This window comes from Prionailurus bengalensis, chromosome F2, assembly GCF_016509475.1.
Source record: "Prionailurus bengalensis isolate Pbe53 chromosome F2, Fcat_Pben_1.1_paternal_pri, whole genome shotgun sequence".
Taxonomy (NCBI): Eukaryota; Metazoa; Chordata; class Mammalia; order Carnivora; family Felidae; genus Prionailurus; species Prionailurus bengalensis.
In genome coordinates, this window is record NC_057353.1 from 40418838 (window position 1) to 40490926 (window position 72089).

Consider the following 72089-nt stretch of genomic DNA (forward strand, 5'->3'; position numbering starts at 1 on the left):
CTTCCTTCATCACACTATTAGGATAGAATTAATTTCCTAACCCCTATTACATTTAACTAAATCAACATTTCTTAGTGCCTACTCTGAGCTAGGCACCAAAATAGATACTGGAAATAATAGGAGTACTTCTCTCCTATGTACCACCAAAGCAGGACTTTCAAGAGTGATGGGAGATAAAATGCAAATGTCTCCCTCTTGTCTCCCTAACAGTTGCTTCTCAGTCTTATTTGCTGGCAACTCTTCCTCTTTTACCCCTTTAAAATTTGCTTCTCTCCTTGCCCATTGTCTCTTAGGACACCCCCACTCTCCCTTGTGATATCATCACTCCCAAGATCTTGACTATGACTTCAACCCTGATTACTCCTGTGTCTTCTGAGTCCTTCTCCCATATACTCAGGTGTCTGCATCTCCACTGGATATCTTGCAAGTTCCGTAAGCTCAAGATTTTGGGGTCCTTATTGGAGGTAATAGTCACAACTTCATGATGCAAGTGCCATATTTCACTTGTAAGTTGTGATATCTATCTCTCCTACTAAAGTTCAAACTCTCTGAAGGCTGATCTTACGTCTTGTCACTTAAGTATCCTCAGCACTCACCACTTTTCTTGGGACCCATAGATATATCATAAATATTTTCTGAATGAATAAAAAAAAACATTGTCTTTGCATCAAACTATAATCCTGGATTTCCTTGGAAGATACATTCTATTTCCAGTGATTTAATAAGTCCTATACATTTTATTCTCTTAAATCTTTCCCAGAACCATATCCTTCCTCTTTATCAAAACACTGCCTTGGTGCCTTGGTTTAAGTTCAATTTTTTTTCTTTTCCTGGGGCCATTCTCACATCTTCTAAATGTTCTCCCTCCTTCCAGAATAACCCTTTCCCACTCAGTCTTACACGTGGAACATTCTGAACCTCAACTCAGATGCTATTTATTCGTTGCTTAAGACCCTTCTGTGGCTTACCATTACCCAAGGGAAGAACTATGATGTCCAGCCCCTCCTGTGATCTTGCTCTTGCCTGCTTATTCACCTCTTGCTTTTATCCAGTCTCACAACTCACCACTCCACCCACACTAAACTTCTGGTACTTCCCTTTGTACCCCATTCTCTCATTGCTTGAATGCCCTTGGCCCATCTTCAATTGACAAACTTTTACCCCAATTTTCAACTAAAAGATTAGCTCTTGGTTTCCCTCCAAGCAAATTTTAAAGCCCCTTCCTGACATTCCCAATTGTGCCTTATACATAATTATATTTCCATTAGATTCATTGTGACATTGAAATCCCTGGGTATATGTCTCTCCCCCACCAGACAGTGAGTTACCTGAGAGCAGGGACTGAGTTTTTTATACTTTGTAGCCTTGGTGCTTAATAAAGCTCTTGACATGTAAAAGACATTCAGTAAATAATAATGATTATTATGTAGCCTATACACAGGCCTAAAGTCTTTAAATTATCTCAATATATATTTTTAAGTTTTTATTTAAATTTTAGTTAAAAAACAATGTAATATTAGTTTTAGGTGTACGATTTAGTGATTTAATACTTACATGTAACATCCAGTGATCATCACAAGATACTCCTTAATCCACATCACCTATAAATCAAGGCTTTACTTCATACTGTCTGGGACACTTAGTATTACTAGAGGCAATATATGCTCCCAAGACATATAGGAGACTGAACAAATAGTGGGCAAAGAAAATGATCAAATGACAAAGCCACAATACACATTCAGATCTATCTTCCCATTTGAAGAAGGATGAGAAATGGAGAGAAATGAAAGAGTGGCAGTTTCTCAAAAATTTAAAAATAGAATTACCATATGACCCAGAATTCCACTTCTGGGTATACACCCAAAAGAAGTGAAAGCAGGGTCTCAAAGAGATATTTGTATGCCCATGTTCATAGCAGCCTTATTCACAAAATCTAAAACATGAAAGCAACCCAAGTGTCCATCAATGGATGAATGAATAACCAAAATATGGTATATTCACATAATGGAAGACTACTCGGCCTTAAAAAGAAAGGGAATTCTGATAATATTACAAAACAGATGAAGATGTTGGACATGGACGAACATGGATGGACACCATGCTAGGTGAAATAAACCAGACACAGAAAGACAAATATTGTGTGATTCCACCTGTATTAGGTACTTAGAGTCATCAAAATCATAGAGACAGAAAGTAGACAATTACCCTGGTGGTTGCCAGGGCTGGAGGCAGGGAACAATGGGGAGTTTGTGTTTAATGAGTATTGAGTTTCAATTTTACAAGATGAAAGGAGCAATGGAGATGAACGGTGGTGGTGGTTGTACATTATTAATGTATGTAATACCCCTGAACTGTACATTTAAAAACGGTTAAGAGGGGCGCCTGGGTGGCGCAGTTGGTTAAGCGTCCGACTTCAGCCAGGTCACGATCTCGCGGTCCGTGAGTTCGAGCCCCGCGTCGGGCTCTGGGCTGATGGCTCAGAGCCTGGAGCCTGTTTCCGATTCTGTGTCTCCCTCTCTCTCTGCCCCTCCCCCGTTCATGCTCTGTCTCTCTCTGTCCCAAAAATAAATAAACGTTGAAAAAAAAAATAAATTAAAAAAAAAAATAAAAAATAAAAAAATAAAAACGGTTAAGATAGTAAATTCTGTGTAAGGGGTATTTTACCACAGTAAAAAAAAAAATGTAAGAATTAAAGAGGGGGAGAAAAAACTATGTTAAATTAGATTATAATCCAATTTCAAGCTGAAGAATGTACATCACTTTCCAAGATACTTTTCATGTCCTGCATGGGGCCTTATAGTTTAGATGAGTTGTGCAAACAAATCAGAGGCTCAAAGCAGTGGTCTGAGCATAATATGTGTGTCCTGCATCCATCATGTGGTAAAATGAGTTTCCCAGGCTGACCTCCCTGCTCTGATTCTCTTAAAATATCGCCATGCAGATAGTCCAACGGAGACCTCCACTCCACACTGCAGTCAACCACAACGGTGAATATTCAAGCAAGCTCTAAAGTAGATCATTCATTTGCCTATCTCCTAGGGGGACTTTACAGAAGGTGTTTTCCCTCTGAGTTTAAAATTGTGCCATTTTCAGAGCTGGGTAAACTGTAGCTCTAATCTCCACAGATGCCATCAACTGTGACCCCTGCCACTAAACAAGGGGTTTCGTTAATGCATTGTTGGCTAAGACCAAATGGAAAGGGTAGTTTTGTTTCCTGTGGCCTTCTTTCCATCAGACGGAAGAAAAGGGAAATAATTAATATAGAGGGAAAATGAAGAAAACAGGAAGCAATTATATCTTATCATCCTCCAGTGCATGTGTAGCCAAACGTATATCCTTCGAGAAATGCACTCACTCGCTGGCTCTCAGATCAGGCCAAACAATTGGCTCCGTGCCAGAGAAGAGACAGCAAATGCTCACATGCTAGGAAATGTTCAGGAAGATGATTCACTGGGGTACAACCTGTCCATCCCCATAGACGTGGGCAAGCATGGCTCTCAACCCTCAACCCCTTCTCTGGCTCTTACTAAGATACTTACTAAGATTTCTCAAGGGAGAAGCTACTAGGCATGTGTGACGTTTGTTTTCCTTCACAAAAGTGTCACTGCTTCTCTCCAGAGAGTGTGTTACTTCTGCCGCATCTGCCTCAGAGCTCTGCTCAGCCCTCTTTGTTGCTGAGGCGTCAGCCTGGAGTATTACTGTGACACAGAAACTCCCCAGCACCGAACCCACTCCCTGCGTACTTGAATGCTTCTTGGAAAAAGCACCTCAGCCTGGCAGATGGAGACGCATGTCCTGAGATGAATGAGCTATGCAGGCCAATGCTGTCGTTAAAATTCCCAAAACTGTAATGCCAGGGCCTGCCTCAGTTGTTAACGTCTGGAACTATGTGGGAATGTGTGTGGCTGAAGCCCAGAAGAAATAAAAATCAATATACCTTCTTGTTATGTTTCTTGGCACAGCAGTCAGGAAAGTGAAGAATACGCTGTATATTTTTGCACGTTCTTACAGATGCAAGATATTAAAGACAGCATCATTAAATACAAGAAATAGGTTTGAGGGTAATTTGGGAGGAATAAGGCCAGAGAACTTTGTCAGCATTCAACAAACAAATGAAAGCAGTGTTTATATACAGCCAGACGGCTGCATCCAGGCTGACAGTCCAGTGCAGGGCTGGCCTCAGCGGGGCACAGGTGAACAAGCAGCACACAGGCTGGCTGCAGAGACATACGAGAAAATATGCGGGTAAAGAGGGACAAAATAATAGAGAAAATAGTGGACTGTGGCAGGAGGGGGCCTATAATAACTATAAGAGATCTTTCTGGAAAAGTGATGAGATCTACACAATTTTAAACTTCCTGTGAGAGCTGCTCTTTGAAGTTTTGGTACGGATGGATAAGGGGGTGGATGTACAAAAGGATGGATGGATGGATGGATGGATGGATGGATGGATGGATGATGTCTTCAACACAAAAAAATATTTAAAAAAAAAAATATATATATATATATATATATTAGCAGTTTTCTGCTACCAAAAAAAAATCAACCAGAGTCCATATAATTCCCAAGGGGAGGAGGTTCAGTCTCCACCTAGACAATGTCAAAAATACACAACAGCCCTTCTCATACCCACTCGACCATGCCCCCAATACCATCTCCACAGCTGGTAGGCAACAACTTTTCCCATCCTTCTAAGGTTTCTCTCTCTCTCCCACCCTCTCTCTTCCTCTCTCTCCCTTCCTCCTTCTCTCCTTCTTTCCCTCTTTGTCTCTCCCTCCTTCTCTCTCTCTCTCTCCTCTCTCTCCCTCCCTCTCTCTCTCTCTCTCTCTCTCTCTCACACACACACACACACACACACACACACACACACACACACACACTCACAATTAGTCACTGCCATAAAAGGATTGGAGATATTGGTCATACGCATCTTGCCAGAAAACCTACCCTCTCCAGTTCTCCACAGATGCTGGGCAATTCCAACTACCAACTCTCCATCTTCCCATCTCGGATATAGGTCACAGCCTAATGGGGACAAACAGACACAAAGGCGGGGGTGCGGCCATTGCTTTGAAAGCTGCCACTGCCTGAAGGGAGTTAGCAATTAGGAAACGAGAAAATATTAGAACTTCTTTAGAAAACATTAGAACATCTTTTTCTATTCAGTTCTGATTAAAAAAATAAGAAATTGTTATGCCAATATTTAGCATACAGGTTGAGCCTGGTGCATAAATCAGTCTGTTTGCCTGTGCTCACATACAGCCTGTGAGCATCCTGGGGCGGGGGGTGGGGGGGGGGAGAGGCTCTCACACTTCAGCACTTCACAGTGGAACCTTGCCTTGTTCTTTTACTTCGGTGTATCACAGCACGTTGCGGTTTACCTGGTAGGCAGTTTACCTAGGTAGATACAGGTGCTGTTTTAACAAAAATTAAAAGTAAGTGCTTTAGGAAAAAAAAAAAGAATGCTTAAGGGAGCATTTCGAAACTGGTTATTTGAAAATGTTTGCATAGTTATATGGTTTCTATTGCCAAAGACATAATTTAAGTGTATCCACAAATCACCTTTCTGGTGCCCCTTCACCTCACCCTGCACGGTCTCTCTCCTGTCCAGCCCCTCATTGGAGCACGGGCTCTGACCTCCTTCAAGCAGACACAAGCTGACAGTGCCCAGCCTCATATCTGCTTGGGATGCTGCTTTCTTGCCTCCCACCCCAGGTTTTCCTGTTGACTTGGAGGAGTAGAAAGGCTACAGGACCCTGCTGAGTACCCAACACAAGTGCAATCCCAGAGTGAACTTCTGAACTCTAGAAGATAGGAACTACAGAATACATTTTCTTATTCCTTTCCCCAGAGGGACTGTCCTGGGAAGCAGTCATTTGCACAGCTTTTAGGAAGACCATATCTTAGTATTGAGCATCAGTCATGCTCCATACAAGACAGTGGCCAACTCAATAATAAATCCTTGACAGGATTTCCCTCCCCTTGTCCCTCCTTCTTGCTCTCTGGGATTGTACACTTCTAAATAAAGCCCAGGTTCTGCTTTCTAGGAAAACCAGACGACGCCAGGATGGGCCCTCTAAAATCTCCCTTATCTATATCAAAATAAAAAAGTAGAAACAATATTTTAACCAGTTTCAACATCCTCAAAATAATATATTAGTTGGTCTTTATCTCATTTGTCGAAATGTAAAAAGGCACCCTCTTCCAAGGAATTTGCAAGAGCAGCTAATCAAATCAGAAATGATAAGAGTTTTTCTGTACAATCTAAACAATCACAATTTTAAAAGCCTTTGTATAAAGGATGGATGATTGACAAACATATCATAATTAAGGGCAGCTAATGATGTACACCTTCCGTAAGGACCCAAGAATTATCTGTGAGGCATCTTTTTCAGCTAAAAATTCAGAAACAAATCTTTGAATAGTATAATCATGAAGTGTAGTCCATAATTTGAAACAAAAAATAACAAAGCATAGTGAATCACATTTATGACAGCAAAAAAGTTTTGAACTGTTAATAAAACCTTAAAAATGCATATTTAAATACTTCACCTTTAGCTTTTCACTTTTACTTTCTATTTTATGGATTTTCATAATTTATATACTCTATTATTATATTAATTTGTACGTATAATTTTAAATCAATAAACATACATACCTTGAGATTAATGCTCCAAATTATTTTATTAATGGGATGTGTATTCAAAAAATGTTTGGCGACCATGGCATAGTCTGCCTGTTCTTGATTCCTAATTCTGCTATGTACTACATGTGTGACCTTGGGCAAGTTCATCTTTCTGAATTTGCCATTTGCAAAGTGGGAATGACAATAATATTCACCTTGTAAAACTGCCAAGAGGACTATAGGTAAGAGGTTGAGAAATGCACCTGGCACCTAGCTAGTTACACACAAATGTTTGTCATTATTACCAAAACGATGCCAATGCAAGTATAACATGTTCTTTACCTGCCTGACAGAAAGACCATTCACCAGCACAGGCAAAGTATCACATACAAGGTGCTTTCGAAAGCTCAGACAAATGTCCCAAGAGATAAAACTCCCCTTAGGAAAGGTAAAGAGCCTTCTAGAGAAGAAAGTCTTCAGGTTTAAGAGTTTTAGGGATCTGGTCCAAGCCATTAATTTTACAAATAAGAAAAGCGAAGATTGAGGAGTGGATTAATTTTTCAGGATCGTGTGGCATATGGACAGCAGAGCCGTATCCACCATGGTTCTGCAGACACACAGAGGCCCTCAGCCGATAGATGAGGCTCTCACTTCGCTGCAGTCAAGGTTTCTCCACCAGCACCTTTCCCAATTGCAAAGTCATGAGGAAAAGGACATTAGTGCCCCCTCACAACAGTTTAGGGACAACAGCTCTGAAGAATTCCAGTGAATATTCAAATATGGTGTCAACTCCAGCCAACTGCAACCCTAGTAGCCCATCTGTGAGTAGAATCAGAACAGATTTTCTTCCAAAAGCATTATGTAAAGTAGGCTATGGTAAATTTGCAACCCCAACACTGCCTAACCCCCTTCCTGCCTTATTTTTCTTCCATAGCCATTATCAATAACTAATATGTTCTGTAAGTACTCATTTATCTTTACTGACTGTCTAGTCTATTATAGCGCAAGCTCCGCGAGGGCAGGGATTTTTGTCTGTTTTGTTCACTGCTATATCCCCAGCACGAATACTTTTTGAGTGAATGGATATGATCTTTTGAGTCACTAATGACACTTTGTTAACCTCTGACTTCTATGAATATACAGAGATATTGATTTTCTAAATTAAATTTTATGTAAGCCCACTAGACACCCAATCACACTGAATCAGTTCTTCTACAAATAAACATCTGATTTCAATGACTCGATTAAAATGTACTTTCACAGAACAAGATGTGAGCGAACACCTACTAATCCCACCAACGCCAGCTAATACATCATTTCCTAAAGAAAACCATCTCTAACCCCCAAGATGAGGCACCTTCCATATTAATGACTTCCATCGCACACTGTAATTCTTCTCTTGTTCCACTTATCACAACTGTAATTAAATCACTATCCATGTCATTTATTTGTTCAATGACTGTCTTCCTTACTAAACTGTAAGTTGCTTGAGGATAGGGAGCATATTGTTCATCCTTGTATTTCCAGAACCTAGCAGTACCTGACTAAAGTAGGTGCTCAAGAAGCACATGACAAATGAATGAATAAGCAGAAACCTAATAAGTATTCTGGCTTGCACAGACTCTGCAAAAAAGGATTTAACAGCACATGATATAAGCTGTAAATTTGGTCCTTGAAGTCATTTAAGCAAACTCTAGAGAGCTGAGTAATTATTCCTTCAAATGAAGCCAGTTCCCAGCTTTTTCATCTAAAGCTGATGATATACAGTTACTTCTAGGAAGATATTTTAAGTTATTTCTTTTATATTCCTCAAATCTTAACATTGCAGCCTTAATAAAAAAAAAAAAGATCTCCCAGTAATTGTGCCTTTGACCCCAAGTGAATTGTACTGTCCAGGCTCCTGGTTTCCTTCCAAAATCTATATCTGGTTTTAAGATAAATTTTCCCAAATAAGCTATAAACATGATTTTGATGGCTGGAGAATATTTTCATTTTAGATGAATAAACCAGAGGTAATTCAGACATTTAAAATTCATGACTTATGTACCTATGCATACTTGCTTTCATTTCCAAGTTTCCATCACTGTTAGCTCTCAGAGTGAAAATAATACCCTTTTTCCTCTTGAGTATTTTTCCTGGACCCTGGGAGAATAAAATAGGAGCAAACTAAACCTAGCTTCTTTTATGTTAAGGAGATATATAGGAGCAACTATCACCCCCTACCCACATCCATACACACGATTCTCTGCCAAGATAATATTGTGTTCATCTTGCAAATATCCTTAGAGTTTAAGAATTCACAGAAGATTTAACATCATGGCAGTGAGTACCTGCAGCTAGACAGTCTGGAAAGAAAGAATGATCTGTTTAGTCCCAGCAATTCACAAACTTACCTGAGAGTTTCAGACATATAGAGACACTGTAGAATAATGTACTTGCTATGAGTGAATTTAAAAAATTCATGTTTCAATTCAATTTAACAACTATGTATTTACCTCATACCATATGCTAGGTTCGAAAGACCTAAGAATTTCATGCCAGACCAGAAAGGACTTTCCGCTGGGGTAGCAGTGGTTTGAACATGAGCCACATACTTTACATTTTAAGCGCAACTACTTTATTTTTTGACTGACAGCCATGTTGGGGGAGAAATGAGAAACGGAAAAAGTAGAAAAGAAAAAGAAGATCTGGAGAGGACAGCCTTCTTATTGGCACTATGTGTCTAATCTAGTCCTTTCAATCTCAAAATCAGAGAGGCATGAAAGCTCAGTACTTCCCAACTTTCTGAAAGTAGAGAGCTTGGAAGGGGACTTAAGAAATTGGCTAGAGCGATGGCTTTCCACTTTGCTACACAATGAAACTACTCCAAAAGTGCAGATGCTTGAGACCCATCCCCAGAGATTCTGATGTCATTAATCTGGGTGCGGCCCCAGGGCATCTGGGTTTTTCAGAGCTCCTGAAGTACAACTAAGATCAAAAACCTCTGTGCTAGGGGAGCCTGAATGACTCAGTTAAGCATCCTACTTCAGCTCAGGTCATGATCTCACAGTTCGTGAATTCGAACCCCGCGACGGGCTCTGTGCTGACAGCTGGGAACCTGGAGCCTGCTTCGGATTCTGTATCTCCCTCTCTCCCTGTTCTTCCCCCGCTCGCAATCTGCCTCTCTCTCTTTCAAAAATTAACAAAGATTAAAAAAAAATTTTTTTTTAAAACCTGTGCTAAAGGATGATGGGGATACAAGAATTCAGAAAGTCCAAAGGACTCATTAACACCCAAGTCAGAGAAAACAAGGAAGATACGAAAGATCAAAGCAAGTCTGTTTCCGTCATTGGAACCTGACTGGTAAAGAGAGCTATGCTTGGTGCACCTGAAAGATGGAATGACCAGGAATTTCTGTTAAGGTGCTAGGACCCCTCCCTCTAAGAAGCCTGACCTCTTCGTGGCTCCCTGGCTAACCTACAAAAGACAAGGCTCAAGCTTATTGGTAGGAAGTAAAGCAACTATGTCAAGCCTTCTATGTCAAGGCAATGAGGCCTCTCCAGCTTGTTTTAATGGAGTATCCCCTGGCCCAGACTTAGAGATCTCTCTGATATCAGAGGGAGAAGTAGAAGTTACTGGTTTTTTAATAACCACCTTTTTGGCAGTTATGCTTTCTCAGTGATATAATCCAGATCTTTCCACCTATTTCAGATTTTCCAGACCAGTGAGTAATATCTCTCTTTTGAAGATCCCAAGTTGTCTAACTCCTACACAGAAGGAACACCTTTTTGGGGAGAAGGGTACCTATTTGGGGAGTAATAAAATGCTAAAGGAAATAAGACAAGGGCAATTAGCAGAGAAGTCCTAAAGCAAAAAGCTGGAAACCTAGAAAGAACAGGAAGAAAGGGTAGACTGACATGCTTTAAAATAACTTTCAAATTCCTAACAGTGGCATGCTAAAGTATTTCTGTGCACCTATATAGTGTAGTGCATTCCAGTGTAACATCATACCTTTGTCGTCTTCTTAAATGTTAACAATTTCAATGGTCCTACATCCGAATGTCAAAATGTGGTCTCTGAGAGGTTGAGAACCTCCTGAGGAAATCAGACGTACTGAGGACTATCCCTATGCTCAGGTGATCAAAGAGATAGTAGTAAATTTTCAGGGTGCCCCAAATTTGTCCAACACCAAGAAACCAAGCCCAGCACAGGTCAACGAAGTTTGACAAGAAAAGAGAAAAATGAAAAACAGAGATAACAACAGCAATGGTAGAATGTTTTACACATTAGAAATTGAATTTTTTTTAAAACAAAAACAAAAACAAAAACAAAAACAGAGGAGTCTTAAGTAACTTCGTAACCAACACAGTTCTAAGGACCTGACAACCACTCAAAGATATCCTGGCAGCCACAAGGGGCAGCACCTTTGGAGAGACAATACCCAAAAAAAATAGTACCAGAACTGAGGCTTAACTTTTAGTTTCCTAATGTGCAAAGACTAAACAGTTAAGCAAGGAAGATGTGGGTTATATATGTTATCATTTGTTGTATATAGGATAACTATACTTAAATAAATTGCATGAGCAAACCATTGGATTTTACCCAGTAGTCTTTAGCAATTAATCCCCTTGTTTCCAAATTCAAAAAAAAAAAAAAAAAAAAAAATAGATTCACCAAGTCAGCAGTTTTCAGACTTTAGCAAGCATTAGGTTCTAATTCAGCAGATCAGCTGATCTGATGGACACTAACATTTGGGAACAGTTGGAGGTTTTTTTCTTCAACTGGAAATACCTGTAACTAGGTGACCCCAATCAACAAGCTGGATAAATTTTGACACATCAGTGGAAGTGAGGCAGGATGGTGAAGTTTTTGATTCTGCTAGGCTTCAAGTTACATAGATATACTTCACGTTATTCAAACACGAACAGTACAGGATTGGGCAGGTGCAGCCAGGTGCATATTATCTATCACCACAGTAATAATGTGTAACAAACCAAAAACCTCAGTGGCATTTAACAATAAATGTTTATTGCTCACATGTCTGGAGTGGTTGGCTAGATGGCTAGATGCCTCTGCTTATCTTGGCTGGGCTCACTCATGTGTCAGTGTTGGCTGGCTGTGAGCTGATCTAGGATTGCCTCAGCTGGTACACCCGGAGCAATTCAGCTGTGATCGTATTCTGATCCCATCCCTGTGTCTCAAGCAGCTGGTCGAGCATGTTCTCATAACCAAGACATGGGGGCAAGAGCAAACAAACCCAACCAAGATAAAATGCACTTTTCAAGCTTTTGATCGTGCCATGTTTACTAACTTCCCCATTGCCCCAAACAAATCACATAGCCCAGGCCAGCATCAAAATAGGCATACACTCTAAAGTTACATGGCAAAAAAATGTAGACATGGAAAGGAGGGTAAAGATTTGGAGCAAATTGGTAATCTAACACACCAGATTACCTGTTATATTTTAGCACCGTGCTGGGCACTGTAGGAGGTTCAAATTTCATTTAGTGCCTGTGTTTGAAATGTCTTAAAAAGAAATCTTTTTTTTCAAAATGTGGACCATGACCCATTAGTGGGCTATTAAATCAGTTTAGTGGTCTGTGATTAGGATTTTTTTTTAATGGGATGGAATGGAGTGGAATAACAGAAAAGCATGGCAGAGAATGGAATAGAATGGAATGGAATCTAATTAAATTGAATCGAATAGAAAGTATCAGAGTCTATCGTCCATGAGGTAAGTATTGTTTCATAAAACCTTTGGCTGGAGTGTATGCATGTATACACAAAATCCAGGTCTGATGAAAAATATATCTCTTGCTGGAGATTTCAGACAAACATCTGAAGCCACTTTTTTAAAGCATACTGATACAAAATAAAATTCTGATCTTGCATGCCATTCATTCTTTTTTTTTAACCTTTTTAAATGTTTTTATTTATTTTTGAGAGTGAGAGAGACAGAGCATGAGCAGGGGAGGGGCAGAGAGAGAGGGAGACCCAGAATCTGAAACAGGCTCCAGGCTCTGAGCTGTCAGCACAGAGCCTGACATGGGGCTCAAACTCACGGACCACAAGATCATGACCAGAGCCAAAGTCAGACGCTTAACCTACTGAGCCACCCAGGCACCCTTGTTCATTCTTTACCCTTACGGTGATCAGGAGGAACCAACGAATGATGAACACTTCAGCAAAAGAGTGAAACCTTGATCTTCACTAAGCAGTGTCCAAAGAGCAAGGGGGCAACATGGGGTGTGGTGAAAGTGTGACTTGCCTGTGTAACACACAGTCTCCGAAGCTCACAGATTGCCACAATAATGCTATTATGTATATATTATGTAACTAATACATAAGAAAGAATTCTAGAACATTACTAAGTTGAACATGTTATAATTAGGTGATAATTGAATGATAGAGTTTGCAAACAGCTTTAAGATAAAATAACTCCCAAATACATACTTATAATCTGTCTCAGAACTAACTTTTTTGAGCTTGTACTTCACACCGAGGACCTAGCCACAATTCTGCAAAGGGGCTATTATGGTTATCACTTACTAGCTTTGTGATTTGCAGCATATTATTTAATCTCCAAATCCCCACTTTCCTATATGTAAAAATAGTAACCATAACACCCATTTCACAGAAGTCCTGTCAAGTGTTTGGCAAAAGTAGGAGCTCTAAGATAAAGCCAGTTTCCTCTTTATTTATCTTTGTAACCCCCACGACACTGGGAAGGGTACCTAGCACATGGTAGGTATTCTGCTAGTCAGCTTACAAAAAATGGACTGTACTCTCCAGATCCAGGCATACTTCCTTTGGTCTACCTGGCCCTCTCTGTCAAGGAATTCTCCTGTAAAGGCAGCAAGTCTCAAGGAGAGTTTATCTCCCCAACTTAAGATAGAGAGCAGTTGACTATTCAGTCATCTTGGAACATTTTGTGTCTCCTTCACCACCGATATTACCTGAGATGATCTCCTTCATTCTTCCTGCCTCTTCAGAAAACGATGCTTTATGACTTTTCTTAAGCTAGGGCTCTTTGGTTCTATGTTAGCATCAGACACTAAATCTTAATCATTTTCTATATTCCATAGGTGGTTCTGAAGCAGTACTTAATGAATAAAAGTCTCACACCATGAGCCCAATACTGTGTTCCCCAAGACAAATTCTGACTCTTCTTGTGCATGTTTTCTGTCTTTGTGTGGAAATATGTTTATAGTTATTTGGTTCACTGACTTCTTTTGCAAAATAATAGCATAATTTGGAAATGTTATGTTTCTTTACAAACTCACATGAAAATATTTAACACTGAAAAATAAAATACACCATAGTTGTTCAATAGAATCTACAGAGAAATAAACATATTTTTAACTATCCTTATTTATTTATTTTGACAGAGAGAGAGGGAGAGAGAATCCCAAGGAGGGATCAGCACAGAGCCTCGACGTGGGGCTCAAACTCACCAACTGTGATATCATGACCTGAGCTGAAATCAAGAGTCAGACTCTTAACCAACTGAGCCACTCAGGTGCCCCAAACATATTTTGTTTAAGGTAAGAGGTAAAGTAGGCCTCTCTGCCTTTTTTAAGTACTAATTTAACCAGTTAATATATCATTTTCCTTATATAGTTTTTATATCTCTTTGTAGTATCACAGTCTTCCAGCTTCCTTTAAGAATATAGCCATTCTCTTTAAAAACTGATACTGATTCTATCTATTTCAAATAAATAACCACATGCATAGAGAGAAGTGTTTGGAGGGTAGTGGTGTGATTAATAATAACTCACATGCAGCTGGGTTCAAAATAAGGCAATCATTTTGCAAGTAAGAATGTATTTCTAAGATTTTTAGAATCCAAACGAATACTGGAAATGGGACTTTTTATCACACAATGGTTCTGCTCCCTAATAAGACAGACCACGCATGCCTTAGATACATATATTACACCATCAAATTACATTTATATGTATGAAATCTACCTTGTCCCTCTTCCTATTATTTGCATTGCACATATTTGTTTTACCCTTTAAAGGAAATAATATTCAAGAGACCTGAATACCAGAATTGAAATGATTCTTCCAAATGGAATTCATGGAAGACCTGAACTAAAAGATCACTATAACTGTAGGGAAAGCTGTGCACTTGAAAAGGCCAGCATTTAGTCAAATTAATTTGCAATCACACTCATTTCAGTAGAGCCTTAATTGTGGCAAACAAAACATTTATGGTTTTGAGCACTTCTGAGTGGCCCTAAAATTTCAAAATATGTCATCATTTGTAACGTTGTGCATATGTTAATTTGAACTGCATGTACTGTAACACGGTCTTACCTAGAGCAATAACAACAGAGAAGGATGAGCAAACAGGTGGAACGAGGAGAGCTCTGATAGGGCATGAGGGCACTGAGCTTGGCTTTGCTGCTCTCTTATCATTGAATGTGAATAGATCATTTCATTTCGAGTTATACAGTATTACATTTTATAAGAGAAATCATATTCCATAGGAGTAGTAATAAGGTTATATCTTTGAGAATGTCAACAATCTAGTCTACTGTTAAATGGCAACCTGAGAATCCTCCTTATATTTCTAATTAAGAGGCCCTATACTTGCAGAGTATTGCCCCCAACATGGCACTTTAGCTTCACCTTCACAGGCCAGTCCAATAGTCTATTAGATTGACAGATTCTGGATGGTACAGCATGTGATCCTGCCAGTGAATTTTATAATAATGGGCCCATTCCAGCGTTTCCTTCACTCTATGAATGCTATGGATCGGGTAAGACTCCAGACAGCAGGGCTGGCTGAACTTTTGTGACCAGCAAAGGCAAACTCATTTGGAACAGATATTTGTTCTTATTAGAGCAAATCACCAGCACTTCCAGAATGACAAGGGTCCAATGTAGTCAACTTGTCACCAACTAGCTACTTGTGAGGAATAGTACCATGTTAGGAGCTCAGCCTTGAGATCTGTGGCGGCCAGGTTGAACACTCAGAGCTAGCTTAGCAATATTTGCCTTCATACGTGGGAATCCATGTTGTTAGGTCCATGTGTGACTTTCACCTCTGCCTCTGTGGCCTCTTCATTCATGTGCCCAGAGTGCAGTCCTGAAGTAGCTGATGACCAATCCCAGCTAATGTTACCCGTCTGAGTTGTATTGTCTACTTGATTGTTTTAGTGCTACTTCAATGATATGTGCTTTCTGGTAAGCATTAATTAATACATGATACAAAAATCTCACTTCATCCCAACCTCCATATGTTCATTCTCATGACCTCTATCCCAGACTTATTCTCTGATCTTCTAGTTTTGTTTTTTGTTTTTGTTTTCCTTCCAGGTCATTAACCAAACTGGCCAGGCTATGCATCAAGGGCCAGATGAATGGACCATTTCTTCATGCTCATAAAGAGGATGACCAGATATACTGTTCAGAGCTCTACTATGGAAAGATTTTTCTCAACATTATCTTTCAAAGCTGCCCTACTTATGGTTGCATTGCTTCTGCCTGGACCCACATACCAAGCCAACCCATCCATAAACCAACCTTAGGTTTATCCTCCTCCTTCAACTGATTGTGTGCACCGCCTTCCCATCTCAACCTCGTGCTAGCTTTGGGCTGAAAGATAGGTGCTGATGCAGACATTGTGGGTGATACAGGGGTCTAGGCTACTCATGCCCTCTGCTCCTCAGTCTTAAACATACCATTTCCACCTTATGATGAACTGCTGCTGGGTCCACTCAGCTTTGTAACTTAATGCTTCCAACAGAACCCAGCTCATAAGTTCTTGATGAATAGCCACTTAGGTTTGTGGAATTTTATAGCCTACACGACAGAGCTGCTTATATCACAACTTGAACCTCTTCAGAGCCCTTTCCTATTCCAGGCCCTTCTCAAAACTGACAGCCTTTGGGTCACATGACATATGGCTGGAATAGTATTCTTGGATGTAGAATGTGTTCCTCCAGTACCTGAACAGGTCTAGCAGGCATTGTGCTGCCTTCTTTGTGATAGTGGATGAAGGTTGAAGCCTGTTCTCCTATATCCTGGAGGAGATGTCCCAGTATGCCTCTGGAACCACTGGACCCCTGAAAACATTACCAAAGTGGCAGGTCCTAAAGCCTTTGGAGAATTTATCTCCCACCCTTTGGCCCAAGCACCAATGTCTCCAGCATGCTAATTTCTTTTGCACATCCTGCCTGATCAGCATGATGCCAACAATGTAATCAATCAATTGATATTCTACAGAGTGCACACCAACAGTCTAGATATGTTCAGACCATATTATGGCAGAGGGCAGGAGACTTAACATAGTCCTGGGCAAAACCGCAAATATATATGGTTTTCCCTCCTTGTGAAGGCAAGCTGTTTCCAACTTCTTACCTACAGAGAAAGAAAAGAACTCCATTATCAAATTAATGGCTGCATATTGTGTAACAAAGGTATTTTAACCTGCGTTAGCAAACTAGATCCACTCTGCCAGTCTCCTGTTGATCAAGGCTACTATTTGAGCTTCTTTCTGGTAGCCTACAGTCATTCTCCAGGATCTATCCAGTTTCTGCCGGGGCCAGATTGGTAAATGAAATAGAGATATGTTGGGGGCCACCCCTCCCCCACATCCTTGAGATCCTTAAAAGTGGCACTAATCATCACCATCTCTCCCACAATGTCACATTGTTTTTTGTTTACTATATTGGTTAGGGATGTGGGTAGGCAGTTTCAAAGACTTCTTTTTTTAAAACTCTTACATTCACCTCACAGTTTAAGAACCATAGAACTTTCTCTAGCTCAAATCCAGTTCCCCTAACTCATTAAACTTCACTCAAAATTCGTCACCAGCTAGACCCCAAGACCTGACCTTTATTGTCCACCTGATTATACTCACCAACCCTTGATCCCCACATTTTTCTGTAAGTTCTTCTTTCCACTTTAGCTCTCAATTCAGGTAAATGGAAATTGAAACCACCCCTCAAGCAATAGCGACTGCCCTGACAAGACCTCCCACCAGCCCAGACCACCCAGACCAGTTTGAGTGTAAACCCTGAACTGCACCTGGGCAGATGGACCTTGGAGTGACCTCTAGAATGACTGAAAACTACCTTTAGCCCATTTTAATACTAAAATCTCCCCGCAAACAAGAGCACAACTTTCATTTACATAACATACAATGTCTGTACCAGAGTGTTTCCTGAAGGCAGCTTGAGCCATTCACGCCTCCCTCTACATACAATGACAAGGCTTCCCTATCTAAATATCCATTCTAACCCTAAATAAAAGGAACCCACTCACCCTAGTTCAGAGAGTCACAGCTTTGGAAGTTATTTCCTGGGATCTCCTTATTTGCTGCAGATAAGGTTTCCTTTGTACAACAACTCCACCTGGTGTATCTGTGATTCACCAAGGAGCAAGCTCACATTGGTTGGACGGTGAAAGGACTGTTTTGAACTGTGTAGCAGGGACAGTTCTGCCACCCCAAATCCTATTCTACATTGCAGGTGTTAATCCATGCAACGTTATTGACATAATCACCAACAGTATAATTCTATAAAATAGACCAAGAGAATAATCTGCTATTAGTAAAATAAATGTGTGCAGGTGGGGGGAGGTAGTCTTCTTCTATCGTTGCTTACCACCCAGCAATCTTCAGAATATGCTTTTAAAAAATCTTTGCTCTCCCACACTGCCTATCTGGGTGTCTCAACACGATATCCTACAGGAAGAGCACAAATGCTTTAGAAATAGTTTTTCTATTATGGACTATTCCTACTATACTCTATTTCTTCTATTAAGGAAAATGGTTAAAAACGATTTGAGGCTTGTGGTGTTTATTACTCTATTGTCAGCCTTGGATTTTATAGACAGAAATCATTTAGGGGCCAAGTTGCATAATCTCGAGATTGATCCCTGGCTTTTAATAGTCCTTCAGAGCCTTTACTGTAATATCAAAAAGGGATCAAAATGGACAGGAAATGGGCTCTTCACAGAGCAGATTACGGCCTCAAATGGTACAAATGTCCTAGCCCACCTACTCTTTAATTTTCACCCAAACCATTTGATACATCTTTTGATAACCTGGATACATGACCTCCTGTCACAGCATCCTCCTTTATGCTGATGACATAGTCCTATTATCATTCTCAGAGTGGCCTCAAGGAGCCACTAAGCTTAGTGGGCAATTACAACTATGAGGAATAGCTCAATATCAATTAGACCAATACTAGGCTTGCTGCTTTTGGCAAACACTTTTTGCATTTTGATAGCAAATATAGAGGAACTCCATAAAAAGATTAACTCATTTCATTATTTAATGGAGCATTTTGCAACTAACTCATCCAAACAGGCTCATTGGAATGCGGTCCAACACAAAATTAGATATTCTATAAGTTCTACTAGGCTAGAGACAGACTATTTATAAGGCCAAGTTTCAAAATTCTCCTGTCAGGACCCACTATCAAAATTAGAGCCTGGCACCAAAGCCAGACTGATGAGGATGCTGGTGATAGAACCATGCAGCAGACGATGTTGTTGTTCCAAGATCCCCTCTGTCCCTTCTGGGTGCCCCTTCATAGCTTCTGTGTGCTTTGGCTCCCAATATCCAGCACTCATATGTGACCTTGAGGGACCCTCATGGTACAGGAGTGGCTTTGCTCTGCATGGGCAGAGCCAGAAGTGCCTGGGAGTTTTCATCCCAGCTCCTGGCCCCACCACAGGGAGTCACTGTCAATCAATCTGAATATTAGGTGCAAGAGTATAAAAACCCCACTCTTCTGCCTCAGGAAGAAAAATTTCTGAGGTATAAATTACATCCCAGAGTTCTTCTGAGGATCAAACAACATGATCTATATTAATCAGGGTTCTCCAAAGAATCAGAGTCAATAGGATGGATGGAGAGATGGATGGATGGATGGATGGATGGATGGATGGATGGATGTAGATAGAATGATAGATAGATAGATAGATAGATAGATAGATAGATAGATAGACAGACAGGAATTTATTATGAGGAATTGGGTCACAGAATTATTGAAGCTGAGAAGTCCCACAGTCTGCTGTCTGCAAGCTGAAGACCCAGGAACTGGAGGAGCTGGTGGTATAAATCCCAGTCTCAGGGCAGAGGGAATGAGATGTGTTCAAGCTCAGCAGTGAGACAGGAAAAGAAAGACAAGTTCCTCTCCTCCCGCACTTTGTTTCATTCAGGCTCCTAGTGGAATCAGTATGCCCAAGTTCCATGACCTTGGGGAAGGCAACCTACTTTACCAAGTCCACTGATTCAGATGCTAGTCTCATCTGGAAATACCCTTCCAGACACACCCAGAAATAATATTTACACTGCACACCCCTACCCCCCATCCCGCCCTGCGGCTAGTCACATTGCCATACAAAATTAACCATCACATTATCGCCAAAGAACTCTCCCTGAGATCTTAGCCTTGCTTGGCTTCCTCTCCCTTTCTTCCAGGGATACCTCCTTAATAAAGTACTTACACACAAACCTTTATCTTAGGATCTGCTTGAGGAAAGACTGACTTAAGACAAACTGCTAAGATTTTTCCACACAGGGTTAGTTTACCCTAAGAAGTGGGAGGCTGAGCTCACAAGTAAGGGTCACATAGTACCAGCTGTGGGGAGAAGGAGGGAGGGAGAAGCTGGGAACCCAACTGAGCCTGATGTCTCTATCCAAAACCAAAAGGAGTGAGTTGGTATTGGAGAGGGAAATTAACATCACCTTCCGGATAGAAAGAATTCACACACTTCTATCTTATTTTAAAAGGCCCTGATCTCAAAATAAGTCCTGTAAAAATCATGTAAAAAGCATTCCAAATGGCTGAGTGGACAGATGTATTCACAGCTCTCTGTCACATCTCTTCTCTCTAGGAAGCAGACTCTGAGACGGAGATTAGCATGAATAACGTTTATTAGAGGGTATTCTTGGGGTCAACTCAGATGGAAAGGAAGGGAAGAAAATAGAAATAGAGAGAGAAGCTGGGATGGATGGATTCTTAATAAAAGCTTCTGCCAACTTCAGGAAGTTCTGAACCTGGGTGGTCCTTCAGAGTTCTACCAAGTTGAGTGAGAAGGTTGAGCCTTGAGTAGATGATTCACTGAATGAAGGCTCCCCTAGAAAGGAGACCAATCTTGGGCAGCTGGACAAATAAGCTCTTCAGTCCTAATTGTGATCTCAACAGCACACAGAGCATCTTCTATGTCCCCTCTCACAAAATCTTATTGCAACCATGAGCAAAATATAAAAACAAAAATGAATTTGTAATGAATTCAGAAGATCAGGAGAGGGATCTCTAGCAAAGGTGAATAAGGAAGACCTTCTGGAATAAATTGATGGGAAAAGATTGACAAAATTGCCCTTAGAGCTAAGGAATCTGAAGTGATATTGAGGTGTCAGAAAAATATCTCAAACAAGTCCCAAAATATCCCAGGCAGAACCCAGAATAATCCCAACATCAGAAGTAGCAGAGGCTGATTCAGGATGCATATCCCAGGCATTGAGCTGGATAATTAATTGCAGACTGAAACAATTAAACCAGTCCCCACACTGTCAGAGAACCCAATGCCAGCTTTTATTGTAAGAAAAGAAAATCAGGAGGGTTCAGTATCTGAGAAATCAAGTCAAGAAAGTATCTCAGAAAGTGAGTGGGGGCCAGCAGCAGGGGAGCAGTGAATGATAACCTGAGCAAATGCTGCCAGAGATGAAATAAGAACTAAAAATTCACCACCCATTGTGAAGATAAGGACAGTGAAACAAAAAGGGATTCAAGAACTTGGCCAAGGTCACCCAGCTTCTTTTATTTTTTTAACAACTTCATTGAAGTATATTTTACATATCATAAAATGCAACCATTTCATGAATTAAATGATTTTTACTAACTTTACCAAACGGTTGCAATCATTACCATAATTAGTTTAAGAACATTTTTATACCGATAAAATTCCTCATACATACAATGGAATCCATCTCACCTCCAGACTCAAGCAACCACTAATCTACTTTCTTTCTCTAGAAACTGACCTTTTCTGGACATTTCATGTAAATGGAATCATAGAATATGTAGTCTTCTGTGCTTGGCTTCTTTCCCATAGCATAAAGTTTTTGAGGCTCGTCCATACTAAGGTTGCATAAATAAGGTTTCTTTTTACTGCTGAATAGTATTCAGTGGAATTTCTATCAGTTTTGTCTGCCCATTCACCAGTGGATGGAGAGTTAGGTTGTTTCCAGTTTTGTCTATTATGAATAATGCTGCTATGAACACCCCCAAGTCATACAGCTTCTAACTGGCATTACCAGAATACAAACTTGGTCTGAAGAAAGTACACATTCCATCTTCATACAACTTGTAGTGAAACAGCTTTCTCTGATTTATTTCCACAAAGCTGTCTTCCTGGGTCTCAGTCACCAGCAATGGGGATCATGCCATGCTCAAACTCACCCATGACAGAGCCATACCATTAGGCTTCCAACCATGACAGGATATGAATGAACTCCAGCGGGGTACAACTTGGATTTTCTGGCTAGAATCACTGAAGGCAAGATGAATAGAATTGATGTAGCTAAAGCCCATAGAATGATACCTGGACATGTGTCATGCTCACTAAGTGGTTGTTGTTATGGTTAGTATCCATTTAACAATGGCTGACCTAATTCTGTTTTATTTTTTGAGATTGTGACAAACGTATTTAATTTCCCCCAGGCAAGAAAAATAGTTCTTATTTATGAAATTATAAAACTGAATAATTAACTATAAATTATAGTAAGTTTGAAATCTATGCATTACCATTTTAACCTAATATAGAAAAACTTAATGTGTTGGAACTAGAGACTGGTGAGAAATAAAGCGGCTCAGTACCCTTCTTCAGAACCTTTTCCTCCTCCTGGGTCCTCTGGAGTTTCCATCCATCCAACCACCAACCCAGTCTGAGAGGCATCCTACCCTCCTGCATCTCTCATTCCCTCTGTCCACCCAGCAGGCCATCAAGTCTTCCCTCCCTTCTCTCCTTCCATCATGCCATGGCCCCTGCCATGACCAGCCCCCATCACATTTCTCCCAGACCACTGCACAGGTTCCAAGCTCATTTGACATCAGCTACACTGTAGATTCTAAATGATCCACCATGAGCTGACCCCACCCACCTCTCCAGGCTCATATCCCACAAGTCCTTGCCCTACACTTGATCTTTCAGAAACACCAAAGCACTTGCAATTCCTCACACAGTCCTTTTCACAAGTGATTCTTCTGTCTCGAATCACTAATATACCTCAATCTGCCTTCAGGTCCATAGTTTAACATTACATTCAAGAACAACCATCTCCAACCCTACGACCCAGCAATTGCACTTCTAGGCATTTATCCAAGGGATACAGGTGTGGTGTTTCGAAGGGACACATGCACCCCCATGTTTATAGCAGCACTACCAACAATAACCAAAGTATGGAAAGAGCCCAAATGTCCATCGACGGATGAATGGACAAAGAAGATGTGGTACATACATGCAATGGAGTATTATTCGGCAATCAAAAAGAATGAAATCTTGCCATTTGCAGCTACGTGGATGGAACTGGAGGGTATTATGCTAAGCGAAATTAGTCAGAGAAAGACAAATATCATATGACTTTACTCATATGAGGACTTTAAGACAGAACAGATGAACATAAGGGAAGGGAAACAAAAATAATATAAAAACAGGGAGGGGGACAAAACATAAGAGACTCTTAAATATGGAGAACAAACAGAGGGTTACTGGAGGGGTTGTGAGAGGAGGGATGACCTAAATGGGCAGGGGGCAATAGGGAATCTACTCCTGAAATCATTGTTGTACTATATGCCAACTAATTTAGATGTAAATTAAAAAAATAAAATTTAAAAAAAGGAACAACTATCTCCAAAGTGCTCTAACTGAACCCACAAAGGTGGATTGAATTCCTCTGTCCTGTTTCCTCATCCCCAGGCATGCCTCCCTTATTGCATTTATCACTTTCTAGTGCAATGACCTCTTCGTGGGAAGTTTCCAAGTAAAACAGTCCCAACTTCAAACCTGGCTCTGTCACTTACTAGCTATGTGGTCTTGAACAAGCCGCTTAGAGTCTCAGTCTCAGTTTCTAGTCTGAAAATTGGGGTCATACATAAGAAGATTAGATGAAATGATGCATATAAAGTACTGAACACAATGCCTGACAAATTGTAAACCTCAAAATCAAAGTTCATATTATTTTAAATGTCTTCCCTTGGTAGAGTTACTCCAGTTTACACACAGGCATCTGCGTCTGACACAAAGAAGTTCCCCAAGTGCTTATTGACTCAATGGATCCATGAAGAGATGGACGAGAAGACAGATAAATGAGAGCACCAGCCACCCATTCCGTGATTACAATGGAGATCCTGGATGGTGCCCACAGGGTTTCAGGATTATTTGTTTCTTGGGTACATCACACTCATCTTTCTGTATCTACCTGAGCCATCTTCCTACCTCTCTAGTGGCCAGGTGGCAGGCACCCTCAGCAGCCTTTCTAGATGCTGGGCAGGACTGGGGTAGACTGAACTGCTTCACACAGCACTCAGCTACATCTGTGCAGTCTTCTGAATGTAAGAAACTTCTTGGGGCAATAAACTTAGAGTTTTGTTTTTCTTTTCTTTTTGGAACAGAATAAGAGATATAGATACCAAGGTGAGAGGGAGAAACTATTCTAAGAGTTGAAAGGGACAGGTGCCTATAAATGAGAACACTGGACCCCCAGCTGAGAAATAAAAATAGAGAGCCATAGGCCCAAAGTTGTCACTTGTGTCCCTCTCCTCTCTACCTCTGCAAGGGAGGGAGCTCAGAGGGAGCTGAATGGCTCTCCTGTCTTCGAGGAAGGGCCCTTCTGCTGCCATCCTGGCCCATTTGTCCTTAGTTACCATCGTCTTCTCCTGACACGGCTCTGCAATGGTGCCCAAGCTGCATTAACTTCACATATTTATTCACTCTTTCCAATTGTAAAACAAAGAGTACAATTCCAAGATTTTTCCTTCCGATCTACTTTCTTAGCAAACATGTTCTTATGAGATAAAGGAAATGCTGCTAGGTAACGAACTTGTGGTTTCCTTTACCAGTCAGCCACCTGGACCGTTTCACACAAGCCATCAGACTTCCTCTCCTCACGGCTCCTCGGCTTTCACGGTGAGACTTAAGTGTAATATAAAATAATGTCACTAAAAATTATATATATACCGTACTACACAAATGGACAGATGTTTCTTAAGTGAGTAAGAAGTTCTATTTTTCTCCAGTTTTCCTACATCTGCACATATACTAGACCCTTTTCAATAAAAGAATGTAACTGGCAGTCAAAAAGTTTTAGAAGTCAAAAAACAGACTTTTTCCCTCTTTTCATTGTCTCTCTATTTACACATCAAAATTTTGCCTCCAAGTCACTTAATACCAAAGTAAAATTTCAAACTACTGTAGAATACATATCTACACATGTATATACATATACATCTGTGTGTATATATATATGTATATGTGTATGCATGCATAGACACACACGTAATTTTCCAGCAAAAATCAGTTCAGTTCAGTTCATCTTTGTACAAGAGAGGTAAATTGAAGGAAAAGGGGAAAGCTGGGGCATTTTGATCCTGTTTACATTCTTACTCCATGCTTGAAATGGGGCTTCAGAGAATCATAGAACATTGGAGCCAGAGGTACCTTCAAAATCAAAGGGCAAACCCCTTTCACCACTGGGGAAACCAGGGCCTAGAAAACTAAAGTGACTTCCAAAAACCACATAGCCAGATGGCAGAAGAGCTGTCAAATACGTTCACATATTCTGATAAGACAACTCCAGGGAGCTAAGGGCTTATGAACTATCGGGTAATAGTTAGGAGAGATACCAGTTAAACTCTCACCTGGAGGAAATTTCCTTAAAACCATCAAGACAGAAAGTTCCAAACTCAATAATCTTTGGAGCTGACCATGACATTGTAAATAATACCAGCTGGCAGTGGTCAATAAGCAGGGGAGGTGGCGGGGACACCGCTGTGCAAATGTAGGAATGGGTATTCTGCCTCGTGAATGTGGTCATGAAGGGCACGCATTGCCACAGCTTTCTCCTATTCTCTTCTAACACTCTTCCTCTTGCTTCCATTTTTCTTCTTTCTTTTCCTATTATCCCACCATGTACCCATACCACTTCTCTACACTCCCTGTCTGCACATGGTCAGTCACAGTCTAGTGACTTCTGTGACTCCAACCACTAAGTCATATCAACGGTTCAGGGATATAATTCATGACACAGTGCTCTAATGTTTAAAGACAGCCTCTCCAGTCTCAAAAGAGGTGGGGAGGGCAGAATAATTACATCATATGATATGATATCGTTCAGTTGGCCAGCAATAATTTTTGAGAATCCACTGTAATTGGGCATCCTCATCAATTGTAGGAAACGGCAAGTGGCAAGAGGCCACAGCAGACACTTGGCTCACGTTTGCTCCTAGGGCCTCACTCTGGAGCTCACTGAGAGCTCTGATGGGAGTAAAGAGGAAGAGGAGAGGGAGAAGAGAGGGGACGAGAGTATTCACTGCAGAGCCACCTCACACAGGTGACAGAATGGGTGCTTTATATGTGCAATCCCAATGTCAACCTAAAGAAAGACCAGGAGTAAAATAGCACAAGAAACCCCCTCCATCTTATAAACGCATTGCTTATTATACACATGCAATTAACAAAATCATTTAAATGTATTTAATGTTTGAAGAATTCCAGGCACATCTGGGTGGCTCAGTCGGTTGAGCATCAGAATTCAGTTCAGGCCATGATCTCATGGCTCATGAGTTCTAGCCCCACGTCAGGCTCTGTGCTGATAGCTTGGAGCCTGGAGCCTGCTTCGGATTCTCTGTCTCTGTCTCTCTCTCTCTCTCTCTCTCTCTCTCTCTGCCCCTCCCCTGCTCACTCTCTCAAAAATAAATAAACATTAGAAAAATTTTGTTAAAGAATTCCAGTGGCAAAATTTCAATTCTTTCTATTCTATCACAGGAACTCTAAAAGTGGATTAAGCAGATTGCAATTAAAAGAAAGGCTGGATTCTATTGCTAGCCTACAAAAGTTTTCAGATGCCTCTCAAAGATGCCTCTCAAAGCCAATCACATCCATGAGTATGTATTTGTCAAATCTGTACGTTGTGAATTATACTCCTACATCAACATTCTGCATGGAATACGTGTTTCATTTTGGTCCAGAAATTGTCATGAGATCATTAAATCTTACTCATGTCTTCTAAAACTGATAGATGATAGATAGATGGACAGACAGACAGATACAGATCAATTGATCTTTGGTGTGAAGGGGAAGCAAAAGAGCAGATTTTTATTAAAAGAAAGGTGAACTAGGGGCGCCTGGGTGGTGCAGTCAGTTAAGCGTCCGACTTCAGCCAGGTCACGATCTTGCGGTCCGTGAGTTTGAGCCCCGCGTCGGGCTCTGGGCTGATGGCTCAGAGCCTGGAGCCTGTTTCCGATTCTGTGTCTCCCTCTCTCTCTGCCCTTCCCCCGTTCATGCTCTGTCTCTCTCTGTCCCAAAAATAAATAAACGTTGAAAAAAAAAAAGAAAGAAAGGTGAACTAAATTTTTTATTTGAAAAAAAAAATAGATGTTAGCCATAAAGTAAAACCCTTACACTCCTGATCTAAATTACACTTAAATTCAGTATCTTTGTTATAGGAATTTGATAAGCAAAGATATTGAAGTCATCACTCTCTTAAAGTTCTATAATCCTAAGAAATAATTCCAAACAACTAGACTTTAAATCATGAGTATTTCATTTTTCTACTTTAGAATGTTAATGTGGAATGGAAAGAAGGCTAACATTCTTGAAAGCTACCTGGTACCTGCGGTTAGAGGTTTTACAACCATTACTTATTCTCTTTTAAAGACATTCCTATTGGAACCAAAATCATGATCATTTTGCAACATCTGCAAATCACTGTTCCAATTCTTGCAAATATTGTAATTAGAAACCAATTTTAGTGACAATAAAGATTTTGAAAAACAAAAGTATATTTTGTTCACCAGTCTAGTACCCCTGATGTTGTTTTTATCTCTGGAAAACACTGGAATGTTTGAAGCTTTGGATCCACATTATATCAAATTACAGGCAATACACTGCAAAATTAACTACACTAAAAACAAGGACTGAATTCTCTTGCTGGTGAGGAGGAAGAAACTGACTTCTTTTTTTTCTCTTTTCATTAAATAAAAAAAAGTAATAAAAGCCTATTAATATAAAGTGACACATTTCGATGCAAAAAAAAATGCAGGCTGTGCAAAGCTTGAGGTTCTCACTGTACTAACAACAGACCCACATTTCACAGATGGAGTTCTCTTCCTTATTCGCCTCATAAATGTTAAGAGTAGCACACACAGCTTTTTCACTGTAGATGAACACTTGGTAAACACTATAATTGAGACCTTTAACTTGTGTGTTTCCCTAGGCTTGGTGTGACTGTTTGTAGCCTCGATGTGACAAGAGTAAAGCTTTTTCATTGAATACATATATCCCCATAATTGTGGCACATTCTCAGTGGTTGTTCTCAGCACATGGTTAGTTGTTAGTTTTTGTTTCTTCTTTTTTCTTTTTTCTTTTTTGTTTTAATTTCAAGAAAAACTAATGAGTTTCCAGAAGCAGTGTGAGTGCTTTGGGGCTGAATGTGATTTAAAACCAGCAGTAAAAGAAAAAGAAGACAGGGAAGGTAGCTGGTTAATTGACCTTTATTGTGCCTTCTGGTTCATTTAGAAATGGAAATTAAATTAACATGATAATTCAGTCCTACTGTGTTAAGGCTGCTATAAACCCATTAAATTTTATGGCCATTGATTTAGCATTTTTTTCTATTAACTGGGTTTAATTTTCAAAATTGTCATGCAGGTTCTGAAAAGTGGTTCATCCACTCTGATTCTTCTAAGTTACTAATGTGTAGCCTTTTCTTTAATAGTATGCACTTAATTATTCAAGCGCGGAGGGCACAACTGCCCTCAAATGCCTGGATTAATTTTGAAACTAACCCTACTGAAAGTCTTTATAAGAAGCAAGGAGAGTTCAGGGATGGGCAAAGTCAGCGAAATTGCCCGGTGCATATATCAAATTTCCTAAAGATTGCACCCTAAAAGTAAACCTGACAAAAGGAAATATTTGGGGTTTCTTTTTGTGAGATCAAGAGAGCTATAAAAAGGTTTCGCGCACTTGTTTCTTTTTTGACAGCTTCTGGGTAACGTGAAACCTTTTACAATGCAACCGTTACTTGCATGTCAGATTCCCAAACACCTTTTTAGCTGCTGATTTGGAATCATGACCACTCAAAATTTCTATTTTTGAACTTTGAAAAGGTATCCATTGTTATCTGAAGCGAAACTATTTTCTTGACTCTGGCTTTAGCAGATGTAGGTCTAAGTGTAAAGTTTTCAGGGTACTGTGAGCACAGTTTTAGTTACTAACTCAAAATATTAAAGTTTTATTTCGTAGCTTATTGACACTTGCGGTCTCCGAGTTTCAAAAAGATTCTCTAACTTAACCTCATAATATTCCTAAACAGTAGAAACGTGATGATTTTACCTTTTTGATTGTTTACTACTAAAGAAATATTAGGTAATTGATGGGCTCACAAACCCAGACCCAGAATTACTAGGCTTGTCAACAGTCCTGGACTTTCAACTCCAGTTTATAAATTCAAAGAAGTGATGAGTGACCACTCTTTTCTGACTAAATTGCCAACATTTTTTCATTATTTTTTAATGGTATGTTCAATTAAAGTAGCTCAATTTTTTTTAATGTTACATCATGGCTGCTCTGTTCATATTAGAGTCTAAATAGCTGTTTTTATGTATGCTATATGCTTTCAATAGTTTTAGCAATTGGCAATCATAATTAAAGACCCTCAGAGGGGGGTGCCCGGGTAGGTCACTCAGTTAAGCAGCCGACTTTGGCTCAGGTCATGATCTCCCACTTGGTGGGTTCCAGCCCTGTGTCAGGCTCTGTGCTGACAGCTCAGAGCCTGAAGCCTGCTTTGGGATTCTGTGTTTCCCTCTCCCTCCACTCCTCTGCACTCTCTCTCTCTCTCTCAAAAAATAAACACTTTAAAAATAATAATAATAATAATAATAATAATAATAAAAGACAGAGCATCTAAAGATATTGCTGCTGGAAAATCGCATAGAAATAATTCACTCCCTTCTCAGCAAAGTAAACCAAGTTCTTCATTATCCAGACACTGTTGCCTTAGATGATGTTTCCACTCCAAGTGGAATAGAAAATGCTAATAGAATATGCTGGTCTACTTACGAGGAGGTAAATGGAAAAAGGATGGATTATTTCCTTAAAGATATAGCACAAAATGGAATTATAAAAAAATATTCAGTTGAAGAGGAGTTAGAAGTACTTGCTGATAAAGATTGTGGAAGGGACCCTAGCTGGAAGATCTTTTATACTTCCTAGTATTTAGCACAGAATCTTGCACATACAAGATGTTCAGTATATAAATCTGACAATTGCCAACACTTAACTATATAGCACTGATAGTGTGCCCAGCACTGTTCTAAAGATCTTATACGTATTAACTCATATAATCCTCATATAACGTGGGTACAACAATCACCCTCCCCACCTTCAGGTAAGGAAATGGAAGTATGAAGGGTAGTTAAGTAAGTCATGCAGGATTTGAACACACCTGTGTTGAATGACTGCTATCCTCTTGTGTCTGTCGATTTCATTAATTCCCACGCACCAGGCCTGGAAATAGGGTCCATTTTGCACTTACCTGTCATCAATGCGGTCTGTCTTGCACACATCCTCCCTACCTCATCCCTCGATCCCCAGACCATCTTAAATCCAAGAATCTTGATCACTTTTCCTTCTCTGATCATGGAATCTAGAGACACTTCCTTGAGAGGAGATCCCATTAGAAGGATTTCTAAATTGCTTAATTGTGTTAGTACTTCAAAACTTGAAGTCCCTGATCTCTGCTGTAAGAGACAGAATGAGAGGGGAAGAGAGAGAAGGCAAGAACAGGCAGGAAGGGGAGAGAGCACTTCAGCATCACTTCCTCATGTTTGTGTGGGTTTGGGTTTATAGGATCTTTTAGAGTAGCATTTGGTTTCCTTCTCAAGCACTATGCCTGCAAGGTGGGGAGCCGCCAGGATAGAACAGATTCATCTTTCCCCTTTTCTTCTACTGTACCCCCCAGTCACCTCTAACATGATACCTAAACACTGTATTCTTCACACAGTGGTCTTTTTTTAGATTCCCAAACTCTGGAGTCGAAGGGTGGTGATAAAGACTGTAACTGACTCAAAGCTCTATCCTCAAAGCCTCCAATAATGTCTGATTCATTAGTGTTCAATAAATGATTGATGACTGAGTGAGTTAATGAGTGCCTGAAATAAACCAGTCTTCCCCCCAGAAGCATAAATGAGAATAGAGATTATGCACTAGTTGTATTTTTCTCTGGAAAAAAATGTTTGAGGTAAATGCAATATCAATTTAAAAAATATTGTTTACTCATTTTGCACTTGTTTTAAGACATAATACAAGGTAAATATGTAATAGAATTTAAGAGAATTATTTGCTTGCTAAAATTCACATTATTCAGAGATGACTAGATGATCTAATTTGGTTTTATCTTCCAGACCTATGGAGCAAATATAACCTGACTTTTTTCTTCAAGCCAGAGGCCTATTGTGACAGGTGTTCTGCTGATGTCTATCCCTGGGGACCTAAGGCTGTATCCAGTCTTAAGATATCTGCTTGCATTTTATAAGAGTGTAGGCATTCATTTCTCTCCTTCATTCTTCAGGGGCTCACCTTCTATGCAGTTTCTCTGGGAACGAACCTCACTTTCTTCCTCACACATTGTTTGCCATGGTTTGGTGCTTTAAATTCCCCTGAAGACTTTCATAAATCCTTTTCCTTCCTCATAACAGAAGAAGAAGAAAAGAAGAAGAAGAAGAAGAAGAAGAAGAAGAAGAAGAAGAAGAAGAAAGAACAAAAGAAAGAAAGAAAGAGGAAGAAAAGACAAAGATATGTCTTAAATTTACACAATGTTATATGTCAAATATATTCAATTTTTAAAAGGAAATAAAAAGTACTATCAGAAAATTTCTTTTAGCTACTTCTAACTCTGAGGTGGTTTTCTTCATATGTCTCTTCAAATAACTCATCTTTTTTTCCCAATAACACCATAATTTCCAAATAATGTTCTATCTTTGCAGAAGCAAGATTCTAGAAATGTTTACAGCCTGACCCAGATTTCTGGAACAAAATATTTACTTGGAAATATCACTTGCTGCATATTGAAAATGGATATTGAGGCAGAATATATATGTTTTTCAAACAGAGTGATATAATCCTATTATGAGCATCTCAAACCAGAGGCCAAAAATAAAAGCTCATTTATATGTCCTACAGCATCTGGGTGTCACCAATAAGTCCTGGACAGAACATGTGGCCTGCAAGGACACAGCAGAGGAGCTGCTATTTCAAGTGCTGGATCAAGCTGAACACATTACTTCTTACATCATAATCACTGAATCAAGGAGAAAATGCAATAAAAGCATAGCCAAGAAATAGAGCAAAATTTGGAAGCCAGGAGAAAATTATACATCAAACTGAAAGGCAAGGTGAAGGCATGCATAGATTGGGGGCGGGGGGCAGTGGGGGGAGGGTCAGTAACAAAGAAAACTAAAAGCAAGTGTGAAATAAGTTAGTATAGATACATATATTTATTAGCTGTGTCCACCAAGAGGATTGAGAAGTAATGAAACTCCAGAATCCACCAGCACCAGCTCCCAGACCTTGGTTTCTAATACCATTCTCCAATAAAAGAAATCAGGGCCCCTTGGAGACATGGCTGATTCTAGGACTGGAACAGAATATACAAAATGAGAATGAGGTATCTTGTAAAGCCAGAGCATAAAGAAGTGCTCAAAAACCAAAAGGATAGGAGTATGGCAAAGGGACAGAGGAGCCAACTGAAAGAACTCTCAACTGCTAAAGCTGGAACAGTTTGAGGAACAAAATAAATAATGTAGTGCTCGCTTATAACCCAAAGTAAAAAATGAATATTCATGGGTCCACAATGACATTAAAAAATAACTGAGTAGGGGCTCCTGGGGGGCTCAGTAGGTTAAGCATCCGACTTCGGCTCAGGTCGTGATCTCATGGCTCAGGAGTCTGAGCTCCGCCTCCACTGTCTGCTATCAGCACAGACCCCACTTTGGATCCTCTGTCCCGTCTCTTTCTACCCTTCCCCCACTCATTCTCTCTCTCTCTCTCTCTCTCTCTCTCTCTCTCTCTCTCTCTCTCTCTCAAAATAAATAAGTAAACTTTAAAAAATAAAATAATTGGGTAAATAAATAGAGAAGAAGAGACAAAACTCCCACACAGGAGAATTCCAAATAATTCATGTAGGTACTCCTCCCCTCAAGGAGGTGAAGCTCAACCCCCACCTCTTGTGTAAGTGGTGCTTAGTGACCTGCTTCAAAAGAGTAGAGTATGAGAAGAGGGAGGAAAAAAATAACTGTACAGTGGAGAAACCCGGCAAACACTACTTCAGGCCGGTGATCAAAGTTAATGTCAACAGTGGTAAGTCATGCGGATAGTATGCCCCCTTGACATTATGTGATGAGAATGACACTCTACCTCTGAGGTCTTCCTCCCCAAATCCCATCACTCCAGTCTAACCAGGAGAAAATATCAGACAAACCCAAGTTGAGGAAGAGTTTACAAAATACCCTACCAGCACTCCTCAAAACTGTCAAGGTCATCAGAAACAAGGAAAAGCCCAAGAAACTATCAAACAGGAGGAGGCCAAGAAGGCGGTGACTAAATATAATGGGGTACCTTGAATGGGATCCTAGCAAGAAAAAGTAAAAAAGTTTTTTCAGGAAAAAACTCATGAAATCCAAATACACTGTGGTGATCAGTTAATGGTAATGACAGATGTCGTTTCCTTAGTTGTGACAAATGTACCATAGTAATGTAAGATGTTAACAACAGGGAAAACTGGGTGATGGGGTATATGAGAACCCTCTATACTGTGTGCCTTGTCTATAAAAAATATTCCAAAATTTTAAAAAGTTTATTTATTTGTTAAGTTTATTTATTTATTTTGACAGAGACAGAGGATGTGCAAGTGGGAGAGGGGCAGAGAAACGGGGAGAATCTCAAGCAGGCTCTGTGCTCTCAGCTCTGAGCCTGACTCAGGGTTCAAACCCACAAAATTCTGAGATCATGACCTGAGCCAAAATCAAGAACTGGGCATTCAACTGACTGAGCCACACAGATGCCCCTAAAAAAAAGGGTTTTTTTTTTAAACCAATAAACAAAAATCTCCTTAATGAAAGGAGCAAGATACAGGCATAGAATTACACACCTAGGCTCAGCATCTAAGTACCTGAAAATTGAGCATCCTCCAGAGATTTCCTTTACACCAGTCTTGGTGCATCTCAGTGGACGCAGAAAAGATGTATAGAGTTAAATTGCCTGGACGCCTGGTAGACTTTTTAAAATGCATATGTGTTAATCATATTGCAAAATCAATGACAGCATATAGATATATATACCTATTTTAATTATCACTTCCTGTTGCAAACTGCCCCCAGAAACCACTTCCCAAGAAGTATTCAATTGAGGAAACCTGCCATCCACAGGTGCTTGCATGTGATCTAAGGTGAAAACTTAGAATGCTTAACTGCCCTGGGCACAGTGATTGGTCCAAGGGTGAATGTGGAACCCAACCAGAGCCAAGCGTAGGCATCTTGGGTGTGTTGATGTAGACATTCAGTATCATTCTGAAATTGTGATCTATATTGGATTATGTAAGCCTAGAGCTACAAGGACCATCTTTTCCAATCACATGGAGAGAACCTAATGAGAAAACACCACAGAGGAGAAAAGAGACATGGAGAGAAAGAGATTTCTAATGGCATCATCAGAGACCTGGATCCAATAAGCCCATAGTTAACGCCACTCTTTAGACTCACAGTTATTTGAACTGGTAAATTCCTGTTTTTCTTTAAGTTGTGTTTCTTCTACAACAAAAATTCCTGCTGGGGACACCTGGGTGGCTCAGTGGGTTAAGTGTCCCACTTTGTCTCAGGTCACGATCTCATGGTTCATGGGTTTGAGCCCCACGTCTGGCACTGTGCTACAGCTCAGAGCCTGGAGCCTGTTTTGGATTCTGTGTCTCCCTCTCTCTATGCACTCGCTCTCTCTCTCTCTCTCCCTCTCTTTCTCTCTCTCTTAAAAATAAATAATAAAAACATTTTAAAAAAAGGAAAAATCTTGATGAATAAAGGCAATTCAAGATTGAATAGATGAATACTCAACTGGTAAATCACATATTTATTCATTTTAGCTATTTATATATTGAAATACTCAACATTTATGGAATACCTACTATTTGCCAAATGCTGTGCTGGGTCCTGGGAATACAAAGAGATAGTAATCAATCTCTTCCTCAAGAGCATACAGTCTGCAGGGGAACCTGCAGACCAACAGCTACAATACAATGTGATAGACACTGATAAATGTATTACTACACGCAATGGGCCTCCCAAGATAGGCACTCAGTGCAGACGAGGGTGACATTCTAAGAGACATCTGAACTGGGTCGAGAAGAATGATTTAGAGGAGTAAACCAAGCTGAGTAAGGGGTGGGAGGAGTGTCAGATGGGAAGAAGCATGTAGCAAGCAGGAAGAGCAGTCCTGTGGCACAGGGGTATCAGGAATCCTAACTGCTTTGGGGGGCTGCTAACAGCTCAACATGACTAATCTGTGGGTACAAGGAAGGAAGTGGCAAGAGGTGAGGCCAGAGAGATCCACAAGGGCAGCTCATGACTTAGAACTGTAGCCTAAAGACAATCAAGGACTACAGATAATGGCTATGTTCTGACTATTATCTCTATCAGTGTGGATGAATGATACACACTTTGCAATGTTCACACACACACACACACACACACATCTACCTGCAGCTTGCTCAGTATCTACCTGCATATTCTTCCAAGTCCTGTCCCACCTGGCTCTCAGCTCAAAATTCAAGCTCATTGCCCAGGGTGCAGCGAATTATCAAGGCAAACACAATTCCAGTTTTAGCAGATAAACTATTAGTGGATAACTTAGAACTCAAGTAGTAGCTGAAATGGATACCTTAGAGCTGATATTTCTTCTTACACATTTGATCAGCACAGATCAATTCTTGGATCCGCACACAACTTCAAATTCTCAGTGACTATTTTTATAAAAGTTTTCCTTGGATTGAATAAGATAGGTATTCATCATTGTCTTTCCTCCCTTAAAAAATGTTCACTAGCCTGGCAAAGGCTCACTTACTACTTGAGGGTACAGAGGACATGTTACCACTGGCTCATGAAACTCAGTGGTATTTTCTAACAAGAATTGTGGTGTCTGAGGACCAATTTTTTTTAATGTAGATCTGGTTCAATCCAACAAATACCCATTAAGTTCCTACCCTGCAAAAGCCACTATTCTGGAGGCTCTGGGGTACACGCTGAATTCCCCATACAAAAACAAAATTTTCTCCATCATGCAATGAAGGGTTCTTTATATATCAAAGTTGGCAAGAGACAGAGGACTAAAATTGTTTCAAACTGTTGTTGGCAGTAAGCTTCTGTCTGTGTTAATTACACTCTATGTTTGATGCTCATCATTCAGTCAACAGTCAACGCATTGTAGCCTTTCTGCGATTGACTAAATACCAAATTACTATGTGCAGCTCTCTGGATTTCTGAGTATATCAAATTTATATCAGTCTCTGACTTGATTCTAATAGTTGGGGGATTTTTCCAGCGCTAACTCCTTTGATAAACAACTAATCAATGAAAATCTTGGGTACAAACACAGACACACTCATGAGGAAAGGCTTAGAGGTTTAGAACCCTTGAGGCACCTGGGTAACTCAGTGGGTTAAGTGTCTGACTTCAGCTCAGGTCACGATCTCATGGTTCCTGAGTTTGAGCCCCCCACCCCCTATTGGGCTCTGCCGACAGCGCAGAGCCTGGAGCCTGCTTCCGATTCTGTGTCTCCCTCTTCTCTTTCTCTCTCTCTCTTTCTCTCTCTCTCTCTCTCAAAAATAAATAAACATTTTTAAAAAGGTTTAGAACTCTTTAGAAATACAGATTTTTAAGGAAGCTCTCCTAACCTCAAATTTGAAAGGATAGACGATTTGTGAAGAAGAAAATTGGCACGGTATTTTAATATTGTCTACTTACACACAATTACATAAGGCACAGACATCATCAACAAAATTCAACCAAATTGAGGTGTGTGCATATACGTGCTTGTGTATGCATGCATTTGGTATGAGGGTGACAGAGGGCTATTAAAAAGAATTCCAAGATCCTAACGAACAGAAATTAACTAGAAAACACAAGCTTTGTATTCCCTACTTTTAGGTTCAGTATTCAGTTCCCAAAATATATGTTAAAATAGGTATTTTAGCACGAAAGAGAGCAGTTTGTGCCCCACAAGTTGCTTACACTCGAAGGTGTGCTGGAACCAGCTTGTATCGCTTGCAAGGGCCAATTTTGTGCATCTTTTCTCAGCTCCACATTCGGCAATTTACCATGGGTAGCTTGAAATTGCCATGGTGGGAGCTGTTAGACCACAGAAACTGGCAAATGCTATAAATCAAAATGTTTCTTTTTATTCCAAGAGAATTGATGGGTAAACAATTACCAAAAGACAACTGTGTAGAGACATAGCTACATTAATATTAATATATGTATATAAATATATAATGTTTACACCTATGTGTGTTAATGCATATATATACGTGCACATGCACACACACATATACGCAAAACATGTGTTAGGGAATAGAAGGCTAGACAGAAGTACATAATGTAGGGATTATTTTTGTACCTACACATTGGACACTGGGCAGATTTTCTGCTTAGTAGTTATAGATACATAGCCAGATGGTAAGCAAATGATAGATAATAAGAGAGAGGGAGAGGATGACTAACTAAATAATAAAATTATTGCTATAAAGAAAAATAGGAATAAAATTGGAATTAAAGGCATAGTGGCTGATAAATGTAGAAAAATTGTAACGGTTTCACTAAAAAGAAAGAAAAACTCATAAGGGTTTCGTACGCTTTCAGAGCAAGGAAGACAGTTTAGGCTACGTCTAATCTCACTACCCACTGCACCTATAAGAAGACTGAGGCGCACACATTTAGGTGGCTCAGCTGTAATGATAAAACGAGGCAAGTATCAAAAGCTGGTAGTAGACTCAAGTTTTCTCACTCAGGCTCCTGAGAGGTCTGCTAGACCTATTGTGTTCCCTTTCATGTCATCGTAACAGAATGACATTGCCAAAACAAGATCGATTTTTCCAGCAAATGTTTTTCATTATTAAAACAAAACACTAAGCCCTTTCAAGAGAGCGGAAATACATGACAGATGTTTCTCTAAAGCAGACTTCCCACAGATCCCTCCAGGTCTGGACTAGGGTCACTAGTACATTCTAGATGAAAAGACTGGAGCACAAAATCTGAGATGTTAGGATGATCTAAGTACTTTCTCTTATGAAATTTCTCTTGAATTGATCACGCTTGCAGTTTCTGCCATCATTTAATGCAACTATACAAGCATGGTTTTCCTCATCTTGGAGTATTAAGCTAATGTTAAACCCTAAAGAGATTAGAAGCTGCCCGGTACTATTGTAAGCTACGAATTTGTTAAGCTACTAATAAAAATACCTGCCAGATTTATGACTAATCTATGATTTCCTGATGTCACCTAAACACCCTGTTCAATGGAAATGCTTATACATTACCAGTCTATGTTTCATAAGCTACTAGATTGCTAGAAAGTTCACTCCTAGGAACAGAAGGAAGTCAATTGCCATCTTCCTTCCACACGGAGATCCCTCTCATCAGGCATCTCTGATGGCACTCAGTCTATCTTCTCTGTTAGCTAAGACTTCCATTCATGTACTAAAAATGAATTGAGACAATGGAGCAAAAAGAATATTTTAGAGCCAGACACTCAGGTTCAAATCCTAACTCAGCTACTTCTTTTTTTTTTTTTAAAACGTGGTTTATTTATTTTTTGGGGGACAGAGAGAGACAGAGCATGAACGGGGGAGGGGCAGAGAGAGAGGGAGACACAGAATCGGAAACAGGCTCCAGGCTCTGAGCCATCAGCCCAGAGCCTGACGCGGGGCTCGAACTCCCGGACCGTGAGATCGTGACCTGGCTGAAGTCGGACGCTCAACCGACTGCGCCACCCAGGCGCCCCTAACTCAGCTACTTCTTAACTGTAACCATGGAAAAGTTATTTAACACTCTGAGCCTCAGTTTCCTTATCTGTCAATGCCTATAATGATAGTGACTAGACTTGATTTGATTTGATAAAATTAAAGACAGAACAGTTTTGACGTATCTGACACTATGTGGTGCATAGTAGATACTGGATAAGAATTAGATCCTTCTTTCCCATCTCACCCCTCCACTGACTAGATGTTGGAGATACAAAAATTAATAAATCATAATCCCTGCACTCTAAGTATTTGTAATATAGCAGGAGAAAAGCTTTTTAAATGACCAATTTCTACATAATATTACTTGGTGAATTAATTAGGATCTCATCAGGAAACAGATGGCACCTCAAATTGTATAATCTGAGTCTCATAGAAGGACTATTTTCAAAGGTATGGGTATTGTGAAGAAAGCCACAGAAGATAGTGCAGTTTCCCAGGACTAAAAACTATGGCACAGCCCTCCTCACAGACCCAAAGGGCTAAGGGAAGAACAGATACAATTATTTACAAGGGAAAATGGAACCATGAGGGGCTAGAGCTGACTTGTGCCACTTTGAGAAAACAGACAGTGTACATCCCTTCCCAACTCCACATTTAGTGACATCACATTGGTTTCTCGAAACTGGTCATGGTAGGAGTATTTACACTACAGAAATGGACAAAAACTACACATCAGGGATTCTCCAACCCTCAAGCTGCTTGTTAACCATTTACCAGCACATCACTAGGTAGAATCTTTGTTGTGGGAGGCAACTAGCCCAGAGTAGTCACACAGAAAGGATGCCAGGGGAATAAATAAGCCAAATTTATTCTCCTTATTCCCTCTCTTCTCCTGAAAATAGCCAACCCAATGCCAAGCCAATGGATGGAGACTGACCCATCCATTCAGTCTCAGAGAAGAGAGTCCATTGGTATCCATTCAGACTGACTTTCCAGGCAACCAGCAGTGTGGACAGGATGAAAGAAAGAGTAGATCTGAAGGGGAAAACAGGAGCGTACAATACATATAACAGAAGAGAGGAAAGCAATCTATTGAAGCATCAAGGAGAAAATAATGGTATTTCCCGAGCAAGTCAGGGAAAATAGGGAGGAGATGGGTCTGAAGGATGAGTAACAGCTTGCCAAATGTGAAAGACAAGGGACATTACAGACCGGAAAAACTGTGGAAGGGGGATTTAAAAAGACTTTGATGCCTGACACGGCTGAAGAGCTGATATATTTAAAGACTAGCAGGACGGAACATAGAGTTTGGAGGTGGGGAACTGGGAATTAAGGAGGATGAGGGTAAAAAAATACTCTGAGGTCACATCGAAAAGCATCTTAAAACATGTCCACTTTTTCCCAATTCGAGGCCACCAGCATCTCACTTAGATGACCACCATGGCCCCTTCCAATGCTTTACACTACCAACAAAGCCATATTCCCAAAGGCAAATCTCATCTTGTACCTCTCCTGCCTAAGAACAATGAGCAGCTCCTTACTGCCCTCGAAATAGAGTCCAACTCCCCTGCATGATTTGATTGTACCCTCCACTTTCTCCTCCCTCATTCTGATGCTCTCCTCCCCACTTTCCATGCCCCCAGTCTCCCAAAGCAGAGTGGTGCTCCAATTCCTGAAACGGGGCAGGCTTTCTCTCTCCTTTCCTTCCCTTCCCTTGGCCACCTCTATCTTTTTTTTTCTATTCTTTTTGAGAGAGAGAGAGCATGAGCAGGTGAGGGGTAAAAGGAAAGAGAGAATCTCAAGCAGGCTCCATGCCCAGCACAGAGCCTGACATGGGGCTGGATCTCACAACCATGAGATCATGACCTGAGCCAAAATAAGAGTTGGATGCCCAACTGACTGAGCCACACAAGCGCCCCTGGCCAACTCCATCTTAATCTTCAGATCTCAGTCCTCACATTACTGCTTCCTCAGACATCCCTGACTTCCCCTGCCTCCCCTGAGATCTATTTCCTCCCAAGACGCCCTCGGCATAGTCTTCCTGTGGCGCTGCTCATCCTGAGTTCCAGTTGCCAGCTCCTTTGTCTGTCTCCCCCTTTAAACTCTGGAATCCTTGAAAACATCGTCTTTCTTGATTACATAAGTCTCTAATGGTAAAATATCAGGCACAGAGAGAGGCATCCTGATATTTGGTGAGATATTTTTGCTGAAGCATTCTCACCACTAACTATGAAGGGGATGCCCCCCATTCTGTCACTATTCATCCAACTTGGACTGACTAAATCCATAGACTGTGTTGGCCACTGACCCTACTTCTTATTGTAAGGAGCACAAAGAGTGTAAGACACCACACGCGACACAGTGTAAGTCTAAAGTGGGATTTATTGAAGAAGTAGAGTGGCAAAGGAGTGCCCATAATTCCTCGAGCTCATGCAGAGAACATGCCTGGCCAGCGTAAGGAAGGCACCATGGAAAGTGCTCCAGAAGAGGTATCTTCTCCCCAATGCTGCTGGAAATTTTTATCAAGAAGTTGGGAGGGGAGCAGAGAGCACCCATGAACTACCTGACAGGGAGCTTCTAGGATGAGGGTCAGGGTGAGTACATCCTTCTGTTGAGCTAGCTCCCTGCCGAGCCACCTAATGAAGGCAGGAGACATCTGGCAGGATCACCAACTGATAAAAATGTGTGTTTCATCACCTGTGATGCACCAAGATGCTGAAAGTTCAGTAAGAAACACAGTTCAAGTACACACAACTGCCCCAGCCACTCATCTTTTAGACAAAGTAGTCTGGGAAGATAGGGAACCCTCTTTCCTGGAATAAACTGGGGATCAAAACACTGTGTGTGCCCTCCTCAAGCCTACAGCTACTCTCGAGTGATATAAATTGCAGGACACAGTTCCAGTTATATGTTGCTATGTAACATATCATCCCAAACTTAATGGCTTAGAATAGCAACAATCATTTTTTTTATCTCTGCATCATTATTTGGGAAAGCCATAGCTGGTTGCTTCTGCTCAAGGTGTCTCATGCAGTTACAGTCAGACAATGATGGCACTGGAGCAGCTGGTGGCTGGGCCGGCATCTCTGTTCAGGAGTCTCAGAGCTTCTCTGGGTGGTCTCTGTACCACAGCTAGACTGGGCTTCCTCTTAACACAGCAGCCTTGGGGCATGTTGGTAGCTTCTACAGAGATCCGGAGCAATTCTTTCCATGATCTATGCAGAAGCCACACCACCTTTTATGATCCAGCCTTGGAAGTCTCAGAGGGTCAGAGTGACCACAGTTATAAGCCCATCCAGATTCAAGAGAAAGGAGCACTTCTCACAGTGTCGCTCTCTAAGAAGACTGTGTGGGAGGGAAGATGTTGTTGTAGGCATCTTTAGAACATACAGTCTACAAAGGCACCAAGAAGGTGCTGGTCCAAACAGCTCTCCTCTTCCACCAGGTCCTTGTGTGGTACCCAACTTCCACCAGTAATCTTCCATCAGTTACTACTCTTACATGGGTAAGGCCCCATGGAAAAGGGGTACCAAGTACCCAATGTGGACCCCAAATGGTAGCAAGATGCCAAAAAGAAAAAAAAAAGATTTTAACATCGTAAGCAATATAGGAAGATTTTTACTTTAAAACTATCAGACTAGCTGTGCTGTGGAAAGTGAATTGGAGAAAACAAAACTAAGGTAGAAAAATCAAATAGGATACTGTTTCTTATCTTTGCCTCTAATCTAGGTGTGCCTTAGTTTTCTTGTTTTTAAAATGAGAACAAACAATAGGACTTACCTCAAGGAGTAATTGTGAGAATTAAATATAGATAAGTACATGTCAGGTGTGGTATAATGCTTAGTAAGTGCTACACACACACACACACACACACACACACACACACAATTTGCTATTATCATATTCTTAATATCCAGGTGAGATGATGATGGCCTAAACTAAGGAAATGGATAGATTTTAAATATTTATCATGTGGAAGGTGAGAAAGAGGGAGGAACCAAGAATGACTACTACGTTTTGACTTTGAGCAAATAGCTGGGTGATGATGGATAAGGAACCCAGAGGGAGACAGCTCTCCTAGCCTCAGATGCAAGGCTAAACATTCCCCATGGCTTGCTTTCAAAACTTTCTCCTTGGTTGTTAAAGCTCTGAGAAGCTGACAAATGTCTCAACTGCTCTAAGCTTTATTTCTTCATCTGTGAGGAGGAGATAACAATAAAGTATAAATGTGCACTTAATTAATGTGAATTTAACTCTATGATCTCAGCAAAGGAGGAGAATAAGAGTAAGTATGACCATAGGAAAAAAAAATGATGTACATTATGCAACCATAATTTAAACTATTCCACTCAATGAGCATAGCTCTGAAATGAATTTGATAAGGACGAGAAGAATCTGCTATTGCCTCAGTTGACTGTGTTCCCACACTTCTACATTGAGTTTGACTATAAAGGTTAAATAAACATCATGTTTCAGATGATATGGCCCTAAATGAAATCTAGTACAACTTAGTTAGTTGATCAAAACATCATTAAAGCAAGTAATTATAAAAATATATATGTATTTATACTTAAATCATTTGTTTTACCTTAAAGTACACAATTTCAGATTTAATAATCATATATTTTGCTATAGAGCCAAGATTTTAAACACTTTTTTAAATTAAATTGCTTTTTCTTAATATGGGTCCACTGATTGGAGTTCCACATTACATTCCTAGAGTAAAATTTAGTACTTTCCAGTTTCGGGCTGCTTGGGTGGTCCAGTGAGTTACACGTCCAACTCTCAGTTTCAGCTCAGGTCATGAGCTCGTGCTTTGTGAGTTCGAGCCTCATGTCAGGCTCTGCGCTGACAGCACAGAGACTGCTTGGGATTCTCTCCCTCTCTGTCCTTGCCCTCCCCTCTGCCCCACCCCATCAAAAATAAATAAACTTAAAAAAAAACTATTCTTAAACAAAATACCTTCCAGTTTCCAGTAACAGTACAACTTTGAGAGTCATCACTAACAAGGTTGTGAGCAAAGAAATGAATAAGGTGGCATCATAGCTCAGATCTGTGTGAGTTTAAAGGCCATTGCCTTTATTCAGTTACAGCCTATGACCTGTGTCTTCGGGATGATATCACGCACTTCTGACAATGTGTCTTGTGCCTGTACACCCTTCACGTGAGTCCCAGTCCTGGCTGGCAGATCCTTGCCCTCAGTTCAAACACCCTAGATGACATGAGCTGCTGGATAGATAACATGTTACCATATATCTCTCCCTCTACTCTATCCCTCTTGTATTTTAATAACTTGACATCCAAGTGGGCAGGTAAACCTCCTCATGTGCCTCCCAAAGAAAGTACAAGATTAACATGACCTCGTTTCAAATTATCAAACTAAACAAATACTACACGGTTAAGCCATGTACAATAAAGATGAAATCTTCCTTGCTCATCACCTGGTCCTGCCCACCAGACCTCCACCCCAGCATCCCCACACATGCTCATCCCAGCTCCAGCACCATTCAGCCCAGTACGAGAAAAAGATTGCTGTCTTGCTTCCAGATTCCCGAAAACAGCAAAATATAATCAAATATTTATATACAATTAATCATTATATTTCTGCTTTGATAGAGCCATGCATATTTTCTCCTAGGACCAAAAATGTTACGTTGATTCTTCCTGACACGTGATTCTTGAGATGACATCACAGTTATTATTCCTAAATAGTCGTCTGTATGGCATCATTAATATTACAGAAAAATTTTTTTTTTACTTAAGAAATTTGTTCTTCGTGGGACTACTTTGGTTATGATAGTTGCCAAAGTACACACACAAGCATACACACACACACACATTCACACACATCTATAGGAGGAAAAAATATAAAGTATTCATGTCACACCAAAAATGTGAGACACCAAGCAGCAGGTAGTACTCATAACCCCTGCCATCTCTGCATCCGGACCTGGAGACACTGACTTGCCATTTGCCATGGGGAAGTAGTTGCTCCCATCATCAGCTCAACATCAACCCAAGGGAGGAAATGAAAAGTTGCTTTTTTATTCTAAATTTTAAAGATAAACACAGCAGACATACTACACATGTAGGAAGCAATGAAACGATATGCCCAAGCCTTGACTTTGAGATAAATGACCTCAGGGGCAAGAAAGAAGATGCCAATACATATATCCAAAGCCAGGGAGCTACCCCTCACCCTATCTCCCCAGGGCCAACACCACTACAAGAAGAGGAGAGATGAAGAAGTCCAACGAAGATTAAAAGATGGAAAAAATGAACAGTGGGAAATTTTTTTAATCTTTTCTACCTCTGGCCAAACTAAGGGCTTGAAGGGTACCAGGGCATTCTCCTGTGATGTTTAGAATATCTGGGGGTGGGGGGAAGCCTGCTAATACATTTTCCAGGTACAGTTGGAGAGTGGCAGTCTTTGCAAGTCTATCCAGCCCCGTGAAACTTGCAAGAAACAAGAGTGTGGTGGCATGTGCACCTAGACTTGAGCGGTGGTCCAACGCCATCATCAGTCACAAACCAAACCTGAGGAACGACAAGGATCTCATGGTCCTGGAGTGAAGATCGGCCAATGAATGGCTCTAAGAGCCTGTCTGGGAAGGGACCCCCAATGGGAGGAGGAAGGGGAGGAGAATGGAGCCACCAGCAGGGTGAGAAGAGGGACAGTTGCTCCTCTGTGTGATTCCTCCAGGTGTTAGCCACAGCAGGATAACAGACTCCAGGAACATCAGCAGAACAGAAAATGGATGTGACTTCTCTCAGCCTTCAACATCATGAGAACAACCTTTGCTCCCCTCAGTGTAACTTAGAAGTTGGATCAGGAGAAAAAGAGAGGCAGAAACTTTGGATGGGGGGGAAACAGTCTTGATACAATGGAACGTTGAACTAGACAATGTCCATTTTACAGATCCTGACCAATCACTGAGTGCACCAGACAGCTTTACTTTGAAAACAGTCTTAAGACTCAGAGGCAGAAATTAAAGATGTTAACTTTGAGTTCCCAGAGTTTCAGTTGTAAACAAAAATGATTAAGACATTCGCAGTATAAATAAATAAATAAATAAATAAATAAATAAATAAATAAATATTTAAAAATAAAGAGGGTCAAGAAATAAAGCTACTCTTTGGAACAAAAATGTGGATTGAGCATCCGACTCTGGCTCAAGTCCTGATCTCATGGTTGGTGAGTTTGAGCCCCCCATCAGGCAGGCTTCCTGCTGTCAGCACAGAGCTCGCTTCAGATCCTCTGCACCCCTCTCTCTCTCTGCCCTTCCCTGCTTACTCTCTCTCTCTCAAAAATAAATAAACATTTTTTAAAATAAAATTAAATAAATAAACGAATAAAATGTATGACATTATAGTTAGTATCAATTACACATATCACACGCTACAGGATAACAGTAATTGCCTAGACAGAGAAGTTTTGACCTCACTATTTTGGAGGTGAATGAATGAGACGTTAGCATGATAAAAGGAACGTTCAAAAGGCCCATTTGATAGAGAATATAAGCCCTATCTAATGATGAGGTTTGGTTTGCCAAGAAGAGCCCGGAGGCATGAGACGGAGCCAGGTAATTCAAGATTTGAAGTGTCAGTCTGTTAAAAAGCAAGCCCTCCTCTATGCAACGGCCACCCAAAAGTGGAGGGGATTAAAAGTTTATTTTTTTATTCTCAATCTGAGAACAAATGGTTGATTCGCTGCTGTAAGACATCTTCCTCTCAACTGAATCCTGGTCCCTCCAAAGATCCACTTTAATTGTTAGCAAAAGTGCCACTTGAGAGAATTACAGTAATCTAATCTGGCTGCAGCCAAAGCAGGCAACTTTGCTTCCAAATCCATTGGCGCCAACCAGGATTTCTTTCGTTCTATATTTTGAAAATGATAATAGGTACATTAACTGTATTTAAACTATTCTTTTCAAAGCAAACAAAAGAAAGCTGTAATCCTCCCCCACCCCACCCCACCCCCCAGCCCCCAGCCATCCGAGCTCTTCAAGAGAAAGAGAGGGAAAGAAATGAAAAGCAAGACTATTTTGCTAAAATCTGTGAAACCCAGGCTTTGGCTAGTTGTTTTTACTGCCAGAAATCAAATAACTGTCCCCTCCCACCTTTTTACCTCCTCCTGCTCTGGCTCCTGTCCACTGGAAACCATCCGGGATTCACACTTCAGCACTAACAGGGTGGGGAGGGCAAGGGGGAAGAATGCTGCCTGGTTGGCGTCAGAACCAGAACATTCATAAAGGCGCGCATCATCTGCAAGCCAAAGTGCTACTTCTCAGGAATGGCTCCTAAGGGCAGTGCAGAAACAGCAAACAATAAAGAAGCAGCTACCAGCCAGGCAGCAGGTGGAACAGGTGCAGAGAGATGGGCACCCAATGTCAAGGTAAAATCGGTCACTCGGATATTCTTTAAAGAAAGCTAACACACTGTCTGAAAAGGCCCGTGCAGCTCTCCAAGTGAGAAATAGTCCGGGATTGTTATTATTTATCTGGAGCCCCAGGTGCACACTGAGCTCTGTAATAGGTAGCATGTGCCAAAACAAAGAGCAGAGCCCTTGCCCTGAAGAGTTTGCCGTCTAAAGGCACATTTGGGTACAGTTATCCTCCACGAATCGGCAAGGCAGAAAATAAACATAGCACAGACAGACACCGAGGAATAGATCTCTGCTGAATGTGTCAAAGCTTTCCGAAACAGGAGGGCTTTTAAGAGAGTTGTGGTTTTCATTTCATGTTGTATTGGACTTTAAAAAAGAAGGAACAAAAAAGAAGAATCTGCTGTTAGTAAGGATTTAAAAAGATCTTGACAGGCTGGAGCAATCGGCTAAATATAAAAAGATGACTTTAAATAAGATCTACAATGTAATGATCTACATCGGGGCACAAAATAAAAGGACCTTTAAGGAGCGGACTGCTAGTTCATACCACGCACACCGTGTTTGCTGAACTCCCCAAACAGTAAGTTGATCTCAGGGTGAATCGATAAAAAGACTCTCTCGCTCTAGAATGAGAAAGGTGATGCTTTGGCTCAGGGCAGCCTCTGAGTGGGACTGACTCAGACTTCACATCCCAGAGCAGACGCCTGAGAGCTGTGTGGCAGGGTGCATGAGAGACCAGGCTCCGGGCTCACGTTAATAGATTAGAGATCAGCTCTCTACCTGCCTCGAACTTGAGTGAGTTAATTTGCTTCTCCCTGTTACAGTTTCCTCATTTGTTAAGAAAAGGGAAGGGGTGGGGGCGCCTGGGTGGCTCAGTCTGACCTTGGCTCAGGTCATGATCTCACGGTTCGTGGGTTCTGGCCCTGAGCCCTGAGCCCCGCATCAGGCTCTGTGCTGAGAGCTCAGAGCCTGGCACATGCTTCGGATTCTGCGTCTCCCTCTCTCTCTCTGCCCCTCCCCTGCTCGTGCTCTAAAAATTGTTTGAAAAAAAGAAAAGGGAGGGGAGAAAGGGAGGGAAAAGCCAACAGAAAAGAAAAAATGCTAAGAACACTTCATTTTATGGAAAAATCATCAGAGTCTCAGCACAGTGTCTGGCAGAGTGAGCTTACTTCAGCAGACCCTCCAACACCCTCCCAGCCTCTCTTTTCCCTCCACAGAAAGCCTGCGTGTTTAACTCAGTCTCCCAGCCCTGTCCCTGAACTGTGGTTCTAACGACCCACCTCCCCACTTCAGAGTGGGAAGCAAGCCTGATGGAGGAGAGGCGTGACACTCCATGAAATGCCCCTGCCCAAGTCTTCCTGGTTCTTACATTTTAGCTTGGTAAAAATTCTCCCGTATTTACATTTCTGCAGGGAAAAAAAAAAAAAAACAGAAGCAGGACTTAATGTTTCACAATTTACATCACTGATTTTCCACGTGCTATTGTGGTTCATGGTTAATTAGTTTCCAACAGTTTCAACATTTCTTTCTCTGTGACTTTGAGACACTGGGGGTGGGAAGTTTATGATGTGGAAGCCTCGTGGCTCACCATTCTGGCCTTTGCCTGGGATGGGTGTCCTGCCTTATTCTCACCAGAGCCTCTTCTCTTCCTTCTGGGACCCGAGCCACTGCCATTGATTGGCAGGATCTCCTTGAAAGTTGCCCTGTTCCTCTGCCCCATCCACCTAGTGACACATTTTCCTCCTTTGTTAGGACCCCTCTTGCCCTACCCTCTGCCGGGTCAGGGGTCTGAGATCTCTCCTCTCCCTCAGGCATCGTGCTTCCCAGCAAACAGTCTCCAGGCGGGCCAATCCTGCCAAGACTCCAGGCCAGCCCTGATCTGCCGTTAGTAGTCTGCTCCACCAAATCCCAAATTGCCCAACCTCAGCCAGTCAGTGTCCCAAAGCCCCTGCCTCCCACAGTTGACACTTGTCTGATTGAAGGAGGGTCTTGCTCCAGCAAGACATTCCACTGTCCTCTCAGATCTTCAGTCCTGCCACCTCCAACATTCTATTGGCTACCACAGCGAGGGGAACACTGGATCAACAGAAAGGTCTCAACTCCAGGTGCTCATGGGGGCCACACGTGGATTCCGATGTTATGAGAGGTCACTCGTGTTGGCTGAGGACCGCTTGTAATAACATTTTCTGATTGGTATTTGTTATTCTGCCCGATGACTGTGCCATTCCAGCCCGCTCAGAGTCCTAGCATCACTGCCTAGTCATGCATTTCGCACACCATCTTCCTCCTATCTCATTATTGGGTGACTTTTCACTTGGCCTTTCCTGCAGATCAGCCCCTCAGAATATGCCATCTGGAAAAATGAAGAGTGAAAACACTGCTTTAAATTAAAAAGAAAAAAAAAAGTAAAGAGAGAGAAAGAGACTCCTCATCACCCTGAATTAGACCCAAGTTTCCCACTCCATCAGCACCCTCACAGGAGTCGGCAGTCTTCGGAAGCTGTCCCCATTTCTTCTAACTATGGGGTGGGGGGGCGCAGAGAATGAGAGAGAGAGAGACATCCAATGCATTAGATAGATTTGGCTAGATTGATGTCATTGCTCATTAAGAAAACAGGCAATCTGCTTCTCGTTCTCATTGGAGAAAATAAATCTGCACAGAGCCCAGCCAAATAATGTGTAGCAAATGATCAATGTTATCTGAGGGAGAAGATGATTGATCCTTTATTTCTTACACCCTCTCATGCATAATGCATAAAATCCAGGATGTCCTCAGCTTGCCTCAGGACCTAGCAGCGATGTGCCGCATTACCATGCAGAACACTCATTCTGAATTTCTAGTGACAGTCTCCGTATCCCTGAGCAAGTGGGAGCCAGGAATGCTTCAGAATTCAAGAGTCCCTGATAGTGGCATGATGGATTTTTGAATCCCTTCCAGGCCTTTTCACAAACACATGCATGACTCAGGGAAAGGCTCAAAGAATCTCAGGACTCGATACGCCCTAAGGCAAAACAGAATTGGTAATATTGGGTTCTTTCAGAATAATTGGATCAAAGGTTAGAAAAAGAGAAATTTTTTGAAGAACCAAAAATGAGGTATGTGGCTAACAAGGAAAACAAACTGTGTTTCATTTTCATTAGAATGATTAGGTTTCAGAGATAAAGGGAATCACTGGTGATTTTGGAGAAAGATGGCTTCTCAGACGTTGTATCTCAAGTTGAGGCTATTTTGTTGCTTTCTCCACACACATTAAATACTGACAGTGGCGACGATGAGCATAACAATAATGGCAGCTAACATGTTTCAACACTTATCTGCCAGGCTTTGAATCAAGCACTGTCCATGTGTTATTTCACGTAATGTAAATTTAGGCTTGGAGAACTTAATTAACTTGTCCAAAGTTCGCAACTAATAACAAACGAATTCCAGAGGCAACACTACTAATTCACACACAAAATGCTACTATGGTGGTTTGGGATCAAAATCGAGGAATCGGGGGTGCCCGAGTGGCTCATTTGGTTAAGCGTCCGACCCTTGCTTTCGGCTCAGGTCACGAACTCATGCTTCATGAGATCGTGCCCCGCGCTGGGCTCTGTGCTGAAAACACAGAGCCTGCTTGGGATTCTCTCTCACTCCCTCTCTCTCTCTCAAAATAAATAAATAAACTTTAAAAAAATAGAGGAATCAGAGTGTCAACGTGTCACTGGCCATCTTTAAGAACTAAGCTGAGGGGCGCCTGGGTGGTTCAGTCCGACTTCAGCTCAGGTCACGATCTCACGGTCCGTGAGTTCGAGCCCCGCGTCGGGCTCTGGGCTGATGGCTCAGAGCCTGGAGCCTGCTTCCGATTCTGTGTCTCCCTCTCTCTCTGACCCTCCCCCGTTCATGCTCTGTCTCTCTCTGTCTCAAAAATAAAAACGCTAAAAAAAAAAGTTTTTTTAAAAAGAACTAAGCTGAAAGAAGACTTTGTAAACCCGTAAAAAATTGAAAAGAACTGATGAGTTTTAGCCCTTACTATGAGCCAGCCATTGCACTAGATTCTTTACATAGATTTCAGTGATAATAATAATGATTAAAATGATAACCAACTGGGGTAGGCAACATCATCCCCGCGCTGGTTATTAAAGGATTGTTTCTCAGTTTCGAATCGGCCTTCCCTGCTCTGCTCTGCGGCAATGGGGCTGGTGCTCTGCAGCCCACGGTCAGAGCCTGGTGTTCCCCCCGCTAGGCTCTGTCACCAGGGGTCATCTGAGAGAGACCACAAGACTGGAGGAGGAAGAAGGATTTGTTCCTTCCCGGCTTATTCCCTGTTGTCTGCATGGCTTAGCAACACTTCTCAGCTCTGGAAGCCACAGCTCACTCCAGCTCACAGAAGTTCTTTCCAAGCCAGCAGCAAGGGTGAGTCAGCATGCAGCTTTTCTTACACTCCTACAACCAGCCTCGTGGATGCTGCCCTCGGGTGACACCAGCCCAGCCAGTGCACCCTCCTCGGAGATCTGCATCCAAGCCCTGCAAGGCCCCTCCTCCAATCTTCTCAGTATTAATATTCCGTCTTCTTCCTCCTGTTTCGCAGCTGAGGGTGGTAGCTTCTTCCCGCATCATCACCTCCATGGTACCTAGGCGTTCGTTTTTAACCTTTTCATTTCCCTAACACCCAGTTAGTAATTCTTAATATTAAGAGCTCTCTGTTAATATAACTCATATGGTTGCAGCCTCTTGACTGGAATCCAAGTGATAAATCCCTAAACCAAAGATGAGAGTAAGTTGCTTGCATTCACTACTGAGTGATTAGAGTATTTGGGGTGGAATCCAATCTCAGGTCTGTCTGTTTCTCCAATACTCCATGATGACTTCCCACAAGGCAATGGTATCTACTTTGCCTACATCAAATAAAAGGACACACATAGTGGGGCACCTAGGTGGCTCAGTCGGTTAAGAGTCCGACTTTGGCTCAGGTCATGATCTTGCGGTTCATGAGTTCAAACCCCACATCGGGCTCTGTGCTGACAGCTCAGAGCCTAGAGCCTGCTTCGGATTCTGTGTCTCCCTCTCTCTCTGCCCCTCCCCTGCTCACACTCTGTATTTCTTTCTCTTTCTCTCTCTCTCTCAAAACTAAATTAACATTAAAAAATTTTTTCTAAAGGGGGTGCCTGGATGGCTCAGTCAGTTAAGCTTCCAACTTTGGCTCAGGTCATGATCTCATGGTTCATGAGTTAGAACCCGGCATCGGGCTCTGTGCTTACGGCTCAGAGCCTGGAGCCTGCTTCGGATTCTGTGTCTCCCTCTCTCTCCACCCCTCCCTCATTCGCACTCTGTCTCTCTCTCAAAATTAAGTAAACATTTAAAAAAATCTCTTTAATAAAAAAAATGTTAAAAGGACACACATGGAAACCATACATCATGCAAATTAAAGTCTAATAAATATCTGGATATGGTGTAAAATGATGAGATTGCATGCATTAAAATTATCAATATTTTTATTGCTAATAATGACTATCATGTATACAAAGTGAGTTCTATTGCACTGAAATGCCTTATTTAATGAGTTAGCCTGCTTCTGTGTTCAAAACAATATGAATCCCTCTTGGTGCCCAAAAAAATGTCATGCAACCCTCTACCTGGTATGACCAGTCATTACACCAGAATTGATTCTAGCTCTGCTAAGAAACTTTGGGCAGAGAACAAGAAATGAGTTATAACTCAATCCATCACATTCTCATAATAAAAGAAGCACCCAAAACTTCAAAAGATCATGGTAGATTTACACTTGTCAGTATCTAGCAGGACTCTATGATGTAATGGCAGACACCCAGAGACCAAGAGACAGAAGGTTCAAAGGGCATACTGTGTGTACCAAAATGAACAGATATACCTCAGACCCACTAGACTAACAGGGTAATTATTATAGCAATATCTACACTGTGAGACTTAAGAAGGTTGATGAATCCAAAGACGAAGAAAATTGGAAGCTCAGACTCTATCTTAATCAGATGCCAAGAAGTCAGAAACCAGTCTCGGAAGGGTACATTAAGTCCTCACCTGAAATTCCAGGACATGATGTGTCATAAGGTAAATTACGTTTATTTGGGTAAATGGGTCTAGAAATATTTACAAGTCTTAAATTAACCCAGCTCCACAGCATGCATACTGAAATGAAAGAAGTCCTATGCCACTTGAGTTACAAATACACACACACACACACACACACACACACACACACACACACAATTTCTTTCTCTTTTCTCAGAAAACCTTGCTTTCTTGTTTGCTCTTTTCTCAGAAAAGACTGTCTTTTCTTACTATATTTGCAAATTCACCCAAAGGCCATGTGGCAACAAGCCCATCTAAAACACATGACAAACACTGTCACCTTTCTAGGGAATCCTAACGGAGTCCAAGGGACCAAATGGGTCATTTGACCAACCTGGTGACCAACACTACAGTGTAAGGTGGTGTGGTGCACCATAAAGAAAAACTGTCGTCCTCCTCTCTTGTAATGCTTCATTCTACACAAGTGCCCTTGGCAGCACGTACCACAATGTCACACAGCCGGTGGATGCCTAATAAATACTGGTTGCCTCTGATAACGCTGACAGAACACAAAGGCATTATAATGAATAGTGGGTGATAAAAAAATATATAGGTAATGGCTCAGTAGTGGTTGTGTCTTTCAACAGCATTTTGGAACAATGAAGCCTGCTATTATAGTATAGATAGATAACACTAGATGTGAAAACTATAACTCCATCGTCTGGTGTCACCCAAGGAAAATGGAACTGGATGACAGCACAAGCTTCCTGTTAGTAGCGTGAAAGAAGGCACTGCTCATTTGGGGGCGGTAATCAAGAACTCGCACTCTGAATTTGGAGACAAGGTCAGGAAACAACCGCCCATTGAAACAGACGGTGGTAAAGTTCAGCATACAAGGGATTAGCATATTCAGTGGTCCTGAGAGTTGGTGTGTAAACGTGTTGCTGCATGGACTTAGAGATCTACCAAGCCCAACAGCTAAAGGCTAGCATGTAGGGAACGAAGGTTATAACCTAATCAACTGTACATGATAACAAGTATAATGAAGAGATGTATCAACAGAAGAGAGGTATGTGTGTAAGCAAGGAAAAGAAGGCCAAAGAATGTGAATTTGTCAGGGTTTATCTAACAGTGAATAGGAGACAGACGTTGTACTGAGAAATAATCATTCCTGTTATTTGAAGACGTACTCAGTTTGGGGGTGCAAGAATAATTTATCCAGTGTTGAGAGGCTGGCATAAGCAACAGCTACTGGGTTAAGGAATAGAAAAAGAGTATAAGAAGTTAACATAAGTCACATTAAGTCGTTTTAGTGTCATACAGGGTATTAAAGGCAGGCCTTATAATCAATGGGAAATTCACCTTCATAAACAATTTATGTGACTCAGACTCCATGAGGGAGAAGGCACCAGGTAAGTTGCAACTGCACCTGGGCATTTTCAGTGGCACCACCTGTCTGATTTAGGAACCCTTGGACATCATAAGGATCGGTAGACAAAATATGAGAAGAGGGATGTGCCGTGTTTATAAAAACGGTCAGAAGCATGCAGATCTCCGTGCTTTCTGGACAGGGCACATGATCTGAATCAGCCCTGTTTCATCAGACTTGTGCAGCTTCTCAGATCAGATAACCTGAGACCATATATTTCCTGCTTGTGACTCCAGCTCTGAACTGACTCTAGATCAACTGGACCACCAAGCTGAGAACCAATCCCTTGACACTGATGACCAAATCAAGCCATTGCCCCCGCCCCGCGAAATATGTCTTAAGCAGTCAGCTGCCCTACTCACACCTCTGTACCTGCCATAGCAGCCCTGAGTCTGCCTCCTAACAGACGGGAGGGTTGGAATGTGCGTGTTCACCTTATGGTGCGTCATCAAATCATCTGCCTTTTCATGTTTATCCTTAATCTCTGCAATCAAGGCATGCGCAAAACCATGAGAAGGACCACATCCTAAATGTCTTTCTATTATGAACAAACACTTATTGTTGAATATGCTATATTCCAAACTGCACAAAGAGCTTTACACAGATTATTTCACTTGTCACAACAACTCTGTGAGGTATTATTTTCTTCATTTTACACAGGAAGAAACCAAAATCTGAGAGAGGTGGGTAATTTACCTGTGATTACGTATGTAGTAAGTGACAGGGTTGGACTCAAGTCCAGGCATGCATTCACAACTGCTATGGAAAGATGGTGATGTGCAGTGTCTAAGTAGACAAAAGGATATGCCCTTCGGTTGCTCACTATATTATGTTAAAGTTTTTGGAAAGGTATGGTGCTAGTATAAGGGTAGATGGATTAATAGAAGAGTGAATTCAGAAATAGACCCAGTATGTATCAGAATTATAATCTCATAAAGAAAGCAACTCAAAACAATAATGAAATTATGGAAAATTCAATATGTGATGATGGAGAAGGTAGTTAACCATTTAAGGAGAAAAGATTAAGTTCCTAACCAGTGCTGTATACTGGAATGTATGCAGCATTTCATATAGATTAAAGATTCAAATAAGAATAAATCATAAAAGCACTAGAAGAAAATATCAATGAGATTGATATAATCTTGGGCTGGAAGTTATACCAAAGATAGAGATCATAATGGGAAGAGATGAATAGATTTTATTACATATAGTTTTTTAAGCTTATTTATTTATTTATTTTGAGAGAGAAGAGAGAGAGAGAACACAAGTGGGGAAGGGGCAGAGAGAGAGAGAGAGAGAGAATCTCAAGCAAGCTCTGCACTGTAAGCATGAAACCTGATGTAGGGCTTGAACCCATGAACTGTGAGATCATGACCTGAGCCGAAACCAAGAGATGGACACTTAACCGACTGAGCCACCCAGGTGCTTCTATTACATATCGATTTTAAAGTTTCTATTTGACCCAAAACGACACTAACAAGGTTTTTAAAAAATTGACACTTGGAGGCCTATGGCAAAGAAATCATAACAAAATAATTTATGTGCTTAATACATAATGAACTCAGGGGTGACTGGGTGGCTCAGTAGGTTAAGCACCCGACCTCAGCTCAGGTCATGATCTCACGGTTTGTGAGTTCAAGCCTTGCATTGGGCTCTGTGCTCACAGCTCAGAGCCTGGAACCTGTTTCAGATTCTGTATCTCCCTCTCTCTCTCTCTCTCTCTCTCTCTCTGCCCCTCCCTGGCTCACACTGTCTCTCTCTCAAAAAAAGATAAATAAACATAAAAAAAATACATAATGAACTTAAAAATCAATAAGGAAAATATAAACAGCCTAAAAGGGAAAAAAATGAGCAAAAGTCATGAAAAGGCAAATGGTAAAAGAATTTAAATGTTTACCAGCATATAAAAAATGCTCTATCTTATTAGTAATAAAATAAATGCCAATCAGGACAACAAACTGATAACATTTTTAATTTAGCAGATTAATATAGATTTAAAAAAAAACACAAAACCTAATGTTGGCAAGTGTTTGAGAAAACACAGGGATTCTCATATGCTACTGTCAGAAACATAAATTATTTTAACATCTTTAGGTGACAGTTTGGCTGTAGCTATCATTTTTTTCCCAGAAATTCCATTTTCTAACATAATTTGTTAAATGTGTACCAAAAAAAAGATTGTAAAGGTATTCATCATAGTTTGTTATAATCGCAGAATAGTGGAAACAAATTAAATGTCCATCTATAAGGAATCAGCTTAATAACTAATGATAAATCCATACAATTGATTACTATGCTTAAGCTTAATGTGTTGACATGAAACAAGACTGTGATATTATCAGGTGAAAGCAGCAGATTATTAACATGAATGTGGTGATGCATATGGTTATTAATTTAAAAAGTTACAGTGTATATGGAGGGAGTAGTTTACACACGCATATGAAACAGTACGGAAAAACATACAACTAAGATGTTAACAATCATTACTATTGGATCATGGGATTACAACTGAAAGATATTTTATTTCACTTTTATTTTTTCAATTTTTTTTTTGGTAAAAATATTTTATATTATTTTTAAAAGATAGACAAAAAGTGACAGTACTTGAAAAAAATGAAACTTAACTTCTACAATTCTTTTTGTTAGAGCTCTTCTTATGCTAATACGTGATTTGCTTGCCCACCAAAGTGCAACAAGTGTCTAATCATTGGAAAGGATCAAGCCCTGCACTTGGACAACTGGGGAGCCTATGTCACCTGCTAGACCAAGAGTTGAATCAGGCTTCTGTGGATCAGTTTATTGTTAGCAGGAGTTTTGAGATGCTGTCCTGAGAGATCACGTGAACTCCCTCTTGTTCTCTGCTCATGAAAACTCTATAATGGGCAAAGTATTTGATTCATCTTCTCACATTTTCCATTTGTTTCCAAATTGCTGATTGGCAGGTGGATTAGCACTGAGTATTGAATTGCTCAAGAAAAGTCAAAGACTGAACTTTTAGGACGATTCTTATGCCATAAGTGTCTTAAATTTGGAAGACAAAGGAAAAATTAAAACATTTTGTGACCCTCTAATCTGACACCTTCCACCCTCCCTGTTTATCCTTACACATATCAACATATATCCACAGATATATATCATTCTCACCTCTCAGAGGGCTCAGCCAGAAAAGCTGGAGCTGTCAAAGAGAATCCTCTTTGGGGTGTACCACATGTCCCCACTTGAGCAATTACAGCCTTGTGTTCATCCAGGCTGGACAGGCTGACCTGTCTCTTAAGTTCTTTATTAAACAACATCTGTACTTCACCTCCTATTGTGGCGAGGTAAGAGATAGATTCTCATGCAGCCTGATAACATCTGTTTTATCATTCCTTGTACAATCTACAAGAACACCAAGGAAAAACTCCCAACTGTGAAGTAAGGATGATTGCAAACACCCTGAACACCAGATTAAAAGCAAGAAAATTGCACCAGACCTCAGAGAGATTTTTTTTTCTATGCTTCACACAGAGGCCCCCCACCATCACTGACTTCTGGATTAAATTGTTAAAGTTTAATGAATTATTACCATGTTTCTGTGGAAAACTATAACCTAGGACTTTGTTTTTAACTAAAACCTCGATGTACTGGCTGGCAATTTCCCACCAATGCTGAGTTTTAAAAAAGAGTACATCTTTCACATAGAAACACCCCCCCCCAACCCTAATCATTACATTCCTCAGGCATATTTCACTCAGATTCCAGACAAGTAACATTACAATTCATCCTCATATCAGCAATTGTTACATCAAAAAGAAAAGACAGAGATATAGCTAAATGAATTGCACGGAGAAAGCCAGATAGTAATAAGAGACAGCTTTCATTTGCACATTTATATTGCTCAGGAATCTACTACAGGGTAAAGAAATAAAATCTGAAAAATTATTTACCCATATTTTTTCATTTGTTAGAAAACTTCCGTTTTAAAACAGGTAAGGCATAAATAGGGTGACTGGAGAAGACTAGATGGTGAATTATTCATTCTAGTGGGGCATTCCAGGTCACAAGACAGGAGACTTCTTATAATCTTAGACATAATAGAGATCGAGGATGACAGAGCTCTGTTAAATCAACTCATACTGCATTCAATTCTTCAGAACGCAGCACTGATAAGACACTGGTAGACCCAGGAGAGAAACATCTGAGATGAATTGTCAGGTATCAGAGAAAAGCAGGTCAGAATGCAAGCCTGTTTTTTAAAGCGATTTGTCCAGAAGACCAGACAAAGGGAAAATATTGTGGAATAGTCCTTCACTTCCCCTGATTCCATGCCACCATTATTAAAATGACTGTAATAATAGACCAATCAGCATATTTTTAAGGTGGGGGGGAGAATGAAAAAAAATCGAGCCCATGACCGGTTTTTTTTTTTTAACATTTTAAATGATCATAAAAATATTATGTATTCCCAGAGGCAATTTTTTAAAATATGGAAAAACAAAATAAAGAAATGATCTCTTCTCTTACTACTCAGAAACAGAAAAAATCATTAAGACTTCGTAAAAATATCTTTGGTCTATTTCATGTGAAGATGTGTGTATTTGATAGTAATGATAATCTAAAGCATATATATTTTCCCCAAAACTGGATCTGTATCTATGTCTATCTATCTCTATCTATCTATATATAGATATCTATATATAGATATATATAGATATAGATATAGATATAGATATAGATATCTATATATAGAGATAGATAGACATAGATATATAGATATATAGATATATAGATATTTCTCCTCAAAACTGGATCTATATTATAAATAGGCTTTATAACCTGCACTTTTTTTCACTGAACATTCTTAAGTATTTTAATTACAATGTCATAATGTGCTAATTTATCATCACTATTAAAAATGACGTAAGGCACCAATGTGCATATTATATAAAGGCTTAAAAAAAACCTTGATATAGGAACAAGCAATTTCCCAACATATGAACATGTATACCAAATCCTAGTTTTGCAATATCCACTGCGGTATCATTAATTATCTAGAAAAAGAAGACAAGTTACATAATCTGTAAATTTTAGTTTCCTTACCTATAAAATGCCATCATATAGTTGCAGATCCTATTCTTCATAACTCAGTCCTGGAATTAGTTATAGAAGCAAAAATATCAGTTTAAAGGGGGAGTCCTAAAATGATACAAACAAACCTTAAACATTTTACAGTAACTTAACATATATAAATGAACACTCATCAAGCCTATGAAATAGTGTAAAAGCCTTTCATTTCCTTTCTTGCACAAACCACACCCATAATGTATCTATAATTTCCAGTTTTACTTTCTTTAACAAGAAACAGAACATGCAAACACTTGTAAAGTAGTCTAAGTGCAAAATATTTCTAGATTTTCTCCTCATACTAAATTAAACAGTAATTTGTTTACTGAATTCCTTTATTAAGACTTTTTTTATATGAAATTTATTGTCAAATTGGTTTCCATACAACATCCAGTGCTCATCCCAACAGGTGCACTCCTCAATGACCATCACCCATTTTCCCCTCCCTCCTACCCCCCATCAACCTTCAGTTTATTCTCAGTTTTTAAAAGCCTCTTATAGTTTGGCTCCCTCCCTCTCTAACTTTTTTTTTCCTTCCCTTCCCCTCTCCAATGGTCTTCTGTTAAGTTTCTCAGGATCCACCTAAGAGTGAAAACATATGGTATCTGTCTTTCTCTGTATGCTTTATTTCACTTAGCATAACACTCTCCAGCTCCATCCACGTTGCTACAAAGGGCCATATTTCATTCTTTCTCATTGCCACGTAGTATTCCATTGTATATATAAACCACAATTTCTTTATCCATTCATCAGTCGATGGACATTTAGGCTCTTTCCATAATTTGGCTATTGTTGAAATAAACAATAGGGGTACAATAAATAAAACTTGGGGTACAAATGCCCCTACGCATCAACATTCCTGTATACCTTGGGGAAATTCCTAGCATTCCTAAACATTCAAGTTCGTTTTCTTAAAAACAGTGTCTTTCTTTCCCACCTATATATTATCACTTTACATGACATTTAATCAATTTACATTAATTTCAACCACAAAAGGTTTGGGAACAAAGCTCAAGTGGTCCTTCTGAGTACATTCCTCCACCAAAAGTGCACTACAGTGTTCAGCGCACTAAAGAATAACCTACTGGCCTTGAGCAGCCACTATGTCAGGAAGACCAGTCAACACGTGGTAGAGGGAGGGAAAGCCTCCAATAAGACAGACATGGAGAAAGTGCATAGGGGTTGCTATAAACATCAAAAGAGGCAATGTACACAAAATATTTAGCAGGGTGTGTGGCACTTAATTAGCTTTTGATATGCATTCGCTTAAAAAAAAAGAAAGAGAGGGAATAAGAAAATAACAGCATCCCCTTCTGCCCTTCACTCATCATCACTGAAATGTAGTCAACGCTCAATGAAGAGCAAGCAAAGAGAACCTCAGTGTTAAGGATTTGTCAGGCTAGTCCTAACAAGACTCGAAGATGAGGATCTGGCATACATCAGATGCAGCAAACCAAAAGTGCTTTCCAGAACACAAGTTGTCTGGCTCCGATGGTAAGTTATCATTGGATACGCTAGATCCCAGAGTCACATGAAGCCATATGAACTCCCAGGCCAGAAATATGTTGGATCAAACAAGCTGATTATCAGGAAACAAAGACACTGACTGGGAGCATTAACTATTAGACTACCCTTTTCAGCCCAAACTATCTACTTCATCATCTCTGGGATGTTTCATGTTTACATCTGTAAATGGCTGCTTAGTGTCTTTATTTCTCATGTCAGCCACTACCAGGAAAAGAAGCACCTATGAAAATTTAACTTAAAAGAAATTTAAAAACTGCATTATCCTGACTTTAATCAATTTTTATCATCATCCTTCTCTATCTTAAGAAATTCCTTTCTTGCCACCAGCCTAAGCAGAGCTGTTTTCTATTCAGTTTTCCCTAAAGCAAAGAGGATGATAGCTAACAAAGGGTTTCAACGAGCTGCATTTTGAGAACACAGGAAAACACAGTGCAAGAGTAAGTGAAAACTTAATTGTCTGTAAGACATAGGATTAACGGAGCTGACACTAACAATCAGTAGATGAAGTGTCAACAATGTAAATAAATAAGAACAGAATGATAAATGCAGTCAAAATCTTTGAGAGCTAGAGAGGTTGTGAATTTCTCCTGTGGACAATGGATGTTGAAAAGACTGCAGATGAATAGAAGTTAGAGGAGTCCTAGGACCAGAGTTGTAGATGATAAGTAAGGAATGTCCTCAAAGAACTGTTGCTGAAGTTTTCATGTGAAATGCCTATGAGGCAGCAGAAAAAAGAATGAGAAAAGAGAAGTTTCCTTACATGACAATTTGGAGCAAAAACTGGGTTCCAGGCCATATTTGGGTCATGACAAGTTAGTTCAGCCTTCTTATGATCACAGTTCCCTTTAATAATCGTGACAAAGCTACAGACCTCCAAATAGTTTTGCAATGTTTAATACAACTATATGTGCTTACCATGTGACCCAGCAATTGCCCTGTTGGGCACTTATCCCAAAGACATGAAGACCTGTTCACACAAAAACCTGTACACTAATGTTCATAGCAGTTTCACTCACAATAGCCAAGCACTGTGAACAACTAAAATGTTTTCAGTGGGCACATGTATAAACAAGCTGTGGTACAATCCTACTGTACCACATATTGCTTAACAATAAAAAGAAGTGACTTACAGATACACTCAACAACTTGGATAAATCTCCAGGGACTTAGGCTGAGTGGGAAAAAAAATAATAAAGCAAACCTCAAAAGACTACAGATTTGATGGCTCCCTTTATGTAACATTCGTGAAATAACAAAATTGTAGAGCCAAGGAACAGGTAAGTGGTTGACAGGGATTAGGGATAGTAGGGACAGAGGTGGATGTGGTTATAAAGGGAATAGTAGGAGGGACATGATTGTGGACAGTTCCGTACCTTCATTGTGGCAGTGGTTACATGAGTAGTACATAACACAACTGCATAGAACCCCCCCACCCCCCCACCACACACACACACACACACACACACACACACACACACACACACAGGTATATGTAAAACTGGAGAAATGTCAATAAGCCCTGTAGACCTCAGGTCCTGGTTTTGATACTGTGATATAATCAGGCATTATATTACCATTGGTCCCAAAACACAGGACCTTTCTATACATGTTCTTCACCTTCCTGTGAATCTATAATTATATCAAAATGAAGGTTTTTCAAAAAAGGTTGGTCTATATGTACTGATATGGAAATATAACTTTGTATTATTAGAATCAGCTGTCAAATAGAATTGTGGTGTGATCCTCTTATCAGGAAAGAGACTGAAGATATAAAGAGTGAAAAGTGGAAAAAAACAAATTCTAGGTTTTTGCTTGATCTGCTTCTGTGCTGGTTGAATTTTTTTACTTGATATTTTGTACAGTTTGAATTTTCTCACAGTGTGAACATATTACTTTTATTATTTAAAAGGAAAATAATAATATAAATTATTTTTTTAATCTATGGACCTTCTCCCCCCCCCAAAATTCATGTACAATTATGTACACAATTTTAGCAATCCCAAAGACCCTGAAGCCCATCCATGGCTCTTCTAAAGGGTATGTGTGCCCCTGACTAGGCACCCCCACTTTAAAAAAATTGATGCCTGCAGACTTGGAGAGAAGTAGGATCAGGGGACCTATTAAATATATTCTGTAATCACCCTGGGCTCCATTTGCTATGATGCCCAGCCACCCTCAAGTGGGAAATAAAGATTCATTTCTTTGTTTCTTTGGAAGTGACTACATGTGGAACTCTGAATTGCAACTTCAGGAACCACACCAAGGGTGATCATAACAAACATGAAGGAATAAATTAACATATAAATAACTTATTACTAAGAGTACTTAGAACAACATGAGGAAATAGAATGGTTCTTTGAACATTTGTTTACTAGCCATATTCCAGGCAATATGCTAGGCACTGGAAATAAGGCAGTGAGAAAAACAGGCTTGTTTTCCACCTAGAAACTACTGGGTGCCTAGAGGCATGGGAATGTTCTTGGCCTGCTTAATGCAAGACATCCCATCTTGTTGAAAATCTTCGGTATATAAAAGGCAGAGGGGAGAATAGGTGAATTAGAAGATAAAATTATGGAAAAAGAGGAAGCTGAGAAAGAGATAAAAAATCCAGGAGTTACCAGGGGAGAATTAGAGAACTAAGTGATGCAGTCAAATGGAACAATATCCATATCATAGGAATGTCAGAAGAAGAGAGAGAGAAAGGGGCTGAAGGTGTACTTGAACAAACCATAGCTGAGAACTTCCGCAATCTGGGCAAGGAAACAGGCATTGAAATCGAAGAGGCACAGAGAACTCCCTTCAGACATAACTTGAATCAATCTTCTGCATGACATATCATAGTGAAACTGGCAAAATACAAGGATAGAGAATTCTGAAAGCAGCTAGGGATAAACGGGCCTTAACATACAAAAGTAGACACATAAGGGTAGTAGCAGACCTATCTACTGAAACTCGGCAGGCCAGAATGGAATGGCAGGAAATCTTCAATGTGACGAACAGAAAAAATATGCAGCCAAGAATCCTTTATCCAGCAAGTCTGTCATTCAGAATAGAAGGAGAGATAAAGCTTTTCCCAAACAAATAAAAACTGAAGGAATTCATCTCCACTAAACCAGCCCTACAAGAGATTCTAAGGGGAACTCTGAGTGAAATGTTGCAAGGACCACAAAGCACCAGAGACACCACTATAAAAGCATTAAACCTACAGATAACATAATGACTCTAAATCCATATCTTTCAATAATAGCACTGAATGTAAGTGGACTAAATGCTCCAACCAAAAGACATAGGGTATCAGAATAGATAAAAAACAAAACAAAACAAGACCCATCTATTTGCTGTCTACAAGAGACTCATTTTAGACCTGAGGACACCTTCAGATTGAAAGTGAGGGGATGGAGAACTATCTATCATGCTACTGGAAGTCAAAAGAAAGCTGGAGTAGCCATACTGATATCAGACAAACTAGACTTTAAATTAAAGGCTGTAACATGAGATGAAGAAGGGCATTATATAATAATTACAGGGTCTATCCATCAGGAAGAGCTAACAATTATAAATGTCTATGCACCAAATTCAAAAGCATGCAAATATATAAAACAATTAATCACAAACATAAGCAACCTTATTGATAAGAATGTGGTAATTGCAGGGAAAATCTTCAGTATATAAACAACGTGTATAATTGATATATAAGGATTATGGAACCAGAGTGGAAATGTTTTATAACCATCCTAAAATAAATATAATACATAAATATATAAAGAAATATCAGATAGATAGAAATAGAGATATAGAGAGATAGATGATAGATAGATAGATAGATAGATAGATAATCAAATACCTATGTTCATCCAGAACCCTTTCAGACAACCACTAGTTTCAATCTTTGACTCAAACATGGCAAAAAAAAAAAAAGCTAAATGATTCCATAATCCAAACAAATAATCTTATGTTTAAAAAAAATTAAAAAGAAAGCTTGGTGGAGAATTGTAATAGTACCTTAACAAGAATAGGACTGACAGAAAGACACATGATATATTAAAAAATTTGAAGTTGAAAAGTAGTATAGAATACATGTGGGTAATAACCTAATAACACATTCTGTAGCCAGACCACCTGGGTTGGAATCCCAAATCTGCCACCTAACAGCTCTGTGTCCAAGGGAATTACTCACTCTCTGTGCCTCAGCTTCTTCATCTATAGAATGGACACATGACATAGTTAAATGAATTAGAGTTCTATAAATGCATTTGTCAAATAAACTTTGTAGCAAACATTTATTGGAGTGAAACCAAATGTTATAGGTATTCACAGAAAAATATTCATAGGAAAAGAGTTATTCAATGAGTAGGAGTTCACCAGGTGGTATTAGGGAGACATGCTCCTCCAGACAGAATCCAGGCAAGGCCAAGGCAGGAAAGTGAGAGAAGGTTTGGAAAAAGCAGTACTGTAGAAGTGTGACAAGAAGACAGAGGTTGAGGGCTGGGGGTGCCTGGCTGACTCAGTCGGTGTAGCATGCGACTCTTGATCTCGGGGTCATGAGTTCAAGCCACATTGATCTCTACACCACATTGGGTGTAGAGATTACTTAAAAATAAAATCCTAAAAAAAAAGAAGAAGAAGACAGAGACTGGCCTGAAGGGGCAGATTAGAGGCTCAGCAAAAAGAGACCTGGCCTGCCAACTAAGGATTTGGGTTTTACTTGATAAGTAATGCTAAACCCTTGAAGGATTTTGAAAAAAAAAAGAAACCTGATGGGTACTATGCTTTAGGAAAATCAACTTGTCCCATGGTTTAGATGAGTAGATGGGAAAACCAGTTACGAAACCATTATACAATAAATGGTTATACATCAGAAGTATAAGCAAGGCCAAAGCAGAACGATGACAGTGAAGAGGAATAAGAAACAGAATGAAAAATAACTAAGCAGAGAGACAGAGAGATTGGAAAAATGGCTGGGCCAGCAAAAGAAATAGAAAACTATGAAAATAGCTCTGAGAAATTACTATGTGCCAGACATGCTAGGCAATTTCCCATAAGTTTTCACAAGTAATATGCCCAACAATCAAATGAAAATAACCAAGGAAACTGGTAAAACTATCCCTTTGTTTACCCATAAGAAACTGATGCTCGGAAACGTTCAACTTTTTTTGCCTACGTCATGAGGCCCATGAGTAGCAGAATCAAGATTTGAACCCAAAGCTTCCTGACCCCAGGCCAGATTTCATGCTGTCTCCATTAATCCATGATAGTGCTGGGGAGAAGGCGGGGGTGGGGGGACTTCAACTCCGTTTTGGCTACATTGCTGGGCCTCTGGATGAATTTTTTCAGCAAGCAACTAAAAAGACATGGGCAAGTCTCGAGGTGGGAGGGGGCGGGCATCAGGGTTGGAGAATGGAATTCAGAAGCCTCACAGAGGTTTTGTAAGGATTAGTGAAGTCACTGAAGTGAATAATCAATAACAGATCATTTATAATTATTAGCTTGCATGTTCATGTGCTGGGATGTAATCATGTTTGTCTGAAGAGCCAACACAGCAGTTTTAAAGGGATTCACAAACAGAAGAAAGCTGCTGTTCTCTCCAGTAAGCAATATTTTAGTGGCAAAACACCCTGTGAATGGTTTGTGAGTACAAAGCAGCAAGCATGTGAATAGCTTTTTACAATGTCACGTTCTCTCCTTCCACTTGGGAAGGAAGCACAATGCTACCATAAGCAGATACTAACAGCACAGATGCTGGCGCTGATGTGAGCATAAATGCTGTCCCGCACCAAAAAAAAAAAAAAAAAAGAAAGAAAAAAATTCCCCAAGTACCATCCCTGCATAAATCTTATATTTTTATGAATCACTGCCATTACGGCAAATGCACACTGCAAATTTGTGTCTTAGGATGTGAATGGATCTTTCTTGATACTTTAGCTTATCTCAGACTCCTCATAATTTATACTTGTCCATGTATCATATCCAAACAGGGCTTTGCTTCCTAGGTTGCTTGAGTCGCAGCCTGTACCCTGTACGACTGAAGTGCAAAAATAGAGTTTAATTGTAATCCAGAGGAGCGAAATCTTTCTGATGCCTCTGTTGCCATGTTGTAAACATCCGACTACGGATTCAACGTTAATTTTTCCATTTCTTATCAACAGCAGTTTTCCAGAGCCAACAAATATATTCTACCATTCAATTTTATGCTTTGTAAAAGGTGACCTATACTTTCTTTTCAAATGCAGTTCCTTTAATGAAAATATTGTAATGTCAGTCCATGCAAAGCAAATGCATATTAATATGCGTTTACATCTGTCTCATATTAATATTCATGCCTGAATCCACATCCCTACACAAAGCCAATTTTCTGACCATCTGTGTGATGGCTGGTGGATGCAATGAATAAATTTTATTTGTGAGGGGAGTGATAAATCATGTATCTTCAGTTTTTCACCCACAATCTTTCCTCTTAGGTGCAAAAATGTTTTCATCGTGGTTTGGAATATTTAAGTAAACGAAACAGATTAACCCTTTAATATTCCTACAGTTACTGACAATTTTATAAAGGCCATGAAAATGCAATCTCAACACCTCCCACCAAAAATCAGGAGAAGGGACTATGGATTTACGTGGTTGGATTTGACATCTCTGGCTCTGATGTGAGTTCAGGATCTTATAATAATTTTCTGTGGTGTTTAAAATGCACTGTAGCTGTTTTTGAAAAGCTTCACAGATGAAGATAAGGCCTTTGCAAAAGGGTATATTCCTGAAGAAAGTCCTTACAACCATCATGTATCTTAAAAGTCATATGAAGTGTAAGCATACACAATGGACAGGTTTCAAACAGGGCAAGTTTATCAGTATTTAGATAATGATCTCAGTGCTTTACATTTTACCCAAGTGAAATATCAAGATTTCAGCAGTAACAACTTGTTTGTAAATTCAGTGATCTTTGGGGGAAATATTGCATCCAGATCTTAGAAACAATCAGGATCTGAGACAAATGCAGTTAATTAACCTGGCAAACAGAGCCCAAAAGGAAGGATTCAATTGAAAAACAATCATATCATGGTAGAGAGAGCCTGAAAAATATTGCACACTGAAAAAAGAAGTATGATCTGGTGGCCTGGATAATGAAAACTGTGTCGAGTGGTCTAAGATGGCTTCCTGGCCTCTTCCTGGAACGCTTTCTATGAATTCTAGATGATTGGGCTACTAGATTGAATCCAAACCCAAAGTTTCCATCCAATTTAGTTTACCTCCTCTGAGTTAGAGAGGGCTTTCCTAAGGTCCCTGAGAATGTCACAAACGGCACAAACCATAACTTCCAGGTCAAAGCAGAAATAAATTGGAACTTAGTGTTCTCACTTACAAGCTGCCAAAAGTTTCTACATCAGCTGTAGCAATGCTGAACAGAGTGACAAGGTCAAACAAGAACCCTCAAAGCTATCAGTCTACTGTACATACAGCTCCCGTTAGCACATAGATATTCAAACCACAAATGGAGCCAGTTCAGAGAAATTTTGTCCCAAAGAAGCATCAGTTACTGATCTAGCACCTGTGCCCTGCAAGGCACCATTCTAAGAAGGAGCCTAAGATGCTATGCTGCCTCTGAAAGCTGACCACCTCGCTGGGATGAAGACAGATGCTCCCACAAGAAGATTCTCAGCCACTAAGTGGGTGTGTGATAAACATGAACTGAGCACGACAAAAGAAATTTTTAGAACAGTGAGATTTCCACAAGCCCAGGAAATCAAGGAAGCTCACCAAAAAGAATTTGAAATCAGTCTTGAAGGCTGAAAAGATTCAGATGGTCACAGAAAAGGAGAAGTCATAGCAGATGGGAGAAGCTTTACAGAGCCCAGAGCAGGAAGTATTTCATTGGGAGGAAGCAGGAGTAACGGGTGAAATTGTGGGGAGCCCGCTCTGGTTACATCCTGAGAATTAATGTCCAGCCCTGTAGAAGTGAAGAGAAATGCCTACTACACATGTAGGCATTAAATAACATTGAATTATAAAGTCAGAAAAATAATCTCCTACTAACTCTGTTAATTCTCCTAATTGCCTTAAGAAGACAGTCTCAGTTTGGTGCCAATATATCTTCCACACCACTCGAGTACTTGCTAAATCTCTCTTTTTCACAAAGAGAGCCAGCCTCGGGCCCAAAGTCTACAGGCTGGAATTTGATAATATCGTTTGCTTTCATAATGTTGGTTATCAATGTTACTTTATTCTATACCAAGAAGCACTTACTGGTCTTCCATTTGTGGTGGTAATATAACATTTCCTTTTAAGGAAAATTTATTTAAGATTTTTTAAATTTATTGTTTTTTATTTTTTTTATGCTTATTTTTATTTTAGGGAGAGAGAGAGCATGCACGAGCTGGGGAGAGGGGCTGAGGGAGAGAGAGAATCTTAAGCAGGCTCCACTCTCGGTGTGGAGCCCAACACAGGGATCGATCCCACAATCCTGGGATCTTGACCTGGGCTGAAATCAAGAGGCAGATGCTCAGCCAACTAAGCCACCCAAGCACCCAAAATTAGTTGTTTTTTAATTTTTTTTCAATGTTTATTTATTTTTGGGGGGGGACAGAGAGAGACAGAGCATGAACGGGGGAGGGGCAGAGAGAGAGGGAGACACAGAATCGGAAACAGGCTCCAGGCTCTGAGCCATCAGCCCAGGGCCTGACGCGGGGCTCGAACTCCCGGACCGCGAGATCGTGACCTGGCTGAAGTCGGACGCTTAACCGACTGCGCCACCCAGGCGCCCCAATTGTTTTTTAAAGATAAATAGTAGAATCAGTGAGGGTGACCAAGAAATGATGAAGGTGTGGAGAGGACCAATGTTGGCATAGTAACTGGCAAGATGGAAAGATGGCTTGGACTCAGGCTGGAAATGCCTCAATACAGAAGCTGACTGGATTAAATTACAGTCTTTGATTTCAATTCCATTGGTAATTCTAAGAATCTCTGTTTCCCCCTTACAGGGGCATTGCTGAGGTCATGTTTGTAAAATCTCTCTCAGGCCTAGAATCTTTCTTTTTTTTTTTTTCTTTAAATTTTTTTTTCAACGTTTATTTATTTTTGCGACAGAGAGAGACAGAGCATGAACGGGGGAGGGGCAGAGAGAGAGGGAGACACAGAATCGGAAACAGGCTCCAGGCTCTGAGCCATCAGCCCAGAGCCTGACGCGGGGCTCGAACTCCCGGACCGCGAGATCGTGACCTGGCTGAAGTCGGACGCTTAACCGACTGCGCCACCCAGGTGCCCCTAGAATCTTTCAAAAATATATCTAAACGTTTTCACATAAATGTGAAAGGAACATTATCTAAATGAGTGATGGAGGAAAACATAATAGGTCACCAAGCCCTATCCCTCACTGATGTACCCCAAGAGATAAAAACATAAAATACTTCACCAGCAGCAAAAGGATATTGCTTTCATTATATCGCCCAGGATTTCACACCATATACTTAAGTATGATTTAGCATAATATTGATACTTGTTTATATTTGCCACCTACCTATTTCACAGTGATGTTGTAAGGATTAGTGATATAATATTTCTTAAGCCTTTTCGGCTCTTAAAAGAAAATATGCACTATAAAATCAAGGTAATAGTAATAATAGTCATCATCATAATAGCAATAACTGCTCATGCATTTTCAAACGTGGGCTCTGTGTTGATGGAAAGGGAAATTAGGCTGTAAGCTAAAAATGCATGCCTATCAGCTGGTTAGAACGCAAAGACTTCGGATGGGATAATAGTGATACTATCTACAGTTACCAAGGTCTAGAGTGAGGTCTGAGATTCTGCATTTTAGCTACTTCTGGGTTGCTGATGCTGCTAGTCTGAGGCCACACTGTGAGTGGTAAGGCCTTAAATGACACCACTCTCCCAGCGTCAGATCTAAAATATATGCCATTGACCATCAGCAGGTTTAAGGAAGCACGTGTAAACTCATCTTGGCAAATCTGTCACCGCTGCTGAGGCCGCCCCCATTTTTGCCCCTTTTGTGACTGGTAGTCTGTCTCTATTGTCCAATTCACCACCTCCATGAAAACTCTCTCTCTCTCATTGTCTTCCTCTCATTCCCAGGCCAGACGTGAACTCTTTAAGAGCAGACACTCCATCATTTATCCTAAAAACTGATCACAAAGTTTCAACAAAGATCTATGTTCAAAAATGTTGACTTCAGGGATGCCTGGGTGGCTCAGTCAGTTAGGCATCCAACTTTGGCTCGGGTCATGATTTCAGGTTCGTGAGTTCAAGCCCCGAATCGGGCTCGGTGCTATCGGTGCAGAGCCCGCTTCTAATCCTCTGTCTCCCTCTCTCTCTCTGCCCCTCCCCACTTGTGTGCGCTCACTCTCTCTCTCTCTCTCCCTCCCTCCTCTCTCTCAAAAATAAATAAACATTAAAAAATAAATAAAAAGTAAAAGTAAAAAAAAGACTGGGATTGGAGGAGCCAAACCCTGGGCTTCTGCTCCCTGGCTCTCTTCGGTGTGCCCCACAGGGGGAAATGGCTCTTGGATATCTGGGGTCTGAACAGTCCCTTGTGAGCCCTGACATCAGGGAGCCTCCACCACTGAATGGTCTATGAGGGCTGGGACACAAGGGGCAGAAGACCAGAAGCCCTACCAGTTTTTCCAGACTGCACAAGCCCTCAGGGTCTTTTACAAACTCAACAGAGTCATTGACCGACCCAAGACCAGGGGCTAAGTCTTTTTTAAGGGGATGAGGAAAAAGGTTTTTAATATGATTTTTTCTTACATTAAAAT